The sequence below is a fragment of the Salmo salar genome, chromosome ssa06 (assembly GCF_905237065.1).
Source record: "Salmo salar chromosome ssa06, Ssal_v3.1, whole genome shotgun sequence".
Classification (NCBI taxonomy): Eukaryota; Metazoa; Chordata; class Actinopteri; order Salmoniformes; family Salmonidae; genus Salmo; species Salmo salar.
In genome coordinates, this window is record NC_059447.1 from 6,143,188 (window position 1) to 6,205,312 (window position 62,125).

Sequence of the window (62,125 nt, forward strand, 5' to 3'; positions counted from 1 at the left end):
AATCTCTGATTGGCTATTGCGCACCGGTCTACTGAGACTCTGGTCCTGGATGTTTTTATTAGGTTTTATTTACTGCAGTGTCTATTAATTGTCCAAACGCACGGCAGCTTTTCCACTCTATATTGATATAGAATTTTCACCAATGCCTGACTCTACGTCATTCCCAAACATTAAGAATTTATGAAAACGTGAAAATGACCATCTCTAAATGCTCGCTTGTCAGAAGATATAGAAACATTTTTTGTCATATTTTTCCTGGGGTGTATATGAACAGATTAAGATTTCATGTTGCTAAAAACGCTGTCAGTTCCACTTTAAGGGTGTTAACAGAGAGATGATACCATGTATGAGGACTTATGTATTTTTAATCAGTTAATTTACCTCCTTTGACTCTAACCACTCTCTCACACACACACACACACAAAATGATGACACCTGCTGGGTCCGTGTAATGATGACACCGCTGGGTCCGTGTAATGATGACACCCGCTGGGTCCGTGTAATGATGACACCCGCTGGGTCCGTGTAATGATGACACCCGCTGGGTCCGTGTAATGATGACAACCGCTGGGTCCGTGTAATGATGACAACCGCTGGGTCCGTGTAATGATGACAACCGCTGGGTCCGTGTAATGATGACACCCGCTGGGTCCGTGTAATGATGACAACCGCTGGGTGCCGGCTAACAACACGTAGGATGTTGTCATGACGTTGGCCTCTTTGAGTACAGGGAGGACAGTTGACCCCCTCCCCCTTGCACCATCCCCCAACCTACCTCCCCCCACCCAGGCCCTGTGTGAAGGGGTGGTAAAATTCTAGAGGAGAATCTTCTGCCGCATGGCCCAGTCGCCATCACGGTTGACAACTCCCTTGTGTCCTCCTCCCAGAGTGCTAAGAACCTTGGCGTGATCCTGGACAACACCCTGTCGTTCTCCACTAACAGCAAGGCGGTGACCCGATCCTGTAGGTTCATGCTCTACAACATTCGCAGAGTACGACCCTGCCTCACACAGGAAGCGGCGCAGGTCCTAATCCAGGCACTTGTCATCTCCCGTCTGGATTACTGCAACTCGCTGTTGGCTGGGCTCCCTGCCTGTGCCATTAAACCCCTACAACTCATCCAGAACGCCGCAGCCCGTCTGGTGTTCAACCTTCCCAAGTTCTCTCACGTCACCCCGCTCCTCCGCTCTCTCCACTGGCTTCCAGTTGAAGCTCGCATCCGCTACAAGACCATGGTGATTGCCTACGGAGCTGTGAAGGGAACGGCACCTCCGTACCTTCAGGCTCTGATCAGGCCCTACACCCAAACAAGGGCACTGCGTTCATCCACCTCTGGCCTGCTCGCCTCCCTACCTCTGAGGAAGCACAGTTCCCGCTCAGCCCAGTCAAAACTGTTCGCTGCTCTGGCACCCCAATGGTGGAACAAGCTCCCTCACGACGCCAGGACAGCGGAGTCAATCACCACCTTCCGGAGACACCTGAAACCCCACCTCTTCAAGGAATACCTGGGATAGGATAAAGTAATCCTTCTAACCCCCCCCTTAAAAGATTTAGATGCACTATTGTAAAGTGGTTGTTCCACTGGATATCATAAGGTGAATGCACCAATTTGTAAGTCGCTCTGGATAAGAGCGTCTGCTAAATGACTTAAATGTCATGTAAATGTAAGTTGAGACACAGAGGGGTTTCATAGAGAGACACAGGAAATTCTTCCAACTCACAGAATTGGGGAGCCGAATGACATTTATGTTCTGGAGAAGGTATGGAAGATTGGTGAAGAATCCAGCTACGAACTGGTCCGCTTGGTACAATTTTGTGATACTCAGAAGAGACAATATAGCCATATTACCATAATACTGTTTATATAATAGCCTCAGCTATGGGACTTGCATCTAAATGGTTGTATAAAATGTATTAATAAGGATAAAGCTATTTGGAATACGTTGAGATGCTATGTACTGATGTTAATGTGATAGAATGTATTTCTGTTCAAAAGCTTAGATCAGTCATCAGCACGCCCCCAGGGACACAGACAGGACCAGGCATCATGAGACAAGCCTGTTCTATGTTCACGAATAAAAACCCCACCCAGGGTTACTTTCACTAGACCAGCTTACCTCAGAAGAGAGAGCCAAGGTTTGACCATCCAATTCCTCTACTAAAAGTTAACTATACCACATGGTTAAACTTTTAGACTATCGAGACCGACAGAATAATAACAAGTCTTTGATATTAATTAATAGTCTGCAGCTAGAAATTATATCACTGAACGCGAAGACCAACGAAACATCCATTCTATAACGACATTATTGAATGTCGCTTTGAAAGATCCATTCTAAACCGAGAGAACAGGACAAATACTCTCCAACAAGGATCCCGAAGACACACTGAGCGTAAATATATATTGATTGCAATTGTTCCCGAATGAGTGAGCGTTCATGTGCAAAGGATTAGCATATCAATTGTTAATATTTATCAACTCTGTAGTGTCTTCTCAGCTGCCCTTTATGACCCATTGTTTAACAGGCCGCCATGCCTGTTTAGCCCACTAGGGCACATTCCTCTCCCATTTCTTTGTAACGATAACTACTGTTTGTATGCTTTCTGTGAATTACTTAGTTTAGTAAATAAATGATTTTAAGACAATTGATGTATGGATGACTTTAGTGCTGGCTGGATTCGTGCAGATACAACAATTTACGACGTTTGAATGAGACTGGACGCGAGGTAAAATACACCATTTAAACCAGAAGATAATCGGCCTATACTATAATATAATATAATATAATGTTATAATATAGGAAACTTATATTAGGAAAATTATAACTTTGTAATCTGAATATTTTCCTTGGTGCCCCGATCTCCTAGTTAATTACAGTTAAACGATAAATCAGTTTAATCGCGTAATAATAATTACAGGGAGTTATTTTGATAAACATGTCTTCAGTTTAATGGTGCCCCAAAGACACGACAGTGTACTAACCACAGCTCCAGTTTGACTCTCCTCCCATCCAGCAGAATAGTGGTCGTCTTGTAGTCGATGCCTGGATGGAGGAGAGAGGGAGGAGGGAGAGAGAGAGGGGGAGGTTGAAAGACAGAAGAGAAAGTGGTAGGGAGGAGGGTGAGAAAGAAGGGAGAGGTATTAGACATTAAAAAGCTTTATCAGTTCACCTGTCCTTATAGCAGTGTGTGTGTGTGTGTGTGTGTGTGTGTGTGTGTGTGTGTTCAGCTTCAGAATGTAAAAGGACACGTTGTGCTTGTGTTGCAGTTCTCCATTTGGGTGAGAAATCTTTGCTCTCGTCTTGACCAATCAAATGACTGCTTTCGCGGCGGTCTAAGGCACTGCATCTCAGTGCTAGAGGCGTCACTACAGACCCTTGTTCGATTCCAGGCTCATTCACAATTGGCCCAGCGTCGTCTGCGTTAGAGTTTGGCCTGGGTAGGCCGTCATTGTAAATAAGAATTTGTTCTTAGCTGACTTTCCAAGTTAAAAAAAAGGTTAAATAACATTTTAAAATTCACCAACTTGCATTCTTTTATTTTAAAGGAACTCAGTCCAGCTTTAAACTTACTCTTGAAAGGTATAATAGTAGTTGGGTAGTGCATCATCAGTTCCTCTTGTCATGTCAGTCATTGCATTTCTTAGAGAGATATTTAGAACCTGTCAGAAATGTCCACATCAACTAGCCCATGGCAGATAACGCTTTTTTAGCCCATAGACATTCATTTTTTTGTCACTCAAATATCACATGAATACACATTAGACATGGCAAAATGTATAGAATTGTAAGGAAATAAGCTTTAAATCTGCAACATTGTAGGGGTGTGAACAGTTTGTGTCATGAACAGTGCTTGTCCCCATAGAGGTGTGAACAGTCTGTATCATGAACAGTGCTTGTCCCCATAGAGGTGTGAACAGTCTGTATCATGAACAGTGCTTGTCCCCATAGAGGTGTGAACAGTTTGTATCATGAACAGTGCTTGTCCCCATAGAGGTGTGAACAGTTTGTATCATGAACAGTGCTTGTCCCCATAGAGGTGTGAACAGTTTGTATCATGAACAGTGCTTGTCCCCATAGAGGTGTGAACAGTCTGTATCATGAACAGTGCTTGTCCCCATAGAGGTGTAACATTAGATAGTTCATGAAGACAGAGCATCTCCCCCTTCTCTCTCTCTCTCTCACATATACATTAGTTATTCTCTATCTTCTCCATATCTCCAGGGGATTTCTCTGATGGAGCTGGGAGTGTGTGAAGCAGCTCTTTTGAAGCCACAGACCAGCAGCCCTGCTCCCCCCTCCCCCATCCCTCCCTTCTCTCTCCCTCCATCGGCCCCAACTATCAGCAGCAGTAAGCTGTCACATCCAGCAGCACCATAACACCCAGACAGGCACCCGTCCCCTCTCCTCATGCCCAAGGAGAGCTCACCCCATCGGGTATGAATCTGTCACAACCTCCCCTCTCCACTGAGAACCTCCAGGACTCAGACAGTCACAGGACAGCTAGCCTGTAGACACCCTTAGCTCTGAAGGATAATGACTGGGGATTCCCAGCCACAATGTTATTGTATTGAAGAAAAAGAAAGAAAGAAACCACACAGCCTTTCAAATGACTTAACAAGGACAACGTAACGCAGTTCAAAAACACCCTGATAAACTGGCATGGAAGCTATGATTCCAAGCATGATGGTAGCTAATGGGCGTCTCCGACTCAACACACCCTGACAAACCAGAATAGAAGGCATCTGGTGTTCCTCGGGCTAAGGTCATGGTGACTGTGTAGCTACACTCTCAGGGGACCTGCTGGGTGTGTGTGTGTGTACTCTAGAATACAGGGCTTGTTGTAGGACTGAGAAGTCATTCAAACCAGGGGTGGGAGTAAAGGTCTGGTTTGAAAAGCTTCTCATGTTAAAACTTTATTATTTAAAAATAAAATATACAGGATAGGTGCAGTGTTGTTTTACAGGGTCAGTCATAGTAGTATGATAGGTGCAGTATAATGTGTTGTTTTACAGGGTCAGCCATAGTAGTATGATAGGTGCTGTGTAATGTGTTGTTATACAGGGTCAGCCATAGTAGTATGATAGGTGCAGTGTAATGTGTTGTTTTACAGGGTCAGCCATAGTAGTATGATAGGTACTGTGTAATGTGTTGTTTTACAGGGTCAGCCAGTAGTAGTATGATAGGTGCAGTGTAATGTGTTGTTTTACAGGGTCAGCCATAGTAGTATGATAGGTGCAGTGTAATGTGTTTTACAGGGTCAGCCATAGTAGTATGATAGGTACAGTGAAATGTGTTGTTTTACAGGGTCAGCCATAGTAGTATGATAGGTGCAGTGTAATGTGTTGTTTTACAGGGTCAGACAGTAGTAGTATGATAGGTGCAGTGTAATGTGTTGTTTTACAGGGTCAGCCATAGTAGTATGATAGGTGTTGTTTTACAGGGTCAGCCATAGTAGTATGATAGGTGCAGTGAAATGTGTTGTTTTACAGGGTCAGACAGTAGTAGTATGATAGGTGCAGTGTAATGTGTTGTTTTACAGGGTCAGCCATAGTAGTATGATAGTGCAGTGTTGTTTTACAGGGTCAGTCATAGTAGTATGATAGGTGCAGTGTAATGTGTTGTTTTACAGGGTCAGCCATAGTAGTATGATAGGTCCAGTGAAATGTGTTGTTTTACAGGGTCAGACAGTAGTAGTATGATAGGTGTAGTGTAATGTGTTGTTTTACAGGGTCAGCCATAGTAGTATGATAGGTACAGTGAAATGTGTTGTTTTACAGGGTCAGCCATAGTAGTATGATAGGTACAGTGAAATGTGTTGTTTTACAGGGTCAGACAGTAGTAGTATGATAGGTGCAGTGAAATGTGTTGTTTTACAGGGTCAGACAGTAGTAGTATGATAGGTGCAGTGAAATGTGTTGTTTTACAGGGTCAGCCATAGTAGTATGATAGGTGCAGTGAAATGTGTTGTTTTACAGGGTCAGACAGTAGTATGGCGCTCCTGGAGGAAATTAGGGTTAAGTGCCTTCCTTAAGGCACTTAAGGCAGAGATTTTCACCTTGTCGGCTCGGGTACTGGTACCAGCGACCTTTCAGTTACTGACCCTTCTGCTGTAGCTCATGCATTATTAGTTAGTGAGACGGTGACTGGACCTTTGTTTGGGAGAAGTCTAGCTAGATTATAAAAACAGGAGTGAGCGGAGTATGAGTGAGACAATATGAATGTGTCTGCATTGTACAGACGTTTCTACAGGAATGGAAAAGATTATTCACTTACCACACACAGCGGACTTGTACGTGTGTCTGTTTTTATATGGTGTGTGTGTAGCTGTGTGTGTATCCTTGTGTGTACATTTGTGTTGTGTCCGTGCGTCTGTGTGTGTACATTTGTCTTGTGTCCGTGTGTGTATCCTTGTGTGTAAATTTTTGCTATGTGTCCGTGTGTCTGTGTGTTTGTGTCTGTGTATTTTTTATTTATTAGGGATCCCCCTTAGCTGCTGCCAAGAGTTAATGTATGTGTGTCTGTGTGTATCTATGTATGTATCTGTGTGTGTGTATCTGTGTATGTATCTGTGTGTGCAGTACATTTTCAAGTTAGTCATTTAGCAGATGCTCTTATCCAGAGTGACTTCCAGTTAGTGCATTCATCTTAAGATTGCTAGGTTGGACAACCACACATCACAGTAAGTACATTCATCTTAAGATTGCTAGGTTGGACAACCACACATCACAGTAAGTACATTCATCTTAAGATAGCTAGGTTGGACAACCACACATCACAGTAAGTACATTTTTCCTCAATAAAGTAGCTATCAGCAAAGTCAGAGGTAGTGACTCACCGCTGCTGTAAGCGTATGGGGACTCTGCAGATCCATCCTGTAGGCTGTCTAGTATCTCCCCTTTCCCCACATCACTGTCCCCGACCAGGAGGAACTTCAACAGGTAGTCATAACTCTTCACCGGGCTGCCCTGGGTACCCATCCTGCCTTCCTCACATCTGTACCCTCACACACTGGGGGAGGAGGAGGAGAGGATGGAGGCAGAGGGGGACTGGGGGGGTGGAGGGGGGCAAACAGGTATAGTCTATTCCAGCAGAAGAGTTAGAGGAGTCAAGAGTCTGTGTGGTCCTTCAGTTCAGAATCCTTGATTAGCCCTACGGCCAACCCACTGTTGTGTGTCGAGGTGGGATTGAGGTGCTACTACAGGTTAAAACACCTGACCACCATTGTAGCTTGGCAAGTCTGAATGATGCAGCAAAAGTGGACAAAATGTATTTTAAAAAAGTCCCTCCAGGTTAGACAGCTTGCAGGAAGGAGTACGGTGTGCAGCTCAAAACCAAAACATCCCTTGGACAGGAATTAGGCAGGGTACCCGTGGTGGTCCAAATAACGTCACTGCTGAAAGCAAGCTGCGAGCAGAAATCCTGATCTTCCAACCTCAATACCGTTTATAACCGGTATTTAACCACCGACTTCTCTGACTGTGCTAGCGCTTCAATCAGAACACCTGTCACAGTTTAAAACATCCGTTACATTTAAAATACAACGCTGTTGCTTCATCAACAGACGGTTAGTAAACGAACCTTGTTGTGTGCTATCTGGCAATAACCTCTCTTTAGATGAAAACAACATGTTTGTTTTGTGGACGTAACGTTAGCTAAACTGTATATTTTAAGGATGTAGCTAGTTTCCTAGCTCGCTAACAGGCTGTCTGTGTCCGGGTCCTTATTGTTAGCATAACGTTAGCTAGTTAGCGAGTAATGCCATTAGGGGCTAGCTATCGCAACAAAGAAAGTGAGTGTTCTCAAGAACATCTAACGTTATAACGTTACAGCCTATGTTGAGCCCACAAAACAAAAATGTTTATAACCTGATTTTAACTAGATAGTTAGCAACCCTGTTATAGTAATTAAAGGGTAAATAGGCAGCTATCCAGAATGGTAGCTAGCAAGCTAACTACTGTTACCTCATGAACAACAGATTTGCGTGGCTGGCAAGACAGGAGGAGCTAGCTAGTTGGCAAGACAGGAGGAGCTAGCTAGTTGGCAAGACAGGAGGAGCTAGCTAGTTGGCAAGACAGGAGGAGCTAGCTAGTTGGCAAGACAGGAGGAGCTAGCTAGTTGGCAAGACAGGAGGACCTAGCTAGCTGGTAATGCTAGTTAGCTAGATATTCGTGGTTAGTTGACAAGTGTCAAATCAACGACAGAGGTCAACATCCGAATTAAATAACATACCCTATGTATCAGTTTCTCAGAGCTCTCATTCATGAAGGTAATAATTGTACGAGTAATCTCGTAACCTGTAGAGAACTGGACTATCCTCTTCATAACTGGTTTACGATGCTGGCTTCCTTAGTAGCGATTGCTAGTTAACTTCACCTGAGACTGGCTGCTCTGAAATCGGGCCCCTCTCTCTTGTCCGGACAACAAAGATCCGTAACTTCCCGACCTTTTCCTTGTCTTGGTTCTATCCAGAACTTGCAGCTTGCCGTATTTTCTCGTGAGTCCAAAGCACAATTTGAGATATAAGGTTTTAGTTCAAGTCCAAGCATTTGAAAATCTCAGTTTGTAAAATCATACATGTTTTCCTTCACGCTCAATCAGATTCGCGATAACACACTGTAGCTGACAGATAGGCACTGCACAGTCTGGCGCTCGAGGTTCCCGCTCCGCCCTTCCCAGCCTCTGATTGGATACACATACGTACAGAATAATGCGATTGGCTATCAGAAAAATCAATCATAAAATCTGTCAACAACACATCCAGAGTGTTTAAGTGACTGAGATAAGGTGCAGATTCGACTATGCTGATCGTACTGGTCTATGACCCGTGACGTAAACGGGGAAAAGCAGTGAAGGAGGAGCGTCGTTCTCAAATGGAACGGTAATCTGCGCTGCTCGGTCGTGTTGTCAACAAGGCAGCATGGTGCATCGTCCAGAAACATACATCTCTTTCCAATAAAAATATATGTTTGAATTTTTCAAATTCGTTTTCATTGGGAAGGCAGATACAGCGTTTATATCAAAAGCAATCACTTTTTCATGTCATAACACAGAATCCTACACATTACTCCACGAACTTAATTATGTCACTTTTGTTTTGAGCCGATTTCGCCATGGGCTTTGATTGGGGTACCTGGCTCACGCCTGGGAGGCAGCCCGGTTCTAAAACGAATGCAATCAACTTTCAACCGGTGCAAAACACGCCTTATCGGGCGCCCCGGCCTGATTAATCGAATGCCTTCAATGATAATCAGATAATAGAATGGATTAAAGTACTGGCTCAAACCAAAAATGAATAAAAAACTATGGGAAAATATAGTAATACTAGTAACGTCATAAATGTTGAAACAAATGACACGGAAGTAACCTTAACAAACACGTTTGTGTGGGATACTGCCAGTTGACAGAGGGTGTGAATGTGTGTCAAACCTGTTTGAAATCCATGACTCATTACCTCTCCCACGGATAAATACTCGACTTAATGAATGACTGAATGAATTAATCACACACATAGCCGAGGTAAGTAGTGGTGCTGAGGGTGCTGCTGCAGCGTCCCCTGGAAACTGGAATACAGTGAGGGGAAAAAGTATTTGATCCCCTGCTGATTTTGTACGTTTGCCCACTTACAAAGAAATGATCAGTCTATAATTTTAATGGTAAGTTTATTTGAACAGTAAGAGACATAACAAAAAAATGCAGAAAAATGCATGTCAAAAATGTTATAAAATGATTCGCATTTTAATGAGGGAAATAAGTATTTGACCCCTCTGCAATACATGACTTAGTACTTGGTGGCAAAACCCTTGTTGGCAATCACAGAGGTCAGACGTTTCTTGTAGTTGGTCACCAGGTTTGCACACATCTCAGGAGGGATTTTGTCCCACTCCTCTTTGCAGATCTTCTCCAAGTCATTAAGGTTTCGAGGCTGACGTTTGGCAACTCGAACGTTCAGCTCCCTCCACAGATTTTCTATGGGATTAAGGTCTGGAGACTGGCTAGGCCACTCCAGGACCTTAATGTGCTTCTTCTTGAGCCACTCCTTTGTTGCCTTGGCTGTGTGTTTTGGGTCGTTGTCATGCTGGAAAACCCATCCACGACCCATTTTCAATGCCCTGGCCTCCCTTTAAGAGTGTGCTCCTAATCTCAGCTCGTTACCTGTATAAAAGACACCTGGGAGCCAGAAATCTTTCTGATTGAGAGGGGGTCAAATACCTATTTCCCTCATTAAAATGCAAATCTATTTATAACATTTTTGACGTGTTTTTCTGGATATTTTTGTTGTTATTCTGTCTCTCACTGTTCAAATAAACCTACCATTAAAATTATAGACTGATCATTTCTTTGTCAGTGGGCAAACGTACAAAATCAGCAGGGGATCAAATACTTTTCCCCTCGCTGTATAGTTGTCATGTATTAGCGGACCGATATAGGTTTCCGTATCGCCGGCACATATTTTTTGAGATATATATTTCAGGATATTGTGTATCCTTGGACATAAACAGAATTCATGTAAACATTACAATTTTAAAAACATAGCTTCTCCAAGAAAAGTAGTCTCTTGACAGGGTAAATTAAGCTGCCTACAAAGTTCTGTACTGAATTCAATATTACCACTATCTTTTTAAAACCATGTATATATTTATTACCCAAAAACAATCATTATTATTTATTTTTATATATTTAATTTTAACACAGGCCAGGCCCTGTTGTTACTTCATATCCCAGCGATAATGCTTTGCATTACCCTGGGAAGAAAACATTTACATTTGCTCAACTTACCCCAAGGCAAACATTTTGACTATGTTAGCCCACATATCTACAAGGATTCACTTTCATGCTAGGTTTAGGACCTCATATTGAAGCTTGTAGGCTGCGTTTACACAGGAAGCTCAATTCTGATTTACCCCCACTAATTGGTCTTTTGACCTATCACATCAGATCTTTTTCAGAGCTGATCTGATTGGTCAAAATACCAATTAGAGAAAAAAATATCAGAATTGGGCTGCCTGTGTAAATGCAGACATGGAGACCCCCCAACTGATGAATAGAGCAGTCTTAAAATGATCTACTTTGGTTTAGATACAAGCATCTTGAAACCTCTAACAAATTCATTTGAATTGGTCAAAATCAGTTTCTTGGACCTAACTTGCTCACCATTTTTTTCATATAGTTTCTTCCTTCACAGGCACCATGAAATGATGACCTCTTACTAAATATTTGGTCAAATTATTAATTTAGTTTATGGTTTCCTAGAAACAAGGCTGGCACCACTTAACCCCTTTGGCTCAATTTACCCCACTCTCTCCTACTGTTATAAATTGATATCAATGAAGTGTGTTTTTTGTCAAATTGAAAATCTTTTGGATGGAACTAAAACATGGAATGTTTAGATCAACTGGTGCCAGGGTTCGTCACGTCATAAGGGTGCTTTACATTTGTTTGATAAAAGATGTAGATCAGAACAAAGTATATAGAATAATCTCTTCATTATGTATGGTAAATATTATATACAGAAATACAAGTGGGTAAAAGAAAAGCCAAGATTCTTAATTTTAGAAAACGTTTTTAATTTGAAAATGTTCAACTGCATGTTGCATCGTCTGAAAAAGCGGTAAAGCAAAGCGAAACCCTAGAGGCCTGTGAAGCATTACTGTATCTATCTCTGTTTAAATGTGCATACTCATGTGTATAAAGTTGTCTCTGTTATATATATATATTACATTTAACATTTATTTAACTAGGCAAGTCAGTTAATAACAAATTCTTGTTTACAATGACGGCCTACTGGGGAACAGTGGGTTAACGGCCTTGTTCAAGAGCAGAACGACAGATTGTCAGCTCGGGGATTCGATCCAGCAACCTTTCGGTTACTGGCCCAACGCTCTAACCACGAGGCTACCTGCCGCACCAAAATAATTTGTTATACTGTTTTATAAGATACGTTTTTAAATTGTGTTAGATTTGCTGTTATACATATTTCATATATACACACAAATATATATACACACTACCAGTCAAAAGTTTTAGAACAACTACTCATTAAAGTGTTTTTCTTTATTTTTACTATTTTCTACATTGTAGAATAATAGTGAAGACATCAAAACTATGAAATAACATACAAGAAATCATGTAGTAACCAAAAAGTGTTAAATAAATCCTTCTTAAAAGTTCATTTGTGGAATTTCTTTCCTTCTTAATGCGTTTGAGCCAATCAGTTGTGTTGTGACAAGGTAGGGGTTGGTATACAGTAGATAGACCTATTTGGTAAAAGACCAAGTCCATATTATGGCAAGAACAGCTCAAATAAGCAAAGAGAAATGACAGTCCATCATTTCATTAAGACATGAAGGTCAGTCAATGTGGGAAAAAGTGCAGTCGTAAAAACCTTCAAGCGCTATGATGAAACTGGCTCTCATGAGGACAGGAAAGGACAGGAAGACCCAAGGTTACCTCTGCTGCAGAGGATAAATTCATTGGAGTTACACACACCTATAAAACACACACCATGTCAGGACTCCAGACACACACACACCCACACAAACCATGACAGGACTCCAGACACACACCTATAAAACACACACCATGACAGGACTCCAGACACACACCTATAAAACACACACCATGACAGGACTCCAGATACACACCTATAAAACACACACTATGTCAGGACTCCAGACACACACCTATAAACACACACTATGTCAGGACTCCAGACACACACCTATAAACACACACTATGTCAGGACTCCAGACACACACCCACACAAACTATGACAGGACTCTAGACACACACCTATAAACACACACTATGTCAGGACTCCAGACACACACACATATAAAAGACACACTATGACACCATGATGTGCATGTACTCACACAACCATGAGGCAAATGCGCACACAGCTATTTCACACAAACACTACTGACAGATACACAATCTATGGGAACAATATTGTATGAACCAAGCACTTGGTCGATAACTCCCATTGGAATAATCTGCTTTAGCTTGATAAAAACTCCAGATACTTTACTAATGGATTATACCAACCATCATCACAATGATGCAGATAATATATGTAAACCCTGGATTATCCATCACCAATCTGAATCTCAGTGTGTCTGTTGTGTTTGTGTGGCCAACAGGGCTCTGGTATGATGCTTCAGGACAGGCCTCCCACAGTCCTCTAGGTTCCTGCCTTGTCATTGGAATGTCCCTGTGCAGAAGCTGGTGTGTAACAGACACTCCACATACATATCCTCTCACACTGACTGGAACCCTCCAGGAACTGTGGAGGGAAATCATACTCGACTATGAGGGATCCCAAAGGAATAGAAGGTGGTGTGTGGTGTGGTTGTAGTGTTGTGTGTGTGTGTGTGTGTGTCCAATCCATAGTGGTTCCTGCTGCTGCCTTCAGAGCAGACATTTATACCAACGGTGTAGGATAGAATTCATCCCACACCTCTCTCTCTCTCAACTGGAAAACAATGAGGCTACTCCTTTTCAAACCACATTCAAATCAACTGGGACTTTATTATTATGAAAGGGACATTGGGGATACGTCCCATATAGTCCTAGTCAAAAAGTAGTACACTATTTAGTCTATAGCGTGTCATTTGAGACGCATCCCCGGACATTTAGGTACGTTGTACATTCAACGACTTGAGTAGTAGTCAACACTCAACACTCTCAAGTGCAATCAATCATGACAATATGACAAACTATGGTCCTGATTTAGAATCAATTGTTTTCTTATTTCTTCCATTATGGCACAAAAATCAGTCTATGAAGTTAAAGGGGGAAAAGTTTGTTCTAAGAAGAGAAACCAGGATAATACCAGGTTGTTATTGTAAAAATAAAGGCTCTCAATAAGGTTGCAAAATTCCTTGGTATTTCAGAAATCCCAGTTGGAGGATTCCCTGGTTTCTTGCTTATTCCCTCCAGATTTCTGGAATATTCTAACTAGGATTTCTGGGGGAAAACCTGGGAATTTGGGGAAAGTTAGGGGAATCTTTCAAACGTAATGCTAAATAAAGGTTAAATAAATACAGTACTTCTATATTCTAGTACTTCTCTGGCAGTTAGATACTGTACTGTAGGTTTGGGGTTAGCAGGTTAGCAGGGGGAAAATGGCACATTACCAGAGTAAAAAATGATCTAGAATACTAAACTATGAATAAATACTGAATGTTTTCAATAAAAATGTATTAATTGACAAATGTTCTAATAATCACAATCTCCCTAAACATTAGTTGGAATGTATAAACAATCAATTCATTCTAACATTTGTGACTGTTTTATTTTAATCTTATAATATAAAATACATCTGGAGTTAAATAAGACTAGGAGTAATTAGTGCAGTAGATGCTTTAGACAGCATCACAAATGGCACCTTATTCCCTACATAGTGCACTACTTTTGACCAGGGCCCCATAGAGCTTTGGTCAAAAGTAGTGCACTATGTAGGTATAGGGTGCCAGCAGCCCTAAATACCTGATTTAAAAGGATACACACACCTCCTTTACAAGCTCTCATCAGCAGCACCAACATTCTCACACTAACATCCTCTCCCACCATCCCCCCTCCTCTCATCAACCTTGGTGTTCTTGTCTCTCCCCCCTATCCCTCCCCCTCCTCAACCTTGGTGTTCTTGTCTCTCCCCCCTATCCCTCCTCTCATCAACCTTGGTGTTCTTGTCTCTCCCCCCATCCCTCCTCTCATCAACCTTGGTGTTCTTGTCTCTCCCCCCTATCCCTCCCCCTCCTCTCATCAACCTTGGTGTTCTTGTCTCTCCCCCTATCCCTCCCCCCTCCTCTCATTAACCTTGGTGTTCTTGTCTCTCCCCCTCCTCTATTCTCTCTCTCCCCATCTCTCCCCTGGTCCTAGTCTATCTTGGTAGTCTTGTGTTTCCAGGGGTAGATGAGTTCTCCCAGGAACAGCTTCTTGCAGAGGGCCAGCCAGGAGTCTTTAGGGTAGCAGCTGTAGGTGGGGGTCCTGTAGGTCTGAACCACACTGCTCACCTTCAGAGGGTTAATCTGAGAGAGACGGAGGAGGGGGAGACGTAAACATGTCTAGGTTTATCTAGGAGAAAAACTGTGAATGACACGTGTGTGTGTGTGTGGTATGTCTATGTTGCTGTGGTTTTACAGGACTAAATAACTAAACTGACTGATATTTTTAGCTTCTGGTTTTTTATTCTGCCACATATGCCAAACGCCATCATGAAAGAGGATCACAATTGAAATAAGTCGTAGACTTTTTTTGTGTCCTGAATGATTCTTAATCAAGTGCATCATTTTGTGTGGATCTAGTTTTAAATGATTACATAAACTAAAAGACAGAACGAAAAGGAAGACAGAATTTATGTTGTGAAAAATTAAATGAAAGAGAGAAAGAAACAGAGAGGAGAGAGAGAGAGATGTCTTACATCCATCATGAGGTGTAGAGGTGTTCCTGGTTCCTCACAGAGCACTCTGAACTTCACCCCCTCTGTAGAGAACACAGACATCTCAGTCAAACACAGAACATCACAGCCCAGCACCCCCTCCTCCCTCCCTCCCCCCTCCCTCATTCAAGGTCTCTCTTAAAAATAGAGACTAACCTGGTTAAATAAAGGAATATAGAAACCACAGTACAGAACAGACAACCACAGTACATTACATTTTTTAAAACATTTTATAAAGTTGTATTTGTAGCATAAACCGGGAATTTGATATTTCTGACTGACATTATGAATGTCTGTTTCATATCGGCAAAGTAGTTAAAACGCTGTCACTTCCACAAAGTTTTAAAGTACATTTCCTGCAATTCTACACATTTAGACATGTTGGCGGAGATGGTCCCTCCCACCTGCCAGTCTGTAGGATCTGAAGAGTCGGAGGCCCATGGCGAACAGAGGGAAGGAGTTGATGAAGTCAACACTGAGGTGGACAACTCCCTGGAACAGTACTACCACAAGGCGGAGCTAGACAGAGAGAGACAGACAGACAGACAGTAGGGGTCAAAGAATAGATACTTTATTGTCCATTGGTTAGAAGGAGAATGTGTTTTGTTCCTTTCCCAACACCCCCAGACACACGTTGAGAGGCCCAGGGTCAGCAGCAGGACAGCGCCCATGGATGGAGAGCAATTGTAGGGGATTAAAGTGCCTGTGTGTGTGTGTGTGTGTGTGTGTGTGTGTGTGTGTGTGTGTGTGTGTGTGTGTGTGTGTGTGTGTGTTTCTCACCAGGGTAAACACTAGGTAGTATAGAGCTGTGGTTGGCAGGAGGAACAGCAGGATGGTGAAGAGTAACGTCCCAATGAACAACTAGAAAACACACACGTTAGTTCACTGTAACAAATATACACACGTTAGTTCACTGTAACAAATATACACACGTTAGTTCACTGTAACAAATATACACACACGTTAGTTCACTGTAACAAATATACACACACGTTAGTTCACTGTAACAAATATACACACGTTAGTTCACTGTAACAAATATACACGTTAGTTCACTGTAACAAATATACACGTTAGTTCACTGTAACAAATACACACGTTAGTTCACTGTAACAAATATACACACGTTAGTTCACTGTAACAAATATACACGTTAGTTCACTGTAACAAATATACACCGTTAGTTCACTGTAACAAATATACACACGTTAGTTCACTGTAACAAATATACACACGTTAGTTCACTGTAACAAATATACACACGTTAGTTCACTGTAACAAATATACACACGTTAGTTCACTGTAACAAATATACACCGTTAGTTCACTGTAACAAATATACACGTTAGTTCACTGTAACAAATATACACATGTTAGTTCACTGTAACAAATATACACGTTAGTTCACTGTAACAAATATACACACGTTAGTTCACTGTAACAAATATACACACGTTAGTTCACTGTAACAAATATACACACGTTAGTTCACTGTAACAAATATACACACGTTAGTTCACTGTAACAAATATACACACGTTAGTTCACTGTAACAAATATACACACGTTAGTTCACTGTAACAAATATACACACGTTAGTTCACTGTAACAAATATACACACGTTAGTTCACTGTAACAAATATACACGTTAGTTCACTGTAACAAACATACACACGTTAGTTCACTGTAACAAACATACACACGTTAGTTCACTGTAACAAACACACATACGTTAGTTCACTGTAACAAATACACACACGTTAGTTCACTGTAACAAATACACACACGTTAGTTCACTGTAACAAATATACACACGTTAGTTCACTGTAACAAATATACACACGTTAGTTCACTGTAACAAATATACACCGTTAGTTCACTGTAACAAATATACACACGTTAGTTCACTGTAACAAATATACACACGTTAGTTCACTGTAACAAATATACACACGTTAGTTCACTGTAACAAATATACACCGTTAGTTCACTGTAACAAATATACACACGTTAGTTCACTGTAACAAATATACACACGTTAGTTCACTGTAACAAATATACACCGTTAGTTCACTGTAACAAATATACACACGTTAGTTCACTGTAACAAATATACACACGTTAGTTCACTGTAACAAATATACACGTTAGTTCACTGTAACAAATATACACACGTTAGTTCACTGTAACAAATATACACACGTTAGTTCACTGTAACAAATATACACACGTTAGTTCACTGTAACAAATATACACACGTTAGTTCACTGTAACAAATATACACACGTTAGTTCACTGTAACAAATATACACACGTTAGTTCACTGTAACAAATACACACACGTTAGTTCACTGTAACAAATATACATGTTAGTTCACTGTAACAAACATACACACGTTAGTTCACTGTAACAAACATACACACGTTAGTTCACTGTAACAAATACACACACGTTAGTTCACTGTAACAAATACACACACGTTAGTTCACTGTAACAAATACACACGTTAGTTCACTGTAACAAATACACACGTTAGTTCACTGTAACAAATATACACACGTTAGTTCACTGTAACAAATATACACACGTTAGTTCACTGTAACAAATATACACACGTTAGTTCACTGTAACAAATATACACACGTTAGTTCACTGTAACAAATATACACACGTTAGTTCACTGTAACAAATATACACACGTTAGTTCACTGTAACAAATATACACACGTTAGTTCACTGTAACAAATATACACACGTTAGTTCACTGTAACAAATATACACACGTTAGTTCACTGTAACAAATATACACGTTAGTTCACTGTAACAAATATACACGTTAGTTCACTGTAACAAATACACACGTTAGTTCACTGTAACAAATATACACACGTTAGTTCACTGTAACAAATATACACGTTAGTTCACTGTAACAAATATACACGTTAGTTCACTGTAACAAATATACACGTTAGTTCACTGTAACAAATATACACGTTAGTTCACTGTAACAAATACACACGTTAGTTCACTGTAACAAATATACACACGTTAGTTCACTGTAACAAATATACACACGTTAGTTCACTGTAACAAATATACACACGTTAGTTCACTGTAACAAATATACACACGTTAGTTCACTGTAACAAATATACACGTTAGTTCACTGTAACAAATATACACACGTTAGTTCACTGTAACAAATACACACACGTTAGTTCACTGTAACAAATACACATGTTAGTTCACTGTAACAAATACACGTTAGTTCACTGTAACAAATACACACGTTAGTTCACTGTAACAAATATACACACGTTAGTTCACTGTAACAAATATACACACGTTAGTTCACTGTAACAAATATACACACGTTAGTTCACTGTAACAAATATACACACGTTAGTTCACTGTAACAAATATACACACGTTAGTTCACTGTAACAAATATACACACACGTTAGTTCACTGTAACAAATATACACACGTTAGTTCACTGTAACAAATATACACACCGTTAGTTCACTGTAACAAATATACACACGTTAGTTCACTGTAACAAATATACACACGTTAGTTCACTGTAACAAATATACACACGTTAGTTCACTGTAACAAATATACACACGTTAGTTCACTGTAACAAATACACACACGTTAGTTCACTGTAACAAATATACACACGTTAGTTCACTGTAACAAATATACACACGTTAGTTCACTGTAACAAATATACACACGTTAGTTCACTGTAACAAATATACACGTTAGTTCACTGTAACAAATATACACGTTAGTTCACTGTAACAAATATACACATGTTAGTTCACTGTAACAAATATACACGTTAGTTCACTGTAACAAATATACACGTTAGTTCACTGTAACAAATATACACGTTAGTTCACTGTAACAAATATACACGTTAGTTCACTGTAACAAATACACACGTTAGTTCACTGTAACAAATATACACACGTTAGTTCACTGTAACAAATATACACACGTTAGTTCACTGTAACAAATATACACACGTTAGTTCACTGTAACAAATATACACACGTTAGTTCACTGTAACAAATATACACGTTAGTTCACTGTAACAAATATACACACGTTAGTTCACTGTAACAAATACACACACGTTAGTTCACTGTAACAAATACACATGTTAGTTCACTGTAACAAATACACATGTTAGTTCACTGTAACAAATACACACGTTAGTTCACTGTAACAAATATACACACGTTAGTTCACTGTAACAAATATACACACGTTAGTTCACTGTAACAAATATACACACGTTAGTTCACTGTAACAAATATACACACACGTTAGTTCACTGTAACAAATATACACACGTTAGTTCACTGTAACAAATATACACACACGTTAGTTCACTGTAACAAATATACACACGTTAGTTCACTGTAACAAATATACACACGTTAGTTCACTGTAACAAATATACACACGTTAGTTCACTGTAACAAATATACATACGTTAGTTCACTGTAACAAACACACACACGTTAGTTCACTGTAACAAATATACACACGTTAGTTCACTGTAACAAATATACACACGTTAGTTATCTGTGTATCATATCATAAGGTGAATCCACCAATTTGTAAGTCGCTCTGGATAAGAGCGTCTGCTAAATGACGTAAATGTAAAATACACACACGCTAGTTCACTGTAACAAATATGTGTGTGTGATAGGTATGTGTGTGTGTGTGTGTGTGATAGGTGTGTTTGTGTGTGTGTGTGTCTACCTGGTCCAGGTCATAAGAGCAGGAGTCTACTCTCTGTCTGAGGACGTTCCATTTCTTCCCTCTGAACAGCCTCCACAGAGAGGACAGACCATATACCGTCATACAGTACAGCCTGGAGAGAGAGAGGAGGAGGGGGAGAGAGAGGGGAGGGGGGAGAGAGAGGAGGTAGGAGAGGGAGGATGAGGGGGAAGAGAGTGGAGGGGGAGAGAGGGAGAAGGAAGATATTTTTAGCCTCCATACACATTTAATAAGTCCCTCTGTAAATGACATGCTGAGAGCTCCTCACGCATCAATTAGTAAAGGGGAACGGGGTAACATGTCACCATAATGTTCACAGGGCTGAGAGAGGTACAGTGCCTTCAGAATGTATTCAGACCCCTCGACCTTTTCCACATTACAGCCAACTTTCCCCCCAATCTACACACAATATCCCATAATTGTTTTAAAAATGTAAACATTTTCAGGGGGAGGACCCCCGGATCCCCCTGCCAGATGGGGCACTCCCACTTTATACAAAGTCAGGAGGCCATGAATGGACCAACAGGTATGATTGAAGAATGAAGCAGGTGTTAAACATGGGCTTTACTTCACAGAAAGCAGCAGTTCATAACGCCATTGTCAACACTTTAAATCAAATCAGTAGACCAATATCCTTAAGTATCATGACATTAGCTTTTATAACCTTCAATCTGTTTTTGTTTTTTTAAACATATTTTGGACCAGAATAAGGCTCTACTACCTATTGTTCCTGCAGTGAGGACTCAACATCTTCACCGAATGTTTTCATAATTGATCTGAAGAGAATCAGTAGTAGCCTACCAGTGTGCACATTAGGGAGTAAATCAACAGCTCTCTCACGATGCAATTCGGTTTCGTTCACCTAAAATATCCGCTTGTTCGCAAACCACCCATCACTAAGCTACACTGACGAGTCACCTTAACGGTAGTGGATCGTGTTTACATGGTGACGTATTTCATTACGCCGTACGTCATCTTCACGGTGTCCCGCTAATGGGCGGACAAGTCAAGTGTAGCGTTTGTAACGCAAGCTTGAGGAGAGCCCATCTCGTCAGGGATCCTATTTATTTTGGAAGAACATTACATTTTAATTCAAAAACAGGATAAATATCAGTTTCAGCTGATAATAAACATGTTATTCGACGAACTGGCTGGACTGAAGAGGACGCAAAAGTTTGAAAAATGTTCAAAATATGTGGAGTCCGTCTTTCAACCGCAAGGGGGCATTGCGTTTCCACTTCGATGAGCACGTCCCGATTGAAATTCATGACATCAGGAGCAACGTAAGGCTTTAGGAAGAAGATGAAAATATGTGGTCCTTCTTACTCTCATGGCGTGTTAACCTGCCAAATTACACTGAAGACTCACTGCCTGTATCCCAAATGGGACCCTATTCTCTCCAGAGTGCACATCTGACTAGAGCTCATAGGGTATTCCCTTTATAGTGCACTAAGGTCAAACGTGGTGCACTTTTGGGAGGCATCGTGACTGTGCTGGTCTCTTCTCATCTGGCTCCATATGTAACAGTGTTGCTTCCGTCCCTCTCCTCACCCCTACCTGGGCTCGAACCAGGGACCCTCTGCACACATCGACAACAGCCACCCTCGAAGCATCGTTACCCATCGCTCCACAAAAGCCGCGGTCCTTGCAGAGCGAGGGGAACATCTACTTCAAGGTCTCAGAGCGAGTGACGTCATCGATTGAAACGCTATTAGCGCGCACCGCTAACTAACTAGCCATTTCACACCGGTTACACATAGGCGTAGAAACAGTAGATATAGCAGGGTTAGTGACTGGTCTCTTCTCACCTGGCTCCGTAGACGTAGAAACAGTAGATATAGCAGGGTTAGTGACTGGTCTCTTCTCACCTGGCTCCGTAGACGTAGAAACAGTAGATATAGCAGGGTTAAGGTTAGTGATGGGTCTCTTCTCACCTGGCTCCGTAGACGTAGAAGCAATAGATGTGGAAGGTGAGCAGGGCGGTGATGTCAGAGAGCAGGGAGAGGGCAAAGGTCAAGCCCAGGCAGGCAGACAGACCCACGTACCACAGAATCATCTCAACAAACGGAGACATCAGGTGAATGTAGCCTGCAGAGAGAGGAGGAGGGCCATGGGTGTATGTGTCTGTGGAGGAGGGGCATGGGTGTATGTGTCTGTGGAGGAGGGGCATGGGTGTTTGTGTCTGTGGAGGAGGGGCATGGGTGTTTGTGTCTGTGGAGGAGGGGCATGGGTGTTTGTGTCTGTGGAGGAGGGGCATGGGTGTATGTGTCTGTGGAGGAGGGGCATGGGTGTTTGTGTCTGTGGAGGAGGGGCATGGGTGTATGTGTCTGTGTGAGAGACCTACTGATCCACAGATGTATATGGTAGAGGAAGAATCGTCCTAACACCTGGTCTAGAGCCCGGTTCATCTTCAGACCAGCTGGAGCTCCCATCAGCCACTGCAACAGCTCCTCCAGCTCTTTAGCTACATGCTAACAACAAAACACACAACAATATATAGCTTAGCTACATGCTAATGTAACAGTGTAGGTTCCGTCCCTATTTTCGCCCCAACCTGGGCTCGAACCAGGGACCCTTGCACACATCAACAACTGACACCCCACGAAGCATCGTTACCCATCGCGCCACAAAAGCGATGCAACGCAAGGGGAAACCCTACTTCAAGTCTCAGAGCGAGTGACGTCACCGATAGAAACGCTATTAGCGCGCACCACCGCTAACTAACTAGCCATTTCACATCGGTTACACTAACAACAAAACACACAACAATAAATAGCTTAGCTATATGCTAACAAAACACACAACAATACATAGCTTCGCTACATGCTAACTATGAAACACAACAATACATAGCTTAGCTACATGCTAACAACAAAACAACAATACATACCTTAGCTACATGCTAACAACAAATCACACAACAATACATAGCTTAGCTACATGCTAACAACAAAACACACAACAATAAATAGCTTAGCTATATGCTAACAAAACACACAACAATACATAGCTTCGCTACATGCTAACTATGAAACACAACAATACATAGCTTAGCTACATGCTAACAACAAAACCAACAATACATACCTTAGCTACATGCTAACAACAAATCACACAACAATACATAGCTTAGCTACATGCTAACAACAAAACACACAACAATACATAGCTTAGCTACATGCTAACAAATCATAGAACAACATTTAGTCTCACCTTATAATGTATACACTATGGGCTGTATTTATCAAGTGTCTCAGAGTGCTGATCCAGGATCAATTTAGCTGTTTAGATCACAATCAATATGATCATAATGGACAGGAAGACCTGATCCTAGATAATAATTAATCAGATTACATGGAGGAGGGACCTGATCCTAGATCATAATGAATCAGATTACATGGAGAGGAGGGACCTGATCCTAGATCATAATGAATCAGATTACATGGAGAGGGGGACCTGATCCTAGATCATAATGAATCAGATTACATGGAGAGGGGGGACCTGATCCTAGATCATAATGAATCAGATTACATGGAGAGGGGACCTGATCCTAGATCATAATGAATCAGATTACATGGAGAGGAGGGACCTGATCCTATATCATAATGAATCAGATTACATGGACATGAGGGACGTGGGGCCGTACGTATCAGCTCCCCTCTATCCATGTCATCTTATTCTTTGTGATCTAAAAGGCAGAACTGATCCTAGATCAGCACACATACTCAGAGAGACAGATATTTAGGGGGATATTGAGGGGGATATTTAGGGGGATATTGAGGGGGATATTTTGTAGTGTAAAAGCAACGTGCAAAAATGACCCTGAACCTCTTTATAATGTGGCAACATGATTTCATTTGAAGCTCATCTTCAACAATGTGAGTTTTACGGAGGTGATTATTTAACTAGAGTTTAGTCAACTGAGCAATAAATAAATAAATAGTCACCTCTCTTTACTGAACATTGTTGAAGAGAAGTTTAAAAAGAAATCTCTCTGACAGATTATAATGAGGTTTAAAGGTAATTGTTGTACATTGCTTTTGCACTCGGGAAATGTTGCCCATAATGTCTTACATCAGCAGCAGGTACCAGTGTGTTGGCCAGTTTGCCTATACGGTTCTCTCTATACATCCACGATACCAACAGCAGCCCCAGAGACACATCCACAAAGAACGACACAAAGATATTGGCTTTCCTGTGGAGAGAAAGAGAGAGTCACTACTTTTGACCGGGGTCAATAGGGCTCTGGTCAAATGCACTGCACTATATAGGGAATAGTGTGCGATTTGAGATGCATGGGGTGAGTTAGATATAGCCAGTCTGCCACATGGTTGTGTGTGTGTGTGTGTGTGTGTGTGTCTCTACCTCATGAAGTGGTTGTGTGTGTGTGTGTGGTCTCTACCTCATGAAGTGGTTGTGTGTGTGTGTGTGTGTGTGTGTGTGTGTGTGTGTGTGGTCTCTACCTCATGAAGTGGTTGTGTGTGTGTGTGTGTGTGTGTGTGTGTGTGTCTCTACCTCATGAAGTGGTGTGTGTGTGTGTGTGTGTGTGTGTGTGTCTCTACCTCATGAAGTGGTTGTGTGTGTGTGTGTGTGTGTGTGGTCTCTACCTCATGAAGTGGTTGTGTGTGTGTGTGTGTGTGTGTGTGTGTGTGTGTGTGTGTATGTGGTCTCTACCTCATGAAGTGGTTGTGTGTGTGTGTGTGTGTGTGTGTTGGTATGTGGTCTCTACCTCATGAAGTGGTTGTGTGTGTGTGTGTGTGTGTGTGCGTGCGTGTGTGTGTGTGGTCTCTACCTCATGAAGTGGTTGTGTGTGTGTGTGTGTGTGGTCTCTACCTCATGAAGTGGTTGTGTGTGTGTGTGTGTGTGTGTGTGTGTGTGTGTGTGTGGTCTCTATCTCATGAAGTGGTTGTGTGTGTGTGTGTGTGTGTGTGTATGTGGTCTCTACCTCATGAAGTGGTTGTGTGTGTGTGTGTGTGTGTGTGTGTGTGTGTGTGTGTGTGTGGTCTCTACCTCATGAAGTGGTTGTGTGTGTGTGTGTGTGTGTGTGTGTGTGTGTGTGGTCTCTACCTCATGAAGTGGTTGTGTGTGTGTGTGTGTGTGTGTGGTCTCTACTCTGAAGTTGTGTGTGTGTGTGTGTGTGTGTGTGTGTGTGTGTGTGTGTGGTCTCTACCTCATGAAGTGGTTGTGTGTGTGTGTGTGTGTGTGTGTGTGGTCTCTACCTCATGAAGTGGTTGTGTGTGTGTGTGTGTGTGTGTGTGTGTGTGTGTGTGTGTGTGTGTGTGTGTGTGTGTGTGTGTGTGTGTGTGTGGTCTACCTCATGAAGTGGTTGTGTGCGGTGGCTCTGGTAGGAGAGCAGACTGTCTGAAGGTGTTCTGTTCTGTAGCTCAGCTGAACACATGTAGACAACTTACTGGAGATGAACCTCATCGGACGCACATTCAATATCCTGGGGAGACAGACAGCCAGATGAACACATTCAATATCCTGGGGAGACAGACAGACAGACAGACAGATGAACACATTCAATATCCTGGGGAGACAGACAGACAGACAGACAGACAGACAGACAGACAGACAGACAGACAGACAGACAGACGAACACATTCAATATCCTGGGGAGACAGACAGACAGACAGACAGACAGACAGACAGACAGACAGACAGACAGACAGACAGACAGATGAACACATTCAATATCCTGGGGAGACAGACAGACAGACAGACAGACAGACAGACAGACAGACAGACAGACAGACAGACAGACAAACTGGGTCATAAAGAGTTGCAACTGATGAACGTACAGGATCCAGTGTTAGTATCCAGGTGGTTAGCAGACAGACAGGACTGACACACACACCAGTCTACAGACACAGGTTATATCCAGACGGTTAGCAGACAGACAGACTGACACACACCCCTTACCTGCTACACAGAGGCTGGTCCACAGTGTTAGTACCAGACGGATAGCAGACAGACAGACTGACACACACACACCCCGTTACACTGCTAGTACAGAGGCTGGTCCACAGTGTTAGTATGCAGGCGGTTAGCAGGCAGACAGGTACTGACACACACACACCCCTTACCTGCTACTACAGAGGCTGGTCCACAGTGTTAGTATCCAGGCGGTTAGCAGGCAGACAGGTACTGACACACACACCCCTTACCTGCTACTACAGAGGCTGGTCCACAGTGTTAGTATCCAGGTGGTTAGCAGACAGACAGGTACTGACACACACACACCCCTTACCTGCTACTACAGAGGCTGGTCCACAGTGTTAGTATCCAGGCGGTTAGCAGGCAGACAGGTACTGACACACACACCCCTTACCTGCTACTACAGAGGCTGGTCCACAGTGTTAGTATCCAGGCGGTTAGCAGGCAGACAGGTACTGACACACACACCCCTTACCTGCTACTACAGAGGCTGGTCCACAGTGTTAGTATCCAGGCGGTTAGCAGGCAGACAGGTACTGACACACACACACCCCTTACCTGCTACTACAGAGGCTGGTCCACAGTGTTAGTATCCAGGCGGTTAGCAGGCAGACAGGTACTGACACACACACACCCCTTACCTGCTACTACAGAGGCTGGTCCACAGTGTTAGTATCCAGGTGGTTAGCAGGCAGACAGGTACTGACACACACACCCCTTACCTGCTACTACAGAGGCTGGTCCACAGTGTTAGTATCCAGGTGGTTAGCAGGCAGACAGGTACTGACACACACACACACCCCTTACCTGCTACTACAGAGGCTGGTCCACAGTGTTAGTATCCAGGTGGTTAGCAGGCAGACAGGTGTAGAGGCCTGTTTCATCAGTTCTACTATAATGGAGCCCTCCCGTCCCTCTGATTGCCAGTGGGTCAGCTTCACTGGACTGTCATCATACTTATCCAGGAAGAACAGCGGCTCACTCTGACACACTGTCCCAAACACCTGCAGCAACAACAACATAACAATTACAGACAACACATATGTATTACAACAACAACAACAATATAACAATTACAGACAACACATAAGCATTACAACAACAATATAAGAACTAAACAACACAGCAGAAGATACAAAACCCCTGTGTTCAATGAGCAACATCTAAATGTAAACCAGGTTGTCAGTCCACATCCTCACCTGTGGTAGTTGTGACTCAGTTTGAGGGTCTGGAACCCCGTGCTCTATGGGGTGCAGCTGGGACAGCATGACCTTCCTCTGTTCATAGTGGATAAATATCACCTTGTCCTTCTCTCCTCCGCCTTTCTCTCCCTCTGCTTTATTCTCTTCTCCTTTCTTCTCTCCTCCTCCTTTCTCTCCCTCTGCTTTATTCTCTTCTCCTTTCTTCTCTCCTCCTCCTTTCTTTATTCCTCCTTTCTTTATTCCTTCTTTCTTGCCTTCTCCCTTTCCTCCTTTCTTTCCCTCTCCACCACCATCCTCTTTCAGCTCCTTTTCTTGTTGTACTAGCTTCCCATCTACGGCAGAGGCAGAGGAACATTTTTATTACAGATTCACTACATTATGATAACAGAAATATCCGTCTTTTGATGAAATATACAGTGAACAGACATATGGGTCTCTATGAATTAAAAAGAGCAGAGTGAACTAAGCTATCTAATTTGTAAAGTCCTCTTAACTTAACATTTTCTATGAGAAAACAGTGATGAACATCTATAGACAGAACATTCATTTCAGTATGAGAAAACAGTGATGCATGTCTATAGACAGAACATTCATTTCAGTATGAGAAAGCAGTGATGCATGTCTATAGACAGAACATTCTCAGTATGAGAAAACAGTGATGCATGTCTATAGACAGAACATTCATTTCAGTATGAGAAAACAGTGATGCATGTCTATAGACAGAACATTCATTTCAGTATGAGAAAGCAGTGATGCATGTCTATAGACAGAACATTCTCAGTATGAGAAAACAGTGATGCATGTCTATAGACAGAACATTCATTTCAGTATGAGAAAGCAGTGATGCATGTCTATAGACAGAACATTCTCAGTATGAGAAAACAGTGATGCATGTCTATAGACAGAACATTAATTTCAGTATGAGAAAACAGTGATGCATGTCCACAGACAGAACATTCATTTCAGTATGAGAAAGCAGTGATGCATGTCTATAGACAGAACATTCTCAGTATGAGAAAACAGTGATGCATGTCTATAGACAGAACATTCATTTCAGTATGAGAAAGCAGTGATGCATGTCCACAGACAGAACATTCTCAGTATGAGAAAACAGTGATGCATGTCTATAGACAGAACATTAATTTCAGTATGAGAAAACAGTGATGCACGTCTATAGACAGAACATTCATTTCAGTATGAGAAAACAGTGATGCATGTCTATAGACAGAACATTAATTTCAGTGAGAAAACAGTGATGCATGTCTATAGAAAGAACATTCATTTCAGTGTGAGAAAACAGTGATGCACGTCTATAGACAGAACATTCATTTCAGTATGAGAAAACAGTGATGCACGTCTATAGACAGAACATTCATTTCAGTATGAGAAAACAGTGATGCACGTCTATAGACAGAACATTCATTTCAGTATGAGAAAACAGTGATGCACGTCTATAGACAGAACATTCATTTCAGTATGAGAAAACAGTGATGCATGTCTATAGACAGAACATTAATTTCAGTGAGAAAACAGTGATGCATGTCTATAGAAAGAACATTCATTTCAGTGTGAGAAAACAGTGATGCACGTCTATAGACAGAACATTCATTTCAGTATGAGAAAGCAGTGATGCATGTCCACAGACAGAACATTCTCAGTATGAGAAAACAGTGATGTACATCTATAGACAGCACATTAATTTCAGTATGAGAAAGCAGTGATGCATGTCCACAGACAGAACATTCATTTCAGTATGAGAAAACAGTGATGCACGTCAATAGACTGAACATTCATTTCATAAGAAAGCCATTCCGTCAATAATTCGATATCAACAGTTGATCTCCAAAGAGAGTGATCTCTGAATCAAAACAAAACACCTTTAATGCTGTTACAAAGTCTGCATCCCAAATGACACACTATTCCCTACATAGTGCACTACCTTTGACAAGAGCCAGAGGGTAAAATGTACCCCATGGGCCCTGGTTAAAAGTAGTGTATTATATAGGGAACAATAGGGGCCACTTGGGAGGCAGACGGAGACTTACTCTGGTCCCTTGTGAGGACGTGACACCTGAAGCCTATCTTGCCCATCTCTCTACTGAGCTGGAGCCACTGTCCCTGAGGGAAGATGGTGCTGAGGTCCCTGAGGAAACTCTCCATGCCCTCCTGGCCCTCCTTGGGCATGCTCCATGAGCCCAGCACCGTCAGATCCACCCCACTCTGGCCACGCATCTGGACCAGGGAGAGTGGACAGGAAGGTTAAAACACACACACACTGACCGTCTCACACACACACACACACACACACACACACACACACACACACACACACACACACACACACACATAACCTGCTGTATGTACTGTTTGACCTGACAAGGGATGAAGGGGTATTGGGTGACTGACAGCTACACACTGACTGACAGATTTAAAAAAAAAAAGATCTATACTGCTCAAAAAAATAAAGGGATCACTAAAATAACACATCCTAGATCTGAATGAAAGAAATAATCTTATTAAATACTTTTTTCTTTACATAGTTGAATGTGCTGACAACAAAATCACACAAAAATAATCAATGGAAATCCAATTTATCAACCCATGGAGGTCTGGATTTGGAGTCACACTCAAAATTAAAGTGGAAAACCACACTACAGGCTGATCCAACTTTGATGTAATGTCCTTAAAACAAGTCAAAATGAGGCTCAGTAGTGTGTGTGGCCTCCACGTGCCTGTATGACCTCCCTACAACACCTGGGCATGCTCCTGATGAGGTGGCGGATGGTCTCCTGAGGGATCTCCTCCCAGACCTGGACTAAAGCATCCGCCAACTCCTGGGCAGTCTGTGGTGCAACGTGGCGTTGGTGGATGGAGCGAGACATGATGTCCCAGATGTGCTCAATTGGATTCAGGTCTGGAGAACGAGCGGGCCAGTCCATAGCATCAATGCCTTCCTCTTGCAGGAACTGCTGACACACTCCAGCCACATGAGGTCTAGCATTGTCTTGCATTAGGAGGAACCCAGGGCCAACCGCACCAGCATATGGTCTCACAAGGGATCTGAGGATCTCATCTCGGTACCTAATGGCAGTCAGGCTACCTCTGGTGAGCACATGGTGGGCTGTGCGGCCTCCCAAAGAAATGCCACCCCACACCATGACTGACCCACCGCCAAACCGGTCATGCTGGAGGATGTTGCAGGCAGCAGAACGTTCTCCACGGCGTCTCCAGACTCTGTCACGTCTGTCACATGTGCTCAGTGTGAACCTGCTTTCATCTGTGAAGAGCACAGGGCGCCAGTGGCGAATTTGCCAATCTTGGTGTTCTCTGGCAAATGCCAAACGTCCTGCACGGTGTTGGGCTGTAAGCACAACCCCCACCTGTGGACGTCAGGCCCTCATACCACCCTCATGGAGTCTGTTTCTGACCGTTTGAGCAGACACATGCACATTTGTGGCCTGCTGGAGGTCATTTTGCAGGGCTCTGGCAGTGCTCCTCCTGCTCCTCCTTGCACAAAGGCGGAGGTAGCGGTCCTGCTGCTGGGTTGTTGCCCTCCTACGGCCTCCTCCACGTCTCCTGATGTACTGGCCTGTCTCCTGGTAGCAGCTCCATGCTCTGGACACTACGCTGACAGACACAGCAAACCTTCTTGCCACAGCTCGCATTGTTATGCCATCCTGGATGAGCTGCACTACCTGAGCCACTTGTGTGGGTTGTAGACTCCGTCTCATGCTACCACTAGAGTGAAAGCACCGCCAGCATTCAAAAGTGACCAAAACATCAGCCAGGAAGCATAGGAACTGAGAAGTGGTCTGTGGTCACCACCTGCAGAACCACTCCTTTATTGGGGGTGTCTTGCTAATTGCCTATAATTTCCACCTGTTGTCTATTCCATTTGCACAACAGCATGTGAAATTTATTTTCAATCAGTGTTGCTTCCTAGGTGGACAGTTTGATTACACAGAAATCTTCACACTCTAACCAGTAGCCTACCTGATGCCCCAGAAACACACACACACACACACACACACACACACACACACACACACACACACACACACACACACACACACACACACACACACACACTACCTGGTGGATGTACTGTTTGACCTGTCCAGGGATGAAGGGGTAGTGGATAACAGCTAGCACCACGGCCGTGTTCTGTCCTGGGATCCATCGCCCCACAAGCAGCCCACTGTCTGCCTTGTTACAGCACTGTGGGAAGAATATCTTCAGCACCATGATGGGACTGGAGGTCAGGGGTCAGAGGTCAGGCACGCTCCTTCAGTCTAACCTTCTGGGGTAGGTGATCACAGGTTAGCCTAGTGTCTTCAGATACCTGCAGGAAGGAGAAACATTTAGTAAAGGATTAAATAATTAGTATACCCATTACCCAGGTACACTAGTTACCAATAATTAGTATACCCATTACCCAGCTACACTAGTTACCAATAATTAGTATACCCATTACCCAGCTACACTAGTTACCAATAATTAGTATACCCATTACCCAGCTACACTAGTTACCAATAATTAGTATACCCATTACCCAGGTACACTAGTTACCAATAATTAGTATACCCATTACCCATCTATACTAGTTACCAATAATTAGTATACCCATTACCCAGCTATACTAGTTACCAATAATTAGTATACCCATTACCCAGCTACACTAGTTACCAATAATTAGTATACCCATTACCCAGCTACACTAGTTACCAATAATTTGTATACCCATTACCCAGCTATACTAGTTACCAATAATTAGTATATCCCATTACCCAGCTATACTAGTTACCAATAATTAGTATACCCATTACCCAGCTACACTAGTTACCAATAATTAGTATTTTCATGACCCACCTACACTAGTTCCCCCCAAAAGTAGTAACATAGTTAAAGTCTATATATAGTTTAGTTATACTGTGTATACCAGTGTTTCATCTTGTCAAATTGTGAATGTCTTCGTGTGGTGTGAGCCGATCTTGTTTAATAAACATGACCAAGAATCAGGAGTGACCTACTCAAACTTTTAGCCGACATTTCAATTCAGCAATCAGGACAGTTGTTGTTAGTCAACTCAAACGAATCATTGTCAGACAGCTTCAGTTGAGTTCCGTTGCCTTTGTCCACTGCTGCCCTCTTTGTGTCCTTCACAATATTGAGCCTTGCATTCGTTTCCATGCCAACCATGCCTGTGGGCTTAACTATTGATTTGGCTGTCGTGCTTTAGTTTCCCGTCACATCTATAACAGCACTATTGCGGCCTAAGTTACGTTACATGTTAATATAACATTCAAAACTATTTTGGGCATTAATCGACTATTTGCAGTATACGTTTGAGACAAAGTGAGACGCTTAGTTTTATAAAATGAGCAAAAATAGGCCCTAAACGAAGTTAGTGCACACTCCAGCCAGCTTCGGAGGCTAGGCTGTGCGACACCCGTAACGTTATCCGTTGTCAAAGTAAAATCAACAGCAACCAACAACAGTTTCTGTATTCCTCTCTGATGTGATGCATATCTTTAATGTCATTGATAATATATTCTGCAGGCAACTATCCACTTTGGGCGCACAGTGCAAAGAAATAGACATTAGCTTACGTAGTTAGCGAACGTTAGATAGTAACGGCTAAATCAGTCTTCAGCTAGCTAACAACATTTCGGCAAATAATACAAAATATTCCATACCTGCAGGGTTGTTTATTTCAATTCGAAGAAAATATGATTTTGTCAATATGATGTCAATACAGTTTCAAACAGATTGGGATCGTACCGTTACATGATATACCCTTCAAGTATTAAATTGAAGTTAGCGTCTGTGGGTAGCCATCTTTGTTGTTGACAGACCGTCAACAATTACGCTCCGGTTGGAATATCATTGCAGTAACAAGAGTTCCGGTGGATTGCTGGATGAGATGATGTAGCAGTTCTGTGAATAATCTGAACTAAAGCCTCTCTCTGATAGTAATTTCCAGCCACAACAAAAAGTTTGATATTTAGCCTAATAATATAAAATATAATCATAAAATACTACACTTTATTATGGCCACTGAATTCCACTAGCACTGAATATTCTTTAAAAAAGATCCCATCAATTTCTGCCAGTTGAAAAGGACACCTTTTTCATTATTACCAAAACGATTGTAATCAAACATGGAATTTCATTTCGACTCAATAAGGCAGCCATAATATCCATTTGAATATAGTATTACAAAATTTGAAAACATCACCGTCGAAATGACATTTCTGACCTTCAATGTTCAGACGTGTTGTTTGCTGTTTGAGGTCATTCTGTTGAATGAAGAACAACTGTAGAGGTGTTATCTTCTCTGAATGACACTGCAAGAAAAGAGCGGGCTGAAAGAGCTTTAGACAAGTAGATATTATAAGTAACCCACATCCACTGTCCATAATATCTTACACCCTTGTGCATAGCTTGTTCATTTAGACGAGATCTTAATTCCACATGAAATGTCAAAGAAAGTCAAATTTCAGAAGAATAGCTATGTCCTTATGCAGCTTTAGTAGGCTACATATCGTAATCTGGCACATTTTGGGTGCTTCATTTATTTGGGATGACAGTTGTGGAGGTAGAGATAACACAGACAGGGGAGTGGTCTCAAACAGTAGACTTTTATCAGTTTCAAGGGTTGCACTGAGAACAGTAGGCCCACAGATACAGGCTTTATTGGGAAATAAAATACAGCTCTCATCTCATTGTAAAGGTTTTCTAATTTGTACTTTCTTTAAAAAAAAGATGTACTCCTTATCACGTTACTGTCTGTCATGATTATACTACATTGACCATCAGGCATTGCGACAGGAGGAGTGCTTCTTGGGTAAAGAGGAAGACAACAAACTCAGGGAAACACGTGGCCATCCTTTGGTTGAGTGTTATTCAATTCTCGGAATTATATCACTGTAATATTGGTTGAAAATTAACGAAATGTATCTGTCTAAGGATCAGACCGACAAAACCAAAGTCACTTGCATAAGGAATAGAGCAGATGTTATATATAACTTTAAAGTCTCCTTTTTCACTATGGGTCAACTGCCCAATTTCCCATGGAATGTAAGTAGCGGGGCTGCTTGCATGTTGTACTATGTACTGTCTGTAGGGTCTGCATCACAAATTGAATGTAATTTAAAAAAAATTGTTTAGGAATAGCAAGACATGAATACAGTAATAACATCATTTATTGTTGTTTTCTACAGTTCCTTGAAAGGGAGCTCGAGAACGACAGCTCATCAGAAATTATTCTAGACATTCTAAAGCAGGTATTGCCTAACTGTCAAAGCATATTTTTTATGTCACACCTATTTAGTTAAAGATATAGAAACAGTACATTGGATTTTGAGTTGGAAACCACACTAACAATGACTATTGTCACCTGTTTACAGACATGCCTTCATCCACTGTGCTGTAAACATCCTCCCTCAGTTAGATACAGGAGACTGTTTCTGTCTCAGCTCATCAAAACGGTGGGTTCTTGTATCTGATATATTTTTGTCTGGTATCATTCTGTCAGAAAATAGTTCACTATCATACAGTAACTGGTGCATTTAAAAAGGCAATTCTTACAAATGTCACATGAGTACAATACAATAAAGTATAACTTTATTGTCCATTTTGTTAAGTGAACAACAGTAATGTGATGCTTCTCATCCCTGTGTGCGCAGCATGAAGCCAGTGAGAGTGAGCCCCTGGATGAGCTCTATGATGCACTGGGTGAAGTCCTGGGGGTAGAGGAGGGGACAGAGTGCTACAAGAGCTATTTACTGGTAATACACACACCTTTCAAAACACCCCACTGTATTAAACAGAAACTGTATTCTACACCACACTGTATTAAACAGAAACTGTATTCTACACCACACTGTATTAAACAGAAACTGTATTCTACACCACACTGTATTAAACAGAAACTGTATTCTACACCACACTGTATTAAACAGAAACTGTATTCTACACCACACTGTATTAAACAGAAACTGTATTCTACACCACACTGTATTCAACAGAAACTTTATTCTACACCACACTGTATTCAACAGAAACTGTATTCTACACCACACTGTATTCAACAGAAACTGTATTCTACACCACACTGTATTAAACAGAGACTGTATTCAACAGAAACTGTTTTCTACATTTGATCATTTATCCAGAGCAACTTCCAGTAGTGAGTGCATACATTTTTCGGACTGGTCCCCCGTGGGAATTGAACCCACAACCCTGGCGTTGCAAGCGCCATACTCTACCAAATGTTATATTTAGTGTGTGTGTGTGTGTGTGTGTGTGTGTGTGTGTGTGTGTGTGTGTGTGTGTGTGTGTGTGTGTGTGTGTGTGTGTGTGTGTGTGTGTGTGTGTGTGTGTGTGTGTGTGTGTAGCCGTGTGGAGAAGCAGTGAGTCTATCAGAGAGTACAGCTGTGATCTCTGAAGGAACTACAGGCCTGGTCACATGGGAGGCTGCTCTTTACCTAGCTGAATGGGCTCTGGAGAACACACATGTCTTCACAGACAGGTTGGTACACTACTGTGTGTGTTATGTCATTGTGTTCTGTCTACAACTCATGCTGTTGTTACCACTCGTCATCTCAATCTGGTGTGTAATGTGAGTGTCCTCTCCCTGTGTGTGTAGGTCCTGTCTCTGCTCTCCTCCTACAGGACAGTCCTAGAGCTGGGCAGTGGTGTAGGGTTGACTGGTATAGCAGTGTGTTAGTCCTGTCTCTGCTCTCTCCTCCTACAGGACAGTCCTAGAGCTGGGCAGTGGTGTAGGGTTGACTGGTATAGCAGTGTGTTAGTCCTGTCTCTGCTCTCTCCTCCTACAGGACAGTCCTAGAGCTGGGCAGTGGTGTAGGGTTGACTGGTATAGCAGTGTGTTAGTCCTGTCTCTGCTCTCTCCTCCTACAGGACAGTCCTAGAGCTGGGCAGTGGTGTAGGGTTGACTGGTATAGCAGTGTGTTAGTCCTGTCTCTGCTCTCTCCTCCTACAGGACAGTCCTAGAGCTGGGCAGTGGTGTAGGGTTGACTGGTATAGCAGTGTGTAGGTCCTGCTATCCCTCCAGCTACGTGTTCAGTGACTGTCACCTCAGCGTTCTACATAGACTGAGGGACAACATCCAGCTCAATGGGCTGGACAACCAGAACTCTCCCAGAGTGTGTGTGAGTGTGGAGCATCTGGAGTGGGAGCAGGTGACAGAGAAGCAGCTGAGAGAGATCGGAGCCACCACGGTCATCGCTGCAGGTAGGAACATGGTCTGGCTCTCTTCTATTCAATCTGTAAAGCTGAAGATCTGCTTTAAAGGCAATGTTCCCTCTGTCGCGGAGACTTCACAATAAACACTGCATATGTCAACTCAGTCAGAAATGACCTTTACAGTTACCTGGCTAACTAATTGATCCAGCTTTCTGGAACAGCCCCCAGGTGCTGGTGAGGTATCAAATGTGTTTCCTAATTCTATTGTTGTTGGCTGACATGTCCTGTTGTTTCCTAATTCTATTGTTGTTGGCTGACACATGTCCTGTTGTTTTCTAATTCTATTGTTGTTGGCTGACACATATCCTGTTGTTCCCTAATTCTATTGTTGTTGGCTGACACATGTCCTGTTGTTTCCTAATTCTATTGTTGTCAGCTGACACATGTCCTGTTGTTTCCTAATTCTATTGTTGTTGGCTGACACATATCCTGTTGTTCCCTAATTCTATTGTTGTTGGCTGACACATGTCCTGTTGTTTCCTAATTCTATTGTTGTCAGCTGACACATGTCCTGTTGTTTCCTAATTCTATTGTTGTCAGCTGACACATTTCCTGTTGTTTCCTGTGTTATAGACGTAGTCTACGATCCAGATATCATTGGCTGTCTGGTGAAGGTTCTCTCTAAGATCCTGAGGTGTTCGGCCAATGGCAGCCCTCCTGACGTCTACATCTCCTCCACCATCAGAAACCCCGACACATATAACAGTTTTAAACACCAGCTAGGTCAGTACTAAACCTAGAGCTTTGAGAGAACTAATGAAAAGATCTTTACAAGTTAAATGTATTATTACTAGTAAACCCAACTGCTTCAAAGAGAAGCTAAGTGAGGAGACTATCCAACCCATAGATACTGTAGAGGATGAATCTCAATAGTCTTCAAGTGGACTCGTCACCTTGTATGCTGGGCTACAGTAAAGTTGTTTGTGACAACTGATGTAAAAAGGGCTTTATAAATACATGTGGTTGATCTAGTCCATCTCCACTGTTCTGGAGAGATCTAATCCTATAGCCTTGGATGAATTCCTTTCCAGATGGATCTATAATTATACACATCTGAAACTGGTGGATCTATAATTATACACATCTGAAACTGGTGGATCTAAAATTATACACATCTGAAACTGGTGGATCTAAAATTATACACATCTGAAACTGGTGGATCTATAATTATACACATCTGAAACTGGTGGATCTATAATTATACACATCTGAAACTGGTGGATCTATAATTATACACATCTGAAACTGGTGGAGCTATAATTATACACATCTGAAACTGGTGGATCTATAATTATACACATCTGAAACTGATGGAGCTATAATTATACACATCTGAAACTGATAGATCTATAATTATACACATCTGAAACTGATGGATCTATAATTATACACATCTGAAACTGATGGATCTATAATTATACACATCTGAAACTGGTGGATCTATAATTATACACATCTGAAACTGGTGGATCTATAATTATACACATCTGAAACTGATAGATCTATAATTATACACATCTGAAACTGGTGGATCTATAATTATACACATCTGAAACTGATGGAGCTATAATTATACACATCTGAAACTGATCGATCTATAATTATACACATCTGAAACTGGTGGATCTATAATTATACACATCTGAAACTGGTGGATCTATAATTATACACATCTGAAACTGGTGGATCTATAATTATACACATCTGAAACTGGTGGATCTATAATTATACACATCTGAAACTGGTGGATCTATAATTATACACATCTGAAACTGGTGGATCTATAATTATACACATCTGAAACTGATGGAGCTATAATTATACACATCTGAAACTGATGGATCTATAATTATACACATCTGAAACTGATGGATCTATAATTATACACATCTGAAACTGATGGATCTATAATTATACACATCTGAAACTGATGGAGCTATAATTATACACATCTGAAACTGATGGATCTATAATTATACACATCTGAAACTGATGGATCTATAATTATACACATCTGAAACTGATGGAGCTATAATTATACACATCTGAAACTGATGGATCTATAATTATACACATCTGAAACTGATGGATCTATAATTATACACATCTGAAACTGGTGGATCTATAATTATACACATCTGAAACTAATGCATCTTTTCCAAATTAAATCAAATAAATTCTCCTTTGTTTTTGTCTCCCACAGAAAGTTCTGGAATCCAACATGAGGTCATGACAGGACCAGTGACACATGTGTTCTTTTACAACAGACCAGCCACCATAGAGATGATCAAACTCTACATATAATAACTGCATCCCAAATGGCATCCTATTCCCAATGTATGTGCACTACTTTTGACCAGGGTCCATAGGGCTGTGGTTAAATGTAGTGCACTAGGGTGCCATTTGGGATACACACAACACCAAGCCAGAACCAGACATGTATTACTGTGTAATAAAGTCTTTATTTACATCAAAATATTTACATTGTGGAAAATATCCAGTTTATACATTCAAGTGTTGTTTAAGAGGGAAATCAAAACAGCCTGGAATGAAGAGATCCACTGGAGGAGAGACAGAAATGGGGAGTGGGAGAGAGCAGAGGAAAGACTAGCCTGATGTAACAATCTCTCTTTCCGACAGGTCCTCAAAGAAGTGGACCATGTGACAGTTGGTAGCAGGTAGCCTAGCGGTTCGGAGCAGGTAGCCTAGCCGTTCGGAGCAGGTAGCCTAGCCGTTCGGAGCAGGTAGCCTAGCGGTTCGGAGCAGGTAGCCTAGCGGTTCGGAGCAGGTAGCCTAGCGGTTCGGAGCAGGTAGCCTAGCGGTTCGGAGCAGGTAGCCTAGCGGTTCGGAGCAGGCAGCCTAGCGGTTTGGAGCAGGCAGCCTAGCGGTTCGGAGCAGGCACCCTAGCGGTTCGGAGCAGGTAGCCTAGCGGTTCGGAGCAGGTAGCCTAGCGGTTCGGAGCAGGTAGCCTAGCGGTTCGGAGCAGGTAGCCTAGCGGTTCGGAGCAGGCAGCCTAGCGGTTCGGAGCAGGCAGCCTAGCGGTTCGGAGCAGGCAGCCTAGCGGTTCGGAGCAGGTAGCCTAGCGGTTCGGAGCAGGTAGCCTAGCGGTTCGGAGCAGGTAGCCTAGCGGTTCGGAGCGTTGGGCCAGTAACCGAATGGTTGTTGGTTTGAATCCCCGAGCAGACTAGGTGAAACATCTGTGGATGTGCCATTGAACAAGGCACTTAACCCTAATTGCTCCTGTAAGTCGTTCTGGATAAGAGTGTCTGTTAAATGACTAACATGTTAAAATGTTCAAGATTGGAGGTTCAAGAAGGGGGTTTGAGACAGCGAAGATGTAGAGAGGGGATGAGTCAGCTGCTGTAAAGAGGTCTGTCTAACACGGGAGTCAGGGTGCAGTGAGGAGAGGCAGGACATTCTGGTCCCAGTTCTGGTCCCACCGCTGCCCCCCACTGGCCCGGAGGTTCCTCCTGAACTGACCCAGTTTGCCCTCATCCTCACAGCCAGGGAAGTCCCACAGCAGAGACTGGAGAGACACAACATAGGGACATGAACAGGTTTTATAAAATGGGTAGATTGGATCCTGGCCAAGACAGCATTCCAGCCATGTGTATATCAGACCATATACCACTATCACAGGAACTGGTTACAGTAATAAGACAGCATGTACTTTAGAAAAGATGCCAGTTTACAGGATCATACCACTGGGTGATCTTGTATAAATCAGGGGTTTCTGTAGCTCAGCTGAAGAGTTATTATAGTACTGTACCTTGAGCTGTTCAGATAGTTCCTCAGAGTCTTTGAAGATCAACCCGTTCTCCTCATGCTTCACCAGCTCATGTAGACTACAGAAGAGAATAAAACAGGGTTAACAACAGACTGACAACACAGGAGAATATAACAGGGTTAACAACAGAGAGACTGACAACACAGGAGAATATAACAGGGTTAACAACAGAGAGACTGACAACACAGGAGAATATAACAGGGTTAACAACAGAGAGACTGACAACACAGGAGAATATAACAGGGTTAACAGAGACTGACAACACAGGAGAATATAACAGGGTTAACAGAGAGACTGACAACACAGGAGAATATAACAGGGTTAACAGAGACTGACAACACAGAAGAATATAACAGGGTTAACAGCAGAGAGACTGACAACACAGGAGAATATAACAGAGTTAGATCCACATTAAACACAGCACATGAAACTCAGTCCAAAACAGATCAGATCAGCACATAGCCTCTCTGAATGGGGGTAAAAGGTGACTGTTGACCCAGGGTTTAGAGTATTCCCTCAGCAGTAGAAGGTGACTGTTGACCCAGGGTTTAGAGTATTCCCTCAGCAGTAGGTGACTGTTGACCCAGGGTTTAGAGTATTCCCTCAGCAGTAGAAGGTTACTGTTGACCCAGGGTTTAGAGTATTCCCTCAGCAGTAGGTGACTGTTGACCCAGGGTTTAGAGTGTTCCCTCAGCAGTAGAAGGTGACTGTTGACCCAGGGTTTAGAGTATTCCCTCAGCAGTAGAAGGTGACTGTTGACCCAGGGTTTAGAGTATTCCCTCAGCAGTAGAAGGTGACTGTTGACCCAGGGTTTAGAGTATTCCCTCAGCAGTAGGTGACTGTTGACCCAGGGTTTAGAGTATTCCCTCAGCAGTAGAAGGTGACCGTTGACCCAGGGTTTAGAGTATTCCCTCAGCAGTAGGTGACTGTTGACCCAGGGTTTAGAGTATTCCCTCAGCAGTAGAAGGTGACTGTTGACCCAGGGTTTAGAGTATTCCCTCAGCAGTAGGTGACTGTTGACCCAGGGTTTAGAGTATTCCCTCAGCAGTAGGTGACTGTTGACCCAGGGTTTAGAGTATTCCCTCAGCAGTAGGTGACTGTTGACCCAGGGTTTAGAGTATTCCCTCAGCAGTAGGTGACTGTTGACCCAGGGTTTAGAGTATTCCCTCAGCAGTAGGTGACTGTTGACCCAGGGTTTAGAGTATTCCCTCAGCAGTAGAGGTGACCGTTGACCCAGGGTTTAGAGTATTCCCTCAGCAGTAGGTGACTGTTGACCCAGGGTTTAGAGTATTCCCTCAGCAGTAGGTGACTGTTGACCCAGGGTTTAGAGTATTCCCTCAGCAGTAGAAGTGACTGTTGACCCAGGGTTTAGAGTATTCCCTCAGCAGTAGGTGACTGTTGACCCAGGGTTTAGAGTATTCCCTCAGCAGTAGAAGGTGACTGTTGACCCAGGGTTTAGAGTATTCCCTCAGCAGTAGAAGGTGACTGTTGACCCAGGGTTTAGAGTGTTCCCTCAGCAGTAGAAGGTGACTGTTGACCCAGGGTTTAGAGTGTTCCCTCAGCAGTAGAAGGTGACTGTTGACCCAGGGTTTAGAGTGTTCCCTCAGCAGTAGAAGGTGACTGTTGACCCAGGGTTTAGAGTATTCCCTCAGCAGTAGAAGGTGACTGTTGACCCAGGGTTTAGAGTATTCCCTCAGCAGTAGGTGACTGTTGACCCAGGGTTTAGAGTATTCCCTCAGCAGTAGAAGGTGACTGTTGACCCAGGGTTTAGAGTATTCCCTCAGCAGTAGGTGACTGTTGACCCAGGGTTTAGAGTATTCCCTCAGCAGTAGAAGGTGACTGTTGACCCAGGGTTTAGAGTATTCCCTCAGCAGTAGGTGACTGTTGACCCAGGGTTTAGAGTATTCCCTCAGCAGTAGAAGGTGACTGTTGACCCAGGGTTTAGAGTATTCCCTCAGCAGTAGAAGGTGACTGTTGACCCAGGGTTTAGAGTATTCCCTCAGCAGTAGGTGACTGTTGACCCAGGGTTTAGAGTATTCCCTCAGCAGTAGAAGGTGACTGTTGACCCAGGGTTTAGAGTGTTCCCTCAGCAGTAGAAGGTGACTGTTGACCCAGGGTTTAGAGTATTCCCTCAGCAGTAGAAGGTGACTGTTGACCCAGGGTTTAGAGTGTTCCCTCAGCAGTAGGTGACTGTTGACCCAGGGTTTAGAGTATTCCCTCAGCAGTAGGTGACTGTTGACCCAGGGTTTAGAGTATTCCCTCAGCAGTAGGTGACTGTTGACCCAGGGTTTAGAGTATTCCCTCAGCAGTAGGTGACTGTTGACCCAGGGTTTAGAGTATTCCCTCAGCAGTAGGTGACTGTTGACCCAGGGTTTAGAGTATTCCCTCAGCAGTAGGTGACTGTTGACCCAGGGTTTAGAGTATTCCCTCAGCAGTAGGTGACTGTTGACCCAGGGTTTAGAGTATTCCCTCAGCAGTAAAGGTGACTGTTGACCCAGGGTTTAGAGTATTCCCTCAGCAGTAGGTGACTGTTGACCCAGGGTTTAGAGTATTCCCTCAGCAGTAGGTGACTGTTGACCCAGGGTTTAGAGTATTCCCTCAGCAGTAGAAGGTGACTGTTGACCCAGGGTTTAGAGTATTCCCTCAGCAGTAGAAGGTGACTGTTGACCCAGGGTTTAGAGTATTCCCTCAGCAGTAGGTGACTGTTGACCCAGGGTTTAGAGTATTCCCTCAGCAGTAGGTGACTGTTGACCCAGGGTTTAGAGTATTCCCTCAGCAGTAGGTGACTGTTGACCCAGGGTTTAGAGTATTCCCTCAGCAGTAGGTGACTGTTGACCCAGGGTTTAGAGTATTCCCTCAGCAGTAGGTGACTGTTGACCCAGGGTTTAGAGTATTCCCTCAGCAGTAGGTGACTGTTGACCCAGGGTTTAGAGTATTCCCTCAGCAGTAGGTGACTGTTGACCCAGGGTTTAGAGTATTCCCTCAGCAGTAGAAGGTGACTGTTGACCCAGGGTTTAGAGTATTCCCTCAGCAGTAGGTGACTGTTGACCCAGGGTTTAGAGTATTCCCTCAGCAGTAGAAGGTGACTGTTGACCCAGGGTTTAGAGTATTCCCTCAGCAGTAGAAGGTGACTGTTGACCCAGGGTTTAGAGTATTCCCTCAGCAGTAGAAGGTGACTGTTGACCCAGGGTTTAGAGTATTCCCTCAGCAGTAGGTGACTGTTGACCCAGGGTTTAGAGTATTCCCTCAGCAGTAGAAGGTGACTGTTGACCCAGGGTTTAGAGTATTCCCTCAGCAGTAGAAGGTGACTGTTGACCCAGGGTTTAGAGTATTCCCTCAGCAGTAGGTGACTGTTGACCCAGGGTTTAGAGTATTCCCTCAGCAGTAGGTGACTGTTGACCCAGGGTTTAGAGTATTCCCTCAGCAGTAGGTGACTGTTGACCCAGGGTTTAGAGTGTTCCCTCAGCAGTAGGTGACTGTTGACCCAGGGTTTAGAGTATTCCCTCAGCAGTAGAAGGTGACTGTTGACCCAGGGTTTAGAGTATTCCCTCAGCAGTAGGTGACTGTTGACCCAGGGTTTAGAGTATTCCCTCAGCAGTAGAAGGTGACTGTTGACCCAGGGTTTAGAGTATTCCCTCAGCAGTAAAGGTGACTGTTGACCCAGGGTTTAGAGTATTCCCTCAGCAGTAGGTGACTGTTGACCCAGGGTTTAGAGTATTCCCTCAGCAGTAGGTGACTGTTGACCCAGGGTTTAGAGTATTCCCTCAGCAGTAGAAGGTGACTGTTGACCCAGGGTTTAGAGTATTCCCTCAGCAGTAGGTGACTGTTGACCCAGGGTTTAGAGTATTCCCTCAGCAGTAGAAGGTGACTGTTGACCCAGGGTTTAGAGTATTCCCTCAGCAGTAGAAGGTGACTGTTGACCCAGGGTTTAGAGTATTCCCTCAGCAGTAGGTGACTGTTGACCCAGGGTTTAGAGTATTCCCTCAGCAGTAGGTGACTGTTGACCCAGGGTTTAGAGTATTCCCTCAGCAGTAGGTGACTGTTGACCCAGGGTTTAGAGTGTTCCCTCAGCAGTAGGTGACTGTTGACCCAGGGTTTAGAGTGTTCCCTCAGCAGTAGGTGACTGTTGACCCAGGGTTTAGAGTGTTCCCTCAGCAGTAAAGGTGACAGCACAGAGTGTGTGTGGGCATGGTGTTAGAAGATGCCTGTTAAAGAGTCCTGTCTCACCAGTAGAAGTGGATGGCACAGACAGGCAGACAGCAGCCAAACATGTCCACCACCTTCATAGGCAGGTCCAGACCACTAGACGACTTATGGAGACAAACACCCAGATCTGCTGAGCCTGGGACAGGGAGAACATTCAGAACATCAGTACACAGAGATCTGCTGAGCCTGGGACAGGGAGAACATTCAGAACATCAGTAGACAGACAGACAGACAGATCTGCTGAGCCTGGGACAGGGAGACCACACTAACCTAGCAGAACAGGGTAGTCCTCTGCCTCCAGCCATGGAGTACAGATCTTCACATGCTCAAAGCTCAGGGTGTCTATCAGCTTCCTGTAGTGGTCCTTCTGAGGACCCTTACCTGGTCTCACACACACAGGGAATTGAAACAATACGTATCTAGGGTTAACAGTATAGGACCGACAAGAACTGTAAAGGTTTTTCTCACTTGGTTTAATCTAGCAACAACAGGTTACTTGATAATGGCATTTTTTTTGTGAGGCTTCTCAATCAAATCACATTTATTCATAAGGCCCCTTTTTACATCAGCATTTGATGCAAACGCTGCGTTTACAGAAGCAGCCCAACTCTGATATTTTGCCCAATTACTGGCAAAAGACTTGATCTGATTGGTCAAAAGACCAAATCAGACGCAGCATGTAAAAGTGCTTTACTGTAATCCGGCCTAGACCACACAGACTGGCAGCAGTATACTGTCAACACTATAGTTACCTGTGACCACACAGACCAGCAGCAGTATACTGTCAACACTATAGTTACCTGTGACCACACAGACCGGCAGCAGTATACTGTCAACACTATAGTTACCTGTGACCACACAGACTGGCAGCAGTATACTGTCAACACTATAGTTACCTGTGACCACACAGACTGGCAGCAGTATACTGTCAACACTATAGTTACCTGTGACCACACAGACCAGCAGCAGTATACTGTCAACACTATAGTTACCTGTGACCACACAGACCGGCAGCAGTATACTGTCAACACTATAGTTACCTGTGACCACACAGACTGGCAGCAGTATACTGTCAACACTATAGTTACCTGTGACCACACAGACTGGCAGCAGTATACTGTCAACACTATAGTTACCTGTGACCACACAGACTTGCAGCAGTATACTGTCAACACTATAGTTACCTGTGACCACACAGACTGGCAGCAGTATACTGTCAACACTTTAGTTACCTGTGACCACACAGACCTGCAGCAGTATACTGTCAACACTATAGTTACCTGTGACCACACAGACTGGCAGCAGTATACTGTCAACACTATAGTTACCTGTGACCACACAGACTGGCAGCAGTATACTGTCAACACTATAGTTACCTGTGACCACACAGACTGGCAGCAGTATAATGTCAACACTATAGTTACCTGTGACCACACAGACCAGCAGCAGTATACTGTCAACACTATAGTTACCTGTGACCACACAGACTGGCAGCAGTATACTGTCAACACTATAGTTACCTGTGACCACACAGACTGGCAGCAGTATACTGTCAACACTATAGTTACCTGTGACCACACAGACTGGCAGCAGTATACTGTCAACACTATAGTTACCTGTGACCACACAGACTGGCAGCAGTATACTGTCAACACTATAGTTACCTGTGACCACACAGACTGGCAGCAGTATACTGTCAACACTATAGTTACCTGTGACCACACATACCGGCAGCAGTATACTGTCAACACTATAGTTACCTGTGACCACACAGACTGGCAGCAGTATACTGTCAACACTATAGTTACCTGTGACCACACAGACTGGCAGCAGTATACTGTCAACACTATAGTTACCTGTGACCACACAGACTGGCAGCAGTATACTGTCAACACTATAGTTACCTGTGACCACACAGACTGGCAGCAGTACACTGTCAACACTATAGTTACCTGTGACCACACAGACTGGCAGCAGTGTACCGTCAACACTATAGTTACCTGTGACCACACAGACCACACAGACTGGCAGCAGTATACCGTCAACACTATAGTTACCTGTGACCACACAGACTGGCAGCAGTATACTGTCAACACTATAGTTACCTGTGACCACACAGACTGGCAGCAGTATACTGTCAACACTATAGTTACCTGTGACCACACAGACCAGCAGCAGTATACTGTCAACACTATAGTTACCTGTGACCACACAGACTGGCAGCAGTATACTGTCAACACTATAGTTACCTGTGACCACACAGACTGGCAGCAGTATACTGTCAACACTATAGTTACCTGTGACCACACAGACCAGCAGCAGTATACTGTCAACACTATAGTTACCTGTGACCACACAGACTGGCAGCAGTATACTGTCAACACTATAGTTACCTGTGACCACACAGACTGGCAGCAGTATACTGTCAACACTATAGTTACCTGTGACCACACAGACTGGCAGCAGTGTACCGTCAACACTATAGTTACCTGTGACCACACAGACTGGCAGCAGTATACCGTCAACACTATAGTTACCTGTGACCACACAGACTGGCAGCAGTATACTGTCAACACTATAGTTACCTGTGACCACACAGACTGGCAGCAGTATACTGTCAACACTATAGTTACCTGTGACCACACAGACTGGCAGCAGTATACTGTCAACACTATAGTTACCTGTGACCACACAGACTGGCAGCAGTATACTCTCAACACTATAGTTACCTGTGACCACACAGACCGGCTGCAGTATACTGTCAACACTATAGTTACCTGTGATGACACAGACTGGCAGCAGTATACTGTCAACACTATAGTTACCTGTGACCACACAGACTGGCAGCAGTATACTGTCAACACTATAGTTACCTGTGACCACACAGACTGGCAGCAGTATACTGTCAACACTATAGTTACCTGTGACCACACAGACTGGCAGCAGTGTACCGTCAACACTATAGTTACCTGTGACCACACAGACCACACAGACTGGCAGCAGTATACCGTCAACACTATAGTTACCTGTGACCACACAGACTGGCAGCAGTATACTGTCAACACTATAGTTACCTGTGACCACACAGACTGGCAGCAGTATACTGTCAACACTATAGTTACCTGTGATGACACAGACCAGCGAGGGAAGAGAGGCTCCTGCTTTCACAAACCCCTCGTAGTCTGGTAGAGAAAACACACAAGGTTAATTCAAGGGCTTGTATCCCAAACAACACCCTACTCACTATGTAGTGCACTACCTTTTGACCAGAGCCCCATGGGCCCTAAGAGGCTTCTCTTTTAGAATCACTGATTAGACATGATGGATTCTAATTAAGAATGATTAGACAGGTGAATTATAGTCACTGATTAGACATGATGGATTCTAATTAAGAATGATTAGACAGGTGAATTATAGTCACTGATTAGACATGATGGATTCTAATTAAGAATGATTAGACAGGTGAATTATAGTCACTGATTAGACATGATGGATTCTAATTAAGAATGACTAGACAGGTGAATTATAGTCACTGATTAGACATGATTTATTCTAATTAAGAATGACTAGACAGGTGAATTCCAGTGCTCCACCACATGGCTTTCATCTGTCAAGTCTTTTCTAATCAGAGATGACTTCAAAGAAGGAAGCAAGGAAAGATGGATGGGAGGAAGGATGGATGGGAGGAAGAATGGGAGGAAGGATGGATGGGAGGAAGGAAGGATGGATGGGAGGAAGGATGGATGGGAGGAAGGATGGATGGGAGGAAGGATGGATGGGTGGATGGGAGGAAGGATGGGAGGAAGGATGGATGGGAGGAAGGAAGGATGGATGGGAGGAATGATGGATGGGAGGAAGGATGGATGGATGGATGGGAGGATGGATGGGAGGAAGGAAGGATGGATGGGAGGAAGGATGCTCTTTAAAATGGGGCCCAACTGCAGATGATAATGATTACCTTCCAGAGCCTTCAGCAGAATGGAGAAGTCCTCATCCTCTGTTGAACACAGACAGGGGAAACAGTGAGAGACCCTAACAAGTATTTACACCTGACAGCTGTGTGTACTTACATTGTACACATGTCGACTAAACACAGAGACAGGATTGTATTTTATGTGCAACACAGAAAACCTCTAGTCTGATCCCCATCATGACCTGACTCCAAACAGACCTGACCCCAAACAGAATGTAATCTGGCTCTAGTCTGATCCCCATCCTGACCTGACTCCAAACAGAATGTAATCCCCATCATGACCTGACTCCAAACAGACCTGACCCCAAACAGAATGTAATCTGGCTCTAGTCTGATCCTCATCCTGACCTGACTCTAAACAGAATGTAATCTGGCTCTAGTCTGATCCTCATCCTGACCTGACTCCAAACAGAATGTAATCTGGCTCTAGTCTGATCCTCATCCTGACCTGACTCCAAACAGAATGTAAACTCGCGCGATCAGGATGTTTGGACGAGGCTAAAACTGCTCTCGAGGTAAGAAAAACAATTAAGATTGGGGTAAAAATCCAGAAAAACTTTCCATCTAAACAGAATAAAATGCAGAGTCTCCTGGTGCTTACGAAATTGCACCCTATTCCCTATGTATTGTACAACTTTTGACCAGAGCCCTATGGGGAATAGGGTGCCATTTGGGACATCAAACTGTGCCTGTGGGGTACTGACCAGTCCAGCTGGTGCTGCTGATCAGTAGGGCAGGTCGACCTGAGGTCAAGGTCACAGAAAGGTCACTGGGGTCACGACCTGTAAACGCTGTTCTCTCTGTCTCACCACCAGGGCGCTCACCACTGTAACAGACACAGTGGTTATAACATGTGTTATAACATGTCTATGATAGTGTAATATATATTTTTATGATGTTCTTTATCTCTCCAATGTAAACAGAAATACAGTGGTTATAACATCTGCTATGACATGTCTAAGATAATGTAATATATTTTATGATAGTTCTTCATCTCTCCAATATAAACAGAAACTCAGTGATTATAACACGTGTTATGTCATGTCTGTTAAATGTATTTGATAGAGTAATGACATTACAACTGTTCCTTATACTGTCAAAAGGCAAAGAAAGCAGCCCAAGACCGGCAAAGTTAATAACTGTAGTACAGGCCCTGTGTTCCTCCAGGAACTAAGAGGATAACTGTAGTACAGGCCCTGTGTTCCTCCAGGAACTAAGAGGATAACTGTAGTACAGGCCCTGTGTTCCTCCAGGAACTAAGAGGATAACTGTAGTACAGGCCCTGTGTTCCTCCAGGAACTAAGAGGATAACTGTAGTACAGGCCCTGTGTTCCTCCAGGAACTAAGAGGATAACTGTAGTACAGCCTCAACAACAGACTATACTAGACTCACCAGACCTGGAACTGAGGGATAGTCTTGGCCAGCCTCATGAACAGCTGGTGCTTTAGGTCTACTGAAGTCTCCTTGAAGATAGCAGGTGGCTTGTCATACAATGTGGTCGCCCTATAGGAGGAGAATAAGGCAGGTGGCTTGTCATACAATGTGGTCGCCCTATAGGAGGAGAATAAGGCAGGTGGCTTGTCATACAATGCGGTCGCCCTATAGGAGGAGAATAAGGCAGGTGGCTTAATCCATGCTTTTGTTACTTCTAGGCTGGACTACTGCAATGCTCTACTTTCCGGCTACCCGGATAAAGCACTAAACAAACTTCAGTTAGTGTTAAATACGGCTGCTAGAATCCTGACTAGAACCAAAAAATTGGATCATATTACTCCAGTGCTAGCCTCCCTACACTGGCTTCCTGTTAAGGCAAGGGCTGATTTCAAGGTTTTACTGCTAACCTACAAAGCATTACATGGGCTTGCTCCTACCTATCTTTCCGATTTGGTCCTGCCGTACATACCTACACGTACGCTACGGTCACAAGACGCAGGCCTCCTAATTGTCCCTAGAATTTCTAAGCAAACGGCTGGAGGTAGGGCTTTCTCCTATAGAGCTCCATTTTTATGGAATGGTCTGCCTACCCATGTGAAAGACGCAGACTCAGTCTCAACCTTTAAGTCTTTACTGAAGACTTATCTCTTCAGTAGGTCCTATGATTAAGTATAGTCTGGCCCAGGAGTGTGAAGGTGAACGGAAAGGCTGGAGCAACGAACCGCCCTTGCTGTCTCTGCCTTGCCGGTTCCCCTCTTTCCACTGGGATTCTCTGCCTCTAACCTTTTTACAGGGGCTGAGTCACTGGCTTACTGGTGTTCTTCCATGCCGTCCATGGGAGTGGGTTGAGTCACTGACGTGGTCTTCCTGTCTGGTTTGGCGCCCCCCCTTGGGTTGTGCCATGGCGGAGATCGTTGTGAGCTATACTCGGCCTTGTCTTAGGACGGTAAGTTGGTGGTTGGAGACATCCCTCTAGTGGTGTGGGGGCCTGTGCTTTGGCAAAGGGGTGGGGTTAATACCCGCCTGTTTGGCCCCTGTCCGGGGTATCATCGGATGGGGCCACAGTGTCTTCTGATCCCTCCTGTCTCAGCCTCCAGTATTTATGCTGCAGTAGTTTATGTGTCGGGGGGCTAGGGTCAGTCTGTTACATCTGGAGTATTTCTCTTGTCTTATCCGGTGTCCTGTGTGAATTTAAATATGCTCTCTCTAATTCTCTCTTTCTCTCTTTCTGTCTTTCTCTCGGAGGACCTGAGCCCTAGGACCATGCCTCAGGACTACCTGGTATGATGACTCCTTGCTGTCCCCAGTCCACCTGGCCGTGCTGCTGCTCCAGTTTCAACTGTTCTGCCTGCGGCTATGGAACCCTGACCTGTTCACCGGACGTGCTTGTTGCACCCTCGACAACTACTATGATTATTATTATTTGACCATGCTGGTCATTTATGAACATTTTAACATCTTGACCATGTTCTGTTATAATATCCACCCTGCACAGCCAGAAGAGGACTGGCCACCTCTCATAGCCTGGTTCCTCTCTAGGTTTCTTCCTAGGTTTTTGGCCTTTCTAGGGAGTTTTTCCTAGGGAGTTTTTCCAAGCCACCGTGCTTCTTTCACATGCTTTGCTTGCTGTTTGGGGTTTTAGGCTGGGTTTCTGTACAGCACTTTGAGATATCAGCTGATGTACGAAGGGCTATATAAATACATTTGATTTGATTTGATTTGTCATACAATGCGGTCGCCCTATAGGAGGAGAATAAGGCAGGTGGCTTGTCATACAATGAGGTCGCCCTATAGGAGGAGAATAAGGCAGGTGGCTTGTCATACAATGCGGTCGCCCTATAGGAGGAGAATAAGGCAGGTGGCTTGTCATACAATGCGGTCGCCCTATAGGAGGAGAATAAGGCAGGTGGCTTGTCATACAATGCGGTCGCCCTATAGGAGGAGAATAAGGCAGGTGGCTTGTCATACAATGCGGTCGCCCTATAGGAGGAGAATGAGGCAGGTGGCTTGTCATACAATGCGGTCGCCCTATAGGAGGAGAATAAGGCAGGTGGCTTGTCATACAATGCGGTCGCCCTATAGGAGGAGAATAAGGCAGGTGGCTTGTCATACAATGCGGTCGCCCTATAGGAGGAGAATAAGGCAGGTGGCTTGTCATACAATGCGGTCGCCCTATAGGAGGAGAATAAGGCAGGTGGCTTGTCATACAATGCGGTCGCCCTATAGGAGGAGAATAAGGCAGGTGGCTTGTCATACAATGTGGTCGCCCTGTAGGAGGAGAATAAGACAATAAGTCATGACAATAGTAGTCAACCATCTTCTCTTTCTGTTACCTGTAAAACCAATCACCTGGGAAAGACCACTACTACTTACAGACAAGATAGCTGTAGACAGACAATAGTTTGATCTTGCATAGGAAACCATTGTCATGTAGGCCTACACTGTAGATATGTCTCCACATCCTGTCCTGTCTGTAGACGTGTCTCCACATCCTGTCATGTCTGTAGACGTGTCTCCACATCCTGTCATGTCTGTAGACGTGTCTCCACATCCTGTCATGTCTGTAGACGTGTCTCCACATCCTGTCATGTCATTAGACGTGTCTCCACATCCTGTCATGTCATTAGACGTGTCTCCACATCCTGTCATGTCTGTAGACGTGTCTCCACATCCTGTCATTGGATGTGTCTCCACATCCTGTCATTGGATGTGTCTCCACATCCTGTCATGTCTGTAGATATGACTCCACATCCTGTCATGTCTGTAGATATGACTCCACATCCTGTCATGTCTGTAGATATGACTCCACATCCTGTCATGTCTGTAGATATGACTCCACATCCTGTCATGTCTGTAGATATGACTCCACATCCTGTCATGTCTGTAGATATGACTCCACATCCTGTCATGTTTGTAGATATGACTTCACATCCTGTCATGTTTGTAAGTAGAATGGGTCTTTCAAAGTATTACAGCCGGTCCCAAGCCCCTCCCCTAACCCAGATATGTAAAGTGGAAGCAGTATGGAGGCTGGTTTGCCACTACACTGCTTATACCTGTCCAGACCCTTCAGACATGTTATGGCCAAGGGTTTAGTCATGGCCAAGGGTTTAGTCATGGCCAAGGGTTTAGTCATGGCCAAGGGGAAGAGATAGGAGGGATAGATTCAGACTCCCACTGCATCAGTCTGTCCCTCCGTCCCTCCGTCCGTCCCTCCCTCCGTCCCTCCCTCCGTCCGTCCGTCCCTCCGTCCGTCCGTCCCTCCGTCTCTCCGTCCCTCCCTCCGTCTATCTGTCCCTCCGTCCGTCCCTCCGTCCCTTCCTCCGTCCGTCCCTCCCTCCGTCCGTCTCTCCCTCCGTCCGTCCGTCTATCTGTCCCTCCGTCCGTCTATCTGTCCGTCCGTCCGTCCCTCCCTCCGTCCCTCCCTCCGTCCGTCTCTCCCTCCGTCCCTCCCTCCGTCCGTCCCTCCGTCCCTCCCTCCCTCCGTCTCTCCGTCCCTCCCTCCGTCTATCTGTCCCTCCCTCCGTCCGTCCGTCCGTCCCTCCGCCCGATCCGTCCGTCCGTCCCTCCGTCCGTCCGTCCGTCCCTTCCTCCGTCCGTCCCTCCCTCCGTCCATCTCTCCCTCCGTCCGTCCGTCTATCTGTCCCTCCGTCCGTCTATCCGTCCGTCCGTCCGTCCGTCCCTCCGTCCGTCCCTCCCTCCGTCCCTCCGTCCGTCTCTCCCTCCGTCCCTCCGTCCGTCTCTCCCTCCGTCCCTCCGTCCGTCTCTCCCTCCGTCCGTCTCTCCCTCCGTCCCTCCGTCCGTCTCTCCCTCCGTCCGTCTCTCCCTCCGTCCCTCCGTCCGTCACTCCCTCCGTCCGTCGCTCCCTCCGTCCCTCCGTCCGTCTCTCCCTCCGTCCGTCTATCTGTCCCTCCGTCCGTCCCTCCGTCCGTCCCTCCGTCCGTCCGTCCCTCCGTCTGTCCGTCCCTCCGTCCGTCCGTCCGTCTCTCCGTCCGTCCCTCCGTCCGTCTCTCCGTCCGTCCCTCCGTCCGTCTCTCCGTCCGTCCCTCCGTCCGTCCCTCCGTCCGTCCGTCTCTCCGTCCGTCCGTCTATCTGTCCCTCCGTCCGTCTCTCCGTCCGTCCGTCTCTGTCCCTCCGTCCGTCTCTCCGTCCATCTGTCCCTCCGTCCGTCTCTCCGTCCGTCCGTTTATCTGTCCCTCCGTCCGTCTCTCTCGTCCGTCTGTCCCTCCGTCCGTCTCTCCGTCCGTCCCTCCGTCCGTCCCTCCGTCCGGTCCCTCCCCCTCCGTCCCCCTCCTCCGGTCCCCCTCCGTCCGTCCCTCCCTCCGTCCCCCTCCGTCCGTCTGTCCCTCCGTCCGTCCTCTGTCCCTCTCGTCTCGTCTCTCCGTCCCCTCCTCCCTCCGTCCGTCCCTCCCTCCTCCCTCCCTCCGTCCCTCCCCTCCGTCCGTCCGTCCCCCTCCGTCCGTCCGTCCGTCCCTCCGTCCCTCCTCCGTCCGTCCCTCCGCTCCCTCCCTCCGTCCCTCCCTCCCTCCTCCGTCCCTCCGCTCCGTCCCTCCCTCCGTCCGTCCCCTCCGTCCCGTCCCTCCGTCCGTCCGTCCCTCCGTCCGTCCGTCCCTCCGTCCGTCCTATCCCTCCGTCCTCCGTCCGTCCGTCCCTCCCTCCGTTCGTCCCTCCCTCCCGTCCGTCCCCCCCTCCGTCCGTCCGTCCCTCCGTCCGTCCCTCCGTCCGTCCGTCCCTCCGTCCGTCCGTCCGTCCGTCCCTCCCTCCGTCCGTCCGTCCCTCCCTCCGTTCGTCCCTCCCTCCGTCCCTCCCTCCGTCCGTCTCTCCCTCCGTCCCTCCCTCCATCCGTCCCTTCGTCCCTCCCTCCCTCCGTCTCTCCGTCCCTCCCTCCGTCTATCTGTCCCTCCCTCCGTCCGTCCGTCCGTCCCTCCGTCCGTCCGTCCCTCCGTCCGTCCGTCCGTCCCTTCCTCCGTCCGTCCCTCCCTCCGTCCATCTCTCCCTCCGTCCCTCCTCCGTCCGTCTATCTGTCCGTCTGTCCGTCCGTCCCTCCGTCCGTCCCTCCCTCCGTCCCTCCGTCCGTCTCTCCCTCCGTCCCTCTCTCCCTCCGTCCGTCTCTCCCTCCGTCCCTCCGTCCGTCTCTCCCTCCGTCCGTCCCTCCGTCCGTCTCTCCCTCCGTCCGTCTATCTGTCCCTCCGTCCGTCCCTCCGTCTGTCCGTCCCTCCGTCCGTCCGTCCCTCCGTCTGTCCGTCCCTCCGTCCGTCCGTCCCTCCGTCCGTCCCTCCGTCCGTCTCTCCGTCCGTCCCTCCGTCCGTCCGTCCGTCTCTCCGTCCGTCCCTCCGTCCGTCTCTCCGTCCGTCCCTCCGTCCGTCCCTCCGTCCGTCCGTCTCTCCGTCCGTCCGTCTATCTGTCCCTCCGTCCGTCTCTCCGTCCGTCCGTCTCTCCGTCCGTCTCTCCGTCCGTCCGTCTCTGTCCCTCCGTCCGTCTCTCCGTCCATCTGTCCCTCCGTCCGTCTCTCCGTCCGTCCGTTTATCTGTCCCTCCGTCCGTCTCTCTACGTCCATCTGTCCCTCCGTCCGTCTCTCCGTCCGTCCGTCCATCTGTCCCTCCGTCCGGTCCCTCCCCCCTCCGTCCCTCCCTCCGTCCCCCTCCGGCCGTCCCCCTCCGTCCGTCCCTCCCTCCGTCCCCCTCCGTCCGTCTGTCCCTCCGTCCGTCTATCTGTCCCTCCGTCCGTCCGTCCCTCCGTCCGTCCCTCCCTCCGTCCGTCCCTCCCTCCCTCCCTCCCGTCCCTCCCTCCGTCCGTCCGTCCCCCCTCCGTCCGTCCGTCCGTCCCTCCGTCCCGTCCATCCGTCCCTCCGTCCGTCCGTCCCTCCGTCTGTCCCTCCCTCCGTCCCTCCGTCCCTCCGTCTGTCCCTCCCTCCCTCCATCCCTCCGTCCGTCCGTCCCTCCGTCTATCCGTCCCTCCGTCCGTCCGTCCGTCTGTCCCTCCGTCCGTCCGTCCGTCCGTCCGTCCGTCTCCCTCCGTCCGTCTGTCCCTCTGTCCGTCCGTCCCTCTGTTCGTCCCTCCGTCCGTCCGTCCGTCCCTCCGTCCGTCCCTCCGTCCCGTCCGTCCGTCCGTCCCTCCCTCCGTCCGTCCGTCCCTCCGTCCGTCCGTCCCTCCGTCCGTCCGTCCCTCCGTCCGTCCGTCCCTCCGTCCGTCACTCCGTCCGTCTCTCCGTCCGTCCGTCCCTCCGTCCGTCCCTCCGTCCGTCTCTCCGTCTGTCCGTCCCTCCCTCCCTCCGTCTGTCCGTCCTTCCGTCCGTCCCTCCCTCCCTCCGTCTGTCCGTCCTTCCGTCCGTCCCTCCGTCCGTCCCTCCTTCCGTCCGTCCCTCCGTCCGTCCCTCCTCCGTCCCTCCCTCCGTCCGTCCGTCCCTCCGTCCGTCCCTCCGTCCGTCCCTCCGTCCGTCTATCTGTCCCTCCGTCCGTCTATCTGTCCCTCCGTCCGTCTATCTGTCCCTCCGTCTGTCTACCTGTGTCTGTCTGTACGTCTGTTTATTGGTGTATGTCGGTCCGTCTATCTGTGTCTGTCGTTCCGTCTGTCTATTGAGGTCTGTCTGTATGTCCGTCGTCTATCTATCTACGGATGGATGGATTGATTGACAGACGGATGTTGAAAGTAAAACAATCCTTACTCGATGTTCCAGTTGTTCTGAAGGTCTTCCTTCATAGCGTTGGTGACACAAAGGTTATGGCTGGAGAATCGCCCAAACAACTGCTCATACCTGCCAGAGACAGGACAGGGGACAAGAACATGGGTCCTATTCATTAACGCACACTGTAGCAAAACAGTCTGCAACAATTTCTTGGACAAATTCAGGTAGGTCCCTCCCTGATCTGCCCGTTTGGTTCCTACTGAAGAAGACCATGTTCATGCAAAGCTGTAGATACACAGTGCATTCAGAAAGTATTCAGACCCCTTGACTTTTTCCACATTTGTTACAGAGATGGTTGTCCTTCTGGAAGGGTGTCCCATTTCCACGGAGGAACTCTAGAGCTCTGTCAGAGTGACCATCAGGTTCTTGGTTACCTCCATGACCAGGGCCCTTCTCCCCCGATTGCTCAGTTTGGCTGGGCGGACAGCTCTAGGAAGAGTCTTGGTGGTTCCAAACTTCTTCCACTAAAGAATGATGTAGGCCACTGTGTTCTTGGGGACCTACAATGCTGCAGACATGGTACCCTTCCCCAGATCTGTGCCTCAACACAATCCTGTCTCAGAGCTCTACGCACATGCTTTGACCTCATGGCTTGGTTTTTGCTCTGACATGCACTGTCAACTGTGGGACCTTATATAGACAGGTGTGTGCCTTTCCAAATCATGTCCAATCAATTGAATTTACCACAGCTGGACTCCAATCAAGTTGTAGAATCATCTCAAGGATGATCAATGGAAACAGGATGCACCTGATCTAAAATTCAAGTCTCGTAGCAAAGAATCTGAATACTTATGTAAATACGTTTTGTTTCTTTGTACATTTGCAACATTTTCCAAAAAACTGTTTTTGCTTTGTCATTATGGGGTATTGTGTGTATATTGATGAGGATTTTTGTTTATTTAATCCATTGTAGAATAAGGCTATAAAGTAACAAAATGTGGAAAAAGGGAAGGGGTCTGAATACTTTCCCGAACGCACTGTATATAGGGAATAGGGATCTATTTGGGACTCAGCCATGGTGATGTTACTGACCACTGTGCCAGCCTGACGATGGGGTGGTCTGGGCCGTGTGAGAGGGCCATGATGGTGTAGCCGTAGTTGTGCCAGTCAATGATGAACCTGGTTCCTCTCAGACCACACACCAGCCATGTCACCACTATACTGGGCAGTCCTGGAGGATTCTGGGGGAGGAAAAGGTCAATAACACTCCAGCCATGTCACCACTATACTGGGCAGTCCTGGAGGATTCTGGGGGAGGAAAAGGTCAATAACACTCCAGCAATGTGACCACTATACTGGGCAGTCCTGGAGGATTCTGGGAGAGGAAGAGGTCAATAACACACCAGCCATGTCACCACTATACTGGGCAGTCCTGGAGGATTCTGGGAGAGGAAGAGGTCAATAACACACCAGCCATGTCACCACTATACTGGGCAGTCCTGGAGGATTCTGGGGGAGGAAGAGGTCAATAACACACCAGCCATGTCACCACTATACTGGGCAGTCCTGGAGGATTCTGGGGGAGGAAGAGGTCAATAACACACCAGCCATGTCACCACTATACTGGGCAGTCCTGGAGGATTCTGGGAGAGGAAGAGGTCAATAACACACCAGCCATGTCACCACTATACTGGGCAGTCCTGGAGGATTCTGGGAGAGGAAGAGGTCAATAACACTCCAGCAATGTGACCACTATACTGGGCAGTCCTGGAGGATTCTGGGAGAGGAAGAGGTCAATAACACACCAGCCATGTGACCACTATACTGGGCAGTCCTGGAGGATTCTGGGGGAATCTGGGGATTCTGGGGGAATACAAATGAACAGAATAGAATGAATAGAATAAGAATAGAAGTAGAATATAATTTAAATAAGTAGGATAGAACACAATAGAGAATAGAATGACAGGTCAGGTCCTTAATAAACACTATTAAAACCAACATTAAATTCAACCTTTACAATAGCAAAACACATTAACAGCATCCTACCCGTTGTTTTGGGGGAAATCACAGCAGTATCTGTAGATGTCTCAGGACATATGACATGATAGGTTAGAAAACAGAATAGAACAGAATAAACAGAACAGAATAGAATAAATGAAAGTTCACAGGTTTTTCTGCAAGTTCTTCCAGTCAATAAGTAACAATGTTTACATTATGTTTATTGTAGAACTATACCTGCATGAGAATATGGGACTGGACGTCAGTCTTCAATAACACCAGGAGAAGCTGCAGGGACTGGAGAATCACCTTGGTAACATAGCTCACCATCCTAGGACCCACTGGAAACAGACAGATGGATTTGTCTCAGTGCTCTGGTAGTGGCTCTCAGAAGCAGACTATATTATGGCATAGATTCAAGACCTAACTACTGTTATACAACCAGTGATTAGTCATGGAATAAATATTCGGTAATATGGAATAAATAAATATACGGTAATATGGCATACATATACTGAAATATGGCATACATATACAGTAATATAGTATACATATACAGTAATATGGTATACATATACAGTAATATAGTATACATATACAGTAATATAGTATACATATACAGTAATATAGTATACATATACAGTAATATAGTATACATATATGGTAATATAGTATACATATACAGTAACTATATGGTATAACTATATGGTAATATGGCATAAATATACGGTCATGGTATGTGCTGTAAACTCATTTCCAGATCAGTTCCAGTACCTTGGAGTCCTTTAACTTCTGTGATTGGGATGATTGTGATCCTCTCATCTCCAATCACATCCTGATGAGGCTTGGTACCTGACAATAACCACAACATGTAGTCACAGTAGAGAATAGTCAGAAGGGCTAGAGTTGGCAAGAGCACAAACAAATCTGGGACCCGGCCAGCAGGGAGGCCACAAATGAAAGTATAGCTCCATGTTTATTTGTACATATAACACAATCAATCTATTCATTTACCAGAGAATCCAACAAACGTTACGCTGTAGCCGTGTTTGCTGAGCGAAAGGGCATGGTACTGCATGCGAGGGCTGCGTCCGATATCCCCCAGAACCAGCACACATACACGCCGCTCCGTCAACGCATCTCTTCTCCGTAACTTCAGCAATAACTGGGTCACCAACACGGCAGTAACAGTAACGGAGACCAGTGTCCATCGTAAACTTAAAGTGGTCAGGTAAAACCCTGCCAGTAATGTGAAACCTATCAGTGAAATTGTCACCGGAGTCATAGATGCACTGGCATCCGCCATGTTTGTTGTGACTGATGACGTGTCTCAGTGTGACGTAACGGGGAGGAGGGGTTCAACTGGCATTTAAAGGTACCGTGCACCTACAGTGTAATCATTAGAGCAAACATTTGTTCAACTAAAACGACAGTCTCTAATGCACAAATACCTCCCTCCCCATTACGTTCCGGTCGCTTCCATTTAATAAATGTTTTCCCATAGAATTGTATTTTACATTTTGGGACTCGGGCCGCGTTCAAAACAACTCGGGAACTGTGAATCTCCGACTTCAGTGCGTTCACGACAACTTGGAACTCGTAAAAAAACGAGCTCTGACTGGTAAAATTCTATAGTTAAACGCAAAGAAGAACAATGTGTACATATTTCAGATAAATACTTTTAAGAGATTGGAAGAATCAAATGCTTTATTATTTAAATATTGACAAAAATATGGCTACAGATAGAAACACCATAACACAATCTGAAGTCATATTGGGTCTTACAAGCATTGGAATCAACCAGTGGATGAAACCAATGGCTATTGATTATGAGAATAAATAAGAAACAATATAAATAATAAGTAAAATATTGAACAAATATGTATAAGTACTGATAGGGTGGCAACATGTGGGTATGAGCAAGGGTGGTGTCATTAACATTTGTCTAGTTTTATGTTGTTGTTTTTTTACTAATCTTTTTCAATTTTGACTGTTGTGCAATAAGTCCTTCCCTAGTCATGCCGAGTGTTGTGTATCTATGCATGTCTAAATGTTTAATTAATTGTAAGAAAACGAAATAAAATCATTAAAAAAAAAAGAAACGTTTTGCAACTGAATCGGCATAATGAATATGCCCTTGTTTATTAGAGTGACTGGACCGGACCACTGGACACAGATTGATACAACAATGTTACAATGTATACTCTTAGAGTAAAATGTGCTGAATAAAACCAAAAAGGTTTCTGCGGCTGTCCCCATGGGAGAACCATTTGAAGAACCCTTTTTGGTTTCATGTAGAACCCGTTTGGTTCCAGGTAGAACCCTATTGGGTTCCATGTAAACCCCTTTCCCAAGAGGGTTGCACATGGAATCCAAAATGGGGACAGTCGAAGAACCTGTTTGAATACCTTTTTTTCTAAAAGTGTAGCCTACCAGTGATGATTAATTACTGTAACTACAGAGATCCTATTAAACTACAGGTACTATGTAATTATATGACTGTAACTACAGAGATTCTATTAAACTACAGGTACTATGTAACTATATTACTGTAACTACAGAGATCCTATTAAACTACAGGTACTATGTAATTATATGACTGTAACTACAGAGATTCTATTAAACTACAGGTACTATGTAACTATATGACTGTAACTACAGAGATTCTATTAAACTACAGGTACTATGTAACTATATGACTGTAACTACAGAGATTCTATTAAACTACAGGTACTATGTAATTATATGTCTGTAACTACAGAGATTCTATTAAACTACAGGTACTATGTAACTATATGACTGTAACTACAGAGATTCTATTAAACTACAGGTACTATGTAATTATATGACTGTAACTACAGAGATTCTATTAAACTACAGGTACTATGTAACTATATGACTGTAACTACAGAGATTCTATTAAACTACAGGTACTATGTAACTATATGACTGTAACTACAGAGATTCTATTAAACTACAGGTACTATGTAACTATATGACTGTAACTACAGAGATTCTATTAAACTACAGGTACTATGTAACTATATGACTGTAACTACAGAGATTCTATTAAACTACAGGTACTATGTAACTATATGACTGTAACTACAGAGATTCTATTAAACTACAGGTACTATGTAACTATATGACTGTAACTACAGAGATTCTATTAAACTACAGGTACTATGTAACTATATGACTGTAACTACAGAGATTCTATTAAACTACAGGTACTATGTAATTATATGTCTGTAACTACAGAGATTCTATTAAACTACAGGTACTATGTAACTATATGACTGTAACTACAGAGATTCTATTAAACTACAGGTACTATGTAATTATATGACTGTAACTACAGAGATTCTATTAAACTACAGGTACTATGTAACTATATGACTGTAACTACAGAGATTCTATTAAACTACAGGTACTATGTAACTATATGACTGTA

The 62,125-nt window shown here is 44.5% G+C and overlaps 4 protein-coding genes across 14 annotated transcripts in view; 1 reads left to right on the forward strand and 3 right to left on the reverse strand.

Moving 5' to 3' along the window:
• Nucleotides 1–8,651, reverse strand: part of LOC106591169 (ras-related protein Rab-40C) — a 20,460-nt gene extending 11,809 nt beyond the window's left edge. Inside the window, exons 1-2 of the mRNA XM_045719653.1 lie at nt 6,838–8,651; nt 2,984–3,044 (exon numbers count right to left, since the gene is read on the reverse strand). Of these exons, the coding sequence (XP_045575609.1) occupies nt 2,984–3,044; nt 6,838–6,979 (203 nt within the window). The 5' untranslated portion in view covers nt 6,980–8,651. The remainder of the gene's footprint in view (nt 1–2,983; nt 3,045–6,837) is intronic.
• Nucleotides 8,652–14,774: 6,123 nt separating this feature from the next.
• LOC106565680 (phosphatidylinositol glycan anchor biosynthesis, class Q) lies at nt 14,775–33,945 on the reverse strand. Of its 4 annotated transcripts, none has more exons than XM_045719661.1 (14): nt 33,640–33,945; nt 31,473–31,722; nt 29,426–29,612; nt 27,378–27,712; nt 26,986–27,182; nt 25,556–25,687; nt 24,316–24,436; nt 22,586–22,712; nt 22,176–22,329; nt 20,224–20,335; nt 16,223–16,303; nt 15,847–15,961; nt 15,425–15,486; nt 14,775–15,032 (listed from the first exon to the last, which is right to left on the reverse strand). In XM_045719661.1, exons 2-14 carry the CDS (start codon nt 31,623–31,625, stop codon nt 14,880–14,882), a joined length of 1,929 nt encoding a protein of 642 aa, XP_045575617.1. In that variant the 5' UTR covers nt 31,626–31,722; nt 33,640–33,945; the 3' UTR covers nt 14,775–14,879. The 4 variants fall into 4 exon arrangements, with proteins under 4 accessions (XP_045575617.1, XP_045575620.1, XP_045575618.1 ...); XM_045719664.1 differs by having other exon boundaries at nt 33,619–33,928; XM_045719662.1 differs by lacking the exon at nt 33,640–33,945 and adding an exon at nt 33,162–33,311.
• A 337-nt stretch (nt 33,946–34,282) lies between these two features.
• Nucleotides 34,283–39,119, forward strand: eef2kmt (eukaryotic elongation factor 2 lysine methyltransferase). Its single transcript, NM_001141465.1, is given in 8 exon segments — nt 34,283–34,460; nt 34,604–34,666; nt 34,790–34,870; nt 35,069–35,170; nt 35,780–35,913; nt 36,385–36,635; nt 37,221–37,370; nt 38,851–39,119. Coding segments are annotated over 8 exon segments (1,008 nt in total). The 5' UTR covers nt 34,283–34,334; the 3' UTR covers nt 38,952–39,119.
• On the reverse strand, nt 39,090–60,016 carry LOC106565682 (ALG1 chitobiosyldiphosphodolichol beta-mannosyltransferase). 8 transcript variants are annotated; one of them, XM_014133052.2, is made up of 13 exons: nt 59,686–60,010; nt 59,446–59,523; nt 58,909–59,012; nt 57,766–57,914; nt 56,713–56,802; nt 50,007–50,117; nt 49,318–49,439; nt 48,599–48,637; nt 47,763–47,822; nt 44,911–45,021; nt 44,662–44,776; nt 40,417–40,492; nt 39,090–40,173 (listed from the first exon to the last, which is right to left on the reverse strand). In XM_014133052.2, exons 1-13 carry the CDS (start codon nt 59,975–59,977, stop codon nt 40,036–40,038), a joined length of 1,485 nt encoding a protein of 494 aa, XP_013988527.1. In that variant the 5' UTR covers nt 59,978–60,010; the 3' UTR covers nt 39,090–40,035. The 8 variants fall into 8 exon arrangements, with proteins under 8 accessions (XP_013988527.1, XP_013988528.1, XP_045575615.1 ...); XM_014133053.2 differs by lacking the exon at nt 47,763–47,822; XM_045719656.1 differs by lacking the exons at nt 39,090–40,173; nt 40,417–40,492; nt 44,662–44,776; nt 44,911–45,021 and adding an exon at nt 45,734–47,561 and having other exon boundaries at nt 47,667–47,822; nt 59,686–60,016.
• Between the last annotated feature and the right edge of the window lie 2,109 nt (nt 60,017–62,125).

Coding starts and splice junctions, on each gene's coding strand:
- LOC106565680 (XM_045719661.1), bottom strand. CDS start 31,625: ATGGTGCTGAAGATATTCTTCCCACAGTGCTGTAACAAGGCAGACAGT. Junction 27,183..27,377: donor CTGAGTCACAACTACCACAG/GTGAGGATGTGG, acceptor TTGTTGCTGCAG/GTGTTTGGGACAGTGTGTCA. Junction 15,962..16,222: donor ACTACCTAGTGTTTACCCTG/GTGAGAAACACA, acceptor CTCTCTGTCTAG/CTCCGCCTTGTGGTAGTACT.
- LOC106565682 (XM_045719655.1), bottom strand. CDS start 59,977: ATGGCGGATGCCAGTGCATCTATGACTCCGGTGACAATTTCACTGATA. Junction 57,915..58,908: donor AGTCCCATATTCTCATGCAG/GTATAGTTCTAC, acceptor TTCCTCCCCCAG/AATCCTCCAGGACTGCCCAG. Junction 50,118..56,712: donor CAGAACAACTGGAACATCGA/GTAAGGATTGTT, acceptor CTCCTCCTATAG/GGCGACCACATTGTATGACA.